This window comes from Phodopus roborovskii, unplaced genomic scaffold (genome assembly GCF_943737965.1).
Source record: "Phodopus roborovskii unplaced genomic scaffold, PHOROB, whole genome shotgun sequence".
Classification (NCBI taxonomy): domain Eukaryota; kingdom Metazoa; phylum Chordata; class Mammalia; order Rodentia; family Cricetidae; genus Phodopus; species Phodopus roborovskii.
In genome coordinates this window covers 6,039,643-6,104,302 of record NW_026126448.1, presented here as the reverse complement: position 1 = coordinate 6,104,302, position 64,660 = coordinate 6,039,643, and the positions used below count along the sequence as shown (strand labels likewise).

At 43.1% G+C, this 64,660-nt stretch overlaps 2 protein-coding genes across 3 annotated transcripts; one reads left to right on the top strand and one right to left on the bottom strand.

Moving 5' to 3' along the window:
* Window positions 1-28,038: 28,038 nt before the first annotated feature.
* On the top strand, window positions 28,039-44,230 carry LOC127225183 (cytochrome P450 4B1). The gene is made up of 12 exons (XM_051188488.1): window positions 28,039-28,261; window positions 32,984-33,125; window positions 33,277-33,321; window positions 34,505-34,632; window positions 37,944-38,068; window positions 38,302-38,453; window positions 38,590-38,696; window positions 39,449-39,639; window positions 41,337-41,470; window positions 42,920-42,984; window positions 43,083-43,165; window positions 43,502-44,230. The coding sequence occupies exons 1-12, from the start codon at window positions 28,082-28,084 to the stop codon at window positions 43,677-43,679; spliced, it is 1,530 nt and encodes a 509-aa protein (XP_051044445.1). The 5' UTR covers window positions 28,039-28,081; the 3' UTR covers window positions 43,680-44,230.
* Window positions 44,231-46,371: 2,141 nt separating this feature from the next.
* On the bottom strand, window positions 46,372-58,326 carry LOC127225173 (cytochrome P450 4A10). Of its 2 annotated transcripts, none has more exons than XM_051188476.1 (13): window positions 58,126-58,326; window positions 56,498-56,642; window positions 55,812-55,856; window positions 55,275-55,402; window positions 53,956-54,080; window positions 53,431-53,585; window positions 52,914-53,020; window positions 52,640-52,830; window positions 52,412-52,545; window positions 50,650-50,714; window positions 50,427-50,503; window positions 47,105-47,278; window positions 46,372-46,754 (listed from the first exon to the last, which is right to left on the bottom strand). In XM_051188476.1, the coding sequence occupies exons 1-12, from the start codon at window positions 58,309-58,311 to the stop codon at window positions 47,110-47,112; spliced, it is 1,527 nt and encodes a 508-aa protein (XP_051044433.1). In that variant the 5' UTR covers window positions 58,312-58,326; the 3' UTR covers window positions 46,372-46,754; window positions 47,105-47,109. The 2 variants fall into 2 exon arrangements, with proteins under 2 accessions (XP_051044433.1, XP_051044432.1); XM_051188475.1 differs by having other exon boundaries at window positions 56,498-56,646; window positions 58,127-58,326.
* Window positions 58,327-64,660: the final 6,334 nt, after the last annotated feature.

Genomic DNA, 64,660 nt, shown 5'->3' with positions numbered 1-64,660 from the left:
ACTGAACTCAGACTTAGAAGTAGAAGCTCTGGGGGAGCACACGTTAGCATTTGTGTTGTTGAACATGTGTAGTCAAACGATTCTGGATCTTGGGGGCTTTGGTGCTGGGCTTCTCACTTTCTTTCTTTAAAGCTTTCTGTAAACATGTTGGCTGACATCATCTTCTTTAGAGAGATTGAAAAGGTTTAGGATTCTGCTAGCTCTTCTAATCTCCAACTGCTGAGACACATCAGTATTTGCCACTCACTATATATCTATATCTATATCTATCTATCTATCTAACTATCCACACACACACACACACACACACACACACACACACACACACACATATATATATGAGAGAAGGATAAAATACACACACACACATATATCTATATATATAAAGAATATATATATTACACACACACACACTCAGCAGTTCAGGAGTTTTGATCATTGGAGAAACCATTACTCAACCTGGGTGTGTCTGGCAGAGCTCCAATGAGTTTCCAAGTCAGTTCTAGAGAGTTGCTTGCCTGCTCCTGCAGGAATGAACTCTGGAGCATCATACACATTTGCAAATCTAGAGCAAACATGTGTGTACTAGTGGAAACCAAAGCCTGAGGAGTTGAGTTTGATGGCCTGGGGTAGTAATTCATGGCACCAGGGCAGGAAGTCATTGTCTAAATGGTATCAAGCAAGCAAACTAACATTTGTGGCAGGGTTCCCTCAAGGCTTTTTGTTCTGAGGTCACTGTACCCTTTGGTTCTCAGAGACAGTCACCTGGGATCTGTTTCAGTGCATGGTCAGGGAAGACCAGCGTCCTCACCCCACCGCTCTCTTTTTCAGGCTTCTTCCTACCAAGAGTTGAGGTCCAAGGCTAGAGCGATGGCGCAGAGCTTTAGAGCACTGATTATGCTTCCAGGAGACCTGGCTTCAGTCCCAGCATCCACATGGTGACTTACAAGCCATCTGGAACTCCAGTTCCAGGGGAATCAGACATCATTTTCTGACCTCCATGGACACCACACATTCACACAGTGCAATCCATATATAAAATAAATAAATCTTAAAAAGGGCTGAATTTAGTTCCACACCTCTTTGGGTATGAGATGCTTTTTTTGGGATTTGCAATAAACATAAGGGAAGCCCAGATACTGCTGCTTGATAGGAAACCATGCTACTATGAAGGGCAGTAGCTATCCATTAGAATCTCTCTCTCTCTCTCTCTCTCTCTCTCTCTCTCTTTCACATACTTGGTTCTTTAGTCTAGCTGCCATATGATGAGGAAGACGAGCTCAAACAGAGAAGCCTGGTATAGGTCCTTCTGCAGCAGAGGTCTCAGGGGGACATGCATACAGTGGTATATAAGTAAGCAAGCCTTCCAGGGGACTCTATTGCCAGCCATTTCTCTACAGCCTGGGACTGGGACTGCTGTCTTCCTCTGCTGCTCAGCAACACACACACACACACAGACATACACACACAGACACAGATACACACACACACACACACACACACACACACACACACACACACAGAGAGAGAGAGAGAGAGAGAGAGAGAGAGAGAGAGAGAGAGGAGTTATTGTTGTCCTTAGTCTGGCAAAACATTTCTAACACTAGGTAAGTTTGTGGCCAGCAGTATGGGGATTTGGTACCATGGAATGGGGTTGTAGCAAAGGCCAGAATAGATGGGAACCTCAACTCATATGAGTGAGGATTCATAGATATGCCATACCATAGGGAATTTCTTATAGGCCTTGTTTACTATCAAATGCTTTGGGTAGCAGCATGTTGGGATTTTATTTCTAACCTGCCTCCCATTTAGTTGTATTTATCCTTCCTTCCTTCCTTCCTTCCTTCCTTGTTTTTTTTTTTTTGAGACAGGGTTTCTGTGTATTGCTTTGGAGCATGTCCTGGAACTCGCTCTTAGACAACGCTGGCCTTGAACTCACAGAGATCCACCTGCTTCTGCCTCCCGAATGCTGGGAGTAAGGGTGTGTGCCACCAGCACCTTCATTTTTTATTTTTAAAACAATCTTATTTTATATGCCAATCCCAGTTCCACCTCCCTCCCTTCCTCCCGCTGCCCCCCTCCCCACCAGTCTTCTTTCCTTTTTGATAGAGGATCTCATGTATCCCACACCGGCTTCCAATTTATTGTATAGGCAAGGATACCCTTGAACTTCCGATCCTCCTACCTCAACAGCTTAGATGTTGAGACTACAGAGGTTATGTGGTTCTGGGGAGGGAACCTAGGGCTTCACGAATGCTATAAGCAAGCACCCTGTCAACTGAGCTACACCCTCAGCCCCCAGACTAGCCGACTTTTAAAGAACAGAAATTTATTTTTCATAGTTCCATTCCAGATGATGAGATCAAGACATCGATTTCAGCTTCTGGTGAGTTCTGGCATGGTGGGAGGGTGAGGGAACTCTCCGAGGTTTCTTTTATAAGGGCACTAATCCTTTCATGAAGGCTCCTGTGTCATGATCCCACCCCCAAAGCCCAAAATCTGAATACTACCACACTGTTGACAAGGCTTTAACCTATGAATTTGGAAAACAGAAGCAGTAAGTTATACTGATTGAAGTCAACTTCTAAAGAGTCTCAATACTTACTATGGGGCTCAAGTGTCTATCAGGGATCATCAGACTAGACTGTACATGGCTCTGTTTCATCCTTAGCTGTCAGTTCATGGATGTGCCTGATGCTTCAATTCTGACTCTCCAATACCCCAGAATCCACATGGGAGCATGGAGCACACAGTGACCTCTCCTGGGTTTCTAAGACCCAGGAGTCTATGAGCACCATGCAGCTCTATGACATTTTCCCATTGGAAAGAAGCACATATGTGTGATAGTCAGCTTATCATTGATGTAACAAAACACCCAGGGACACAACCTGAAGGAGGAGAGGCTTATATTGGTTCACAGTTTCAGAGGATTTAGTCCCTGACCAGTGATCTCTATTGTGCTTTGGACCTTGTGACAATGCAAAAACATGGAGGTAGCAGAGCATGTCAGAGGAAAGTGGCTCATGCAGGAAGCAGAGAGAGAGGAACAGAATAAAGAGACAGGCGACATGACATATACGTTTCAAAGGCATGCCCCCAGTGCTCCCTTCCTAACCTAGGTTCTACCCCCCAAACAGCCCATTTAGCCATGTATCCACCATCCATTGGTTATACCTTTCAAGCCATGACAGCATGTCATCTTTCCCTCCCGAGATCCATGTAGGGGTGAGGCAAAGAATGATTCATTTCAACTTACTGGTTTTCATCTCTTCCTTCTTTTTCCTCTCTTCTGCTGAGCATTAACTTCTGCTCTGGTCTTAACCATGGGAAAAGTGGCTTCACTGTACCTTGTATTTCTCCAAATCTGCTGTTTGGGCTTATGCTCCAAATCTTCAGGCTCAGGTTTTTGAATCCTCAAATCAAGAACTTCACTTTGATTGCAAAGACCTGTAGGACTAGTTTCTGAGAAGGGGCTGGGATGGGGAAGAGGGAAGTAAACACCCCAGTTTACTGTTTGCTTGGTTAGTCTGTGGCCAAGTTAATTCCATCTCCAAGTTCTTCTTCTTCTTCTTCTTTTTTTCCTCTAACTGTAAGAACACTCTCATCTTAAGAACAAGTCCACAAGGCTGTGGAAAAATAGCATTCTCCTTTCTGCTATGTACTTACAAAGCTGTGCAATCAGAACTAAGGTGTACATAAGCCCTTGGGAATGTCAGAAGAGGGATTGGAGAGAGACTGGTTACAAGCGCAGACACAGACTGTAGAAGGCTTCTCCATGGGGCTGCTGTCTTAGTTGGGGACAGTGTTCTAATTTCAGGCTCTCCTGGGTCTTCTCCAGGTGAGAAGGATTTACAGAGCACAGGAAAAGAGAGCACCAAGCCGGCCCTCAGGAATCAGCTTGTGGCAGGCCTGAGAAGCAAAAGGTTTGGCTCTTATCCCAAAGGGAAGAGGTGTGAGCCCATCAGAAAATTCTGGGCTGGGTAATTTACTTGACTCCCTCTCCAGATATTTGCTCATTCCACTGGCCTCCTTTGAAGTGCCTACTATTCTTCCTTATGCGGGGAGGATTTCTGGCTTTGCTAGGCCTAGCACTCAGTCTCCTCTTTCTCTCCCTCTGTATTACTCTGCACTTTCAGTACAACCACCCCAAACTTGCATGCTTCTGAATACTTTCTTCTCTCTTCTACCTCTGAGCCTTTATGCTTGCTGCCCCCATTCTTGGGAGGGACATCTTTCTCTTGCTTGCCCCCTCTGGCTAGCTCACTCTATCTTGCAGGTTTCAAGTCTGTAGCTGTCTCCCCAAACCAAGCCCACAGGCTGACTCACAACACTCTTTCTCTTTGTGTTTCCATGCATGTTTCTCTCTGCTGTCTCTAGTGTCCCCTGGCTGACCTTTGAATTGAAGGCTTAATCCCTAAACCAGATCTGCCAGGGATGGTGGCTACGTTCCTCCTTGGCTTGTTTGCTGTGAACAGGTGAGTGGAGTTGGCAGGCCCCGGGCCCTGAAGTGGATTTCCAACTCAAGGTTCAGAACATGCAGAACATAATAAGATTAGTATGTATATAATTAGACAGTTACAAGTGAAGGTGTGGACTCTGGGAGGGACACAAGCTTCATTCTAGCTTCTAAAGGCCTGGGTTCTGTCTCAGAGTCAGATGGCCTGAGACCTAACCTGGCGTTAATCCTGATTGGCTGTGTGGCCTTGACAAGTTCCTCCTCTTCTTTTGAGCCTTGATTTTCCGATGTGCTCAGAGACTTTTGATCTGCTCAATTCCTGGTTACTCCATGTCATTTGTGATGGCTTCTAGGTTGCCCACTGTTTCCCACTCATCTTTTTCATTAGGACAACTTCCCCACTGCTCAAGGTCTGTCACCTTTTTAGAGAAGTTTCCAGTGTCCCCGCTGGTCCCCTTAGAACATGCTTTATCTCTACAGAGTGCTCACACCCATGCTTCATCTGGACATAGCCAGTGTGCGCTGTAGCTCACTGCCACATGTATGTTTGGATGCTTTCCATCTAACCCCTCACTCCAACCCACATAGTCTAAGTTTTTCCTTCCAGGGTTTTATTAATTATTATTATTTAAAATACACATTTATGTATAAGTATGTGCCTGAGCATATGTATGTGTGCCAGGGTGCAGGAGCCTGCAGAGGTCAGAAAAGGCTTCAGATTCCCTGAAGCTGCAATTATAGGTGGTTGAGAGCTGCCGGGAGTGTGTGGGTGTGGGGTGTGGGGTGTGGGGTGTGGGGTGTGGGGTGTGGGATGGAGGTGGGGGTTGGGGTGGGAGGTGAGGTAGAGGTAGGGGGTGGGGTGGGTCGAGGGGCTGGGAACTAAACCCAGGTCCCCTGAAAGAGCAGCAAGTACTCTTAACCATTGAGCCACCTCTCCAGTCCCAGATTTTATCTATTGTCTTTTACTTTTTAAAAGTTTCACCAGATCTGAGTCAGGTGTTTTGTTCCAGGATGGGGCTGTAGATGAAGCAAGGAGACCCAGATGTTTAAAATGTTCTTGAAGCTTTTGGAAATCTTGCTAAGCCTAAGTATTGCTCATCCACCCAGCAGCCAGAGGACATGGTTAGGACTCACAGGTGACTGCTTAGCTGTCTTGTGGGTCATGCTTGAGCTCAGGGAGCTCAGAGAGCTCAGAGAGCAATGTATTGGGGGTGGATACCCCAAATTCATTTGTTAATATTGGAAAATATTCAAAAGCAGAAAAGAGGAAGCGAATGACAGATGACAATAGCCAAGAGATGAAGCTATCCCATCTCTCACTGAATCTCCTTTCTCCCTTTCTTTAGATCTAGAGTGAGTAATCCATGTCTCCATAAAAGTGGTGGCTGTAAGAGTTGTGGCTTCCTCAAGTTGATGTGCCTTCTTTCCTCAGCTAATGTGACTTAGGACTAAGCTATGTGGGTTTAAACAATCTGAAGATTGGATACACAGGTGTGTGGTTAGAGCTGAGATTGGAAAGGAGTACATAAAGGGGACCCTGTGTTCCCTGGGATGCTCATTAGTTGCTAAAAATGGAAAGGCACCTGGCTTTTTGGGAAATGAACAAAACCATGCACCTGGGCTGGGGAGGAACTTCACAGATGAATGTTTTGTTACAAAATGATGAATGAAAATTAGATTTTAAGAGAAAGAAGCCACAGTAGTGAATCACCGTGTACTCTTTATTTCTAGAAACTGACTACTGAATCCCCTGAGGCACTGGGTCTGAGCAACCGGCTTTGAATGCAAGTGATCTCTAGTAGTATTATTAGTCATCTTCTTTACAACACATTGTCAGATAAATCATCAGTCACATAACATCCCTCCATCTGGGGAAGATGAGCACATTGATAATACTGTGCTCTTAATTGCAACAAGATTAAATCTAAGCAGAGAAGGAAACATATACAGAAAGCTGGAAGACAAGGAATGGAAACTTCTCAGGAAGAGGTGGAGATGTCTCTTTAAAGGGTCATCAGCCTGTGCATGATGAAAGTCATGGGAATGGAGAGGACCCCATGGACTGCAAGTATCATAAGAAGAGAGGCAGGGGAGAAGGGTTTCCTCGTCACCATCTTGACCCCAATTGCTCATACAATCCCTCCTCCCTCTCTTGTACTGGACTCCTGGAACTCAGCCCAGTGCTTGGCTGAGGATCTCTACATCAGCTTCCATCAGTTACTGGATAAAGGTTCTATAATGACAATTAGGATACTCACCAATCTGATTACAGAAGAAGACCAGTTCAGGCACCTTCTCTACTATTGTTAGGAGTCTTAGATGGGGTCATTTTTGTGGGGATTCCTGGGAGTTTCACTGGCACCAGGTTTCTCCTTAAACCCATAATGGCCCCCTCTATCAAGATATCTCTTTCATTTCTCTCCCTCTCCATTCTTCCCCCAACTCAACCATCTCAATCCCCCATGTTCACACCCCCAACTCCTCCCCTTTACCCCTCTTCCCCCATGTACTCAGGAGATCTTATCTATTTCCCTTTTCTAGGGCCATCCATGCATCCCTCTTAGGGTTTTTCTTTTACCTAGCTTTTCCGGGGCTGTGGATTTTTATCTTGGTTATCCTTTGCTTTACATCTAATATCAACTTATGAATGAGTATATGTGGTGTTTGTCTTTCTGGGTCTAGGTTACCTCATCCAGGATGATTTGTTTTTAGTTCCATTTATTTGCCTGCAAATTTCATGATGCCATTTTTTTTTTAACCACTAAGTAATAGCCCATTGTGTAAATGTACCACTTTTTTTTTAAAATCCATTATTGGTTTGAGGGGCATCTAGGTTGTTTCCAGATTCTGGCTATTATGAGTAATGGTGCTATGGAACATTGTTGAGCAAGTGTCCTTGTGGTATGATTGAGCATCCTTTGGGTATATGCCTAAGAGTGATATAGCTGGATCTTGAGGTAGGTTGATTCCAAATTTTCTGAGAAACTGCCATACTGATTTCCAAAGTAGCTGTACAAGTTTGTACTCCCACCAGCTTTGGAGGAGTGTTCTCCTGACTCCACATCTTCTCCAACATAAGCTGCCATCAGTGATTTTTATCTTAACCATTCTGACAGGTATAAGATGGTATCTCAGAGTCATTTTGATTTGCATTTCCCTGATGATTAAGGACATTGAGCAATTACTTAAATGCCTTTCAGCCATTTGAGAATCTTCTGGTGAGAAATCTCTGTTTAGATTTTTACCCAATTTTTAATTGGATTATTTGGTATTTTGGTGTTTATTTCTTGAGTTCCTTATAAAATTTGGAGATCAGCCCTCTGTTAGATGTGGGGCTGGAGAAGATTTCTTCCCATTCTGTAGGTTGTTGCTTTGTCTTATTTACCATGTCCTTTGCCCTACAGAAGCCTTTTAGTTTCAGGAGGTCCCATTTATTAATGGTTGATCTCAGTGTCTGTGCTACTGGTGTTCTATTCAGGAAGTGGTCTCCTGTGCCAATGTGTTCAAGGCTGCTTCCTACTTTCTCTTGTATCAGGTCAGTGTAATGGTTTTATGTTGAGATCTTTGATCCACTTTTACTTGAGATCTACTTGCATTCTCCTACATGTTGACATCTAGTTATGCCAGCAACATTTGTTGAAGATGTTTTCTCTTTTCCAATTTTGGTTTCTTTGTTAAAAATCAAATGTTCATAGGTATATGGATTAATGTCAGGGTCTTTAATTAAATTCCATTGATCCATGCATCTGTTTTTATGCCAATACCAACCTGTTTTTATTGCTATAGCTCTATAGAAGAGCTTGAGGTCAGGAACAGTGATGCCTCCAGAAGTTCCTTTATTGTACAGGATTGTTTAAACTATCCTGGGTTATTTGTTTTTCCATATAAAGTTGAGTTCTGTTCTTTCAAGGTCTGTGAAGAATTGTGGGGATTTTAAAGGTGATTTCATCGAATCTGTAGATTGCTTTTGGTAAGGCTGCATTTTTACTATGTTAATCATACCTATCCAAGAGCATGGGTCATATTTTCATTTTCTGATATCTTCTTCAATTTCTTTCTTCAAAGTCTTAAAGTTCTTGTTATATGGGTCTTTCACTTGTTTGGTTAGAGTTACCCCAAGATATTTTGAATTATTTGTGGCAATTGTAAGGGATGTTGTTCCTCTGACTTCTTTCTTGGCCCGTTTATCATTTGTACATAGGAGGGTTACTGATTTTTTTGAGTTAGTCTTATATCCTGCCATTTCAATGAAAGTGTTTATCAGTTGTAGGAATTCTTGGGATGTAGAATTTTTGGGATCACTTATGTATACTATCATATCATCTGCAAATAGCAAAAATTTGACATCTTCATTTCAAATTTATATACCCTTGATTTCTTTTTGTTGTCTTATTACTCTAGCTAGAGTTTCGAATACTATATTGAATAGATATGGAGAGAGTGGATGGCCTTGCCTTGTCCCTAATTTTAGTGGAATCACTTTGAGTTTCTCTCCATTTAATTTGATGTTGGTTGTTGGCTTGTTGTATATTGCCTTTATTATGTTTAGGTATGTTCCTTGTATCCCCTGTCTCTTCAAGACCTTTATTATGAAGGGGGATTGGATGTTGTTGAAGGCTTTTCAGCATCTGAAGAGATGACCATGTGGTTTTTTTTCTTCCAGTTTGTTTATATAGTAGGTTACATTGACAGATTTTCACATGTTGAACCAACACTGCATCTCTAGAATGCATCTCTAGAATCTCTTGGTCATGGTGGATGATTTCTTTCACGTGTTCTTGGATTCAGTTTGCTGGTATCAATGTTCATGAAGGAGATCAGTCTGTAATTTTCTTTCTTTGTTTGGTTTTGGTATCATGGTAACTGTACCCTTATAAAAAGAGTTTGACAATGTTCCTTCTGCTTTTATTGTGTGGAACAATTTGAGGAGTATTGGAATTAGCACTTCTTTGAAAGTCTGGTAGAGTTCTGAGCTGAAACCATCTGGACATGAGCCTTTTTTGGTTGGGAGGCTTTTAATGACTGCTTCTATTTGTTTAGGGGTTATAGGTCTATTTAAATTGCTTCTCTGGTCTTGATTCAATTTTGGTATGTGGTACCAATCCAGAAAATTGTCCATTTCTTTTAGATTTTCTAAGTTTGTGGAATATAGGTTTTTGAAGTGTGATCTGATGATTCTCTGAATTTCCTCAGTATCTGTTATTGTCTCTCTTTTTTTATTTCTGATTTTTATAAATTTGGATATTCATTCTCTCTCTGACTTTTGGTTAGTTTGGATAAGGGTTTGTCTATCTTGTTGATTTTCTGGAAGAATGAACTCTGTTTCATTGATTCTTTGTATTGTTCTCTGTTTCTATTTTATTGATTTCAGTCTCCAATTTGATTATTTTCTGTCATCTATTCCTCCTGGGTGACTTTGCTTCTTTTTGTTCTAGACATTTTTGGTGTGTTGTTAAGTTGGTAGTGTGATATTTTTCCAAATTCTTTATGTAGGCTTTTAGTGCTATGAACTTTCCTCTTAGCACTGCTTTTTATAGTGTCCCATAAGTTCCTGCCTTGACAGCCCGTAGTGTGTGATCTGAGAGTATTAAGCTGAAATATACTGTTTCCTCCTCAAGTTGCTCATGGTCATTGTTGTAATTTAAGAAAAGTAGAATGCAAGAGAAAGATGCCATGTGACAGTATTCAAACAAGGATTTTTTTTAATTAGGGAAAGGGATCATGAAAAGGGGAAAGGGAAGGGAGGGGGGAGATCAGCCTCCTGAGATAGGAGCAGCAGATAGAGGAGAGAGGAAAGAGGAAAGAGGGGGAAAGATAGAGGAAAGAGGGAGAGAGGGGGGGTGGAGAGGGAGAAAGATGGGAAGAGGGCAGAACTCTTTTAAAGAACACAGCAAATATGCACAGGTGGTGCTCTTAGTGGCTGCCGCTGAGGGCGTATCCTGTCAGAAACCCAAGGACAGGCCATACAGATGCCTGAATACTAACAGTCATGGTGTTTATCACATTTCTCAGGGACTTGTCACATTTCTCCCTGTATTAACCTCTCTGCACCTCAGTGTCTGCAAAGATGGGGATTAGGTTTCCTTCTTTATGGAACAAACAGGTTTTGTGAGAATCTTTAGGGCTTAAGCTGAGGAAATATTCCTGAAGTTTGCAATTCTGTACAGATGTATTGCAATCTTGACATAGTAAGACGAATCAATTTTCCTGGCTTTTATCTCTAAGATGAAAATTCATTAGAAATGGGCCACCACTTTTGCTAACACATTTCCTAGGTATTTTTCCTCTTGATTTTATACACTACTGCATGTAGAAGAATCCACATTGATCCATACTTATCACCTGGCATAAAGATGTCAATCTAAATCCAGATATACTTAACTAGATATAAGAGAAAGTGGGGATATACTTGAACTCATTGGCACAGGAGAAGAATTTCTGAACAGAGCACTATTAGCACAGGCATTAGGATGACCAATTCATAAACGGGACCTCGTGAAACTGAGAAGCATCTTAACAGAAAAGTACAGCATCATTCAGACAAAGCAGCAGCCCAGAGAATGGGAAAATATTTTTGTCTACACACCTGACAGAGTGCTAATATCTAATACATATAAGGAACTCAACAAACAAGTTGTGAAGGAAAAAATAATTCAATTAAAATGGGGTACATATATAAACAGAGAATTCTCAAAACACAAATTCAAATGGCGAGAAACACTTTAAGAAATGTTCAACATTCCTATCTATTAGGAGAATTCAAATCAAAACTACTTTGAGATTTCATCTTACACACATCAGAGTGGTTAAGATCAACAAAACAAATGGTGGCTCATGCTGGCAAGGAGGTGGAGTAAGTTAAACATTCATCCATTGCTAGTGGGAGTGCAAACTTGTACAACCACTATGGAAATTAGAATGGCGGTTCCTCAGAAGGATCAAAATCAATCTATAGCAAGATCCAGCTGTACCCCTCTTGACTAATATGGCACTTTTAATCCAAGCTCCAGGTTGTCCTGAGTAGTGGTGGTGGTGTTCCCAAAGAGGAGACAGCTAGAAAGAGCAAGAGGGAGGAGCAATAGAGCTCCTGAACAGGTTCATGGATTCTTAGATCACCTACCACATGAATATATAGTTTCTAAGATACCAAGAACAGTAACTGGTAGGAATGAAGAGAGTCTATATGGGAGTAAGCTAATGGACACAAGCTAGAGATGCTGTTGTTGCTGTCACTGAGTCAGGTTGCAGGCTCAGAGCTGAGTCAAGCTGTAGAAGTGAGGTGTGATGGAAGCTGTAGATGTGAAGGGTAGATGAACAAACAAGTGGATGGATCCTTTTACGTTTGGAAGGGTAACTTTCAAAAATGTCTTTCGTAAGTGTGACTAACTTGATTCTTACTACTTAACCTGATCTTGTAGGAACATGCAACCTGAAAAATTAAGTTATATACTGTAGAAAATTGGCGAAATATGGGCAATGATTGACTAGGAAACTAACGGCAACTCTGCTTCCTTTTATATTTCTGTTTTTTGCTTTTGTCTCAAAATCTCTGCATTTTTCCTAGTTTCTTGTGTAAATTGTTGATTTTCTTGTCCAAACTTTCATTTGACCTTTTTATTCATATGTTTATTTGGATACACATTGATGTTATTAAGTATTTTTACATAACCTTTTAGTTCTCTATCTAGCATTCCAAAAATCTTAGTGTCTTTATATGTAGCTATTGGAGGCACTGTGTCTTCTTGTTTTTTTTAAATATTTCTTACAGATTTTGTTTTTGAAATATAGTTTTACAATATAGACAAGGCTGGCTCCAAACTCATGATTTGCCTACCTTAGCCTCCTTAATGCTGGGATTACAGAGCATGTGCTACCAGTTCAGGCTTTTTCTTACTTCTATGTTGCAATTTTCACACTTGTTGGGATGTATATCCCTTCTATTTTATAGAGGTTCTTTCTAATGATCAGCCTTCCCTTCAGAGCTCAAGTCCCAATACCTTTTAAAAAGTAGAAAACTATAGTAACAGCAACAGCACCAAAATAAATTAGCAATTAAAATGAATGAAAGACAACCACCACAATATTAATAATAATGAAAAAAGTGGTGATATAAGTCATGGAATTAAAAATTAACAAAGTTAAAAGTAGTAGTAAAAAGTGAAGTAAATGAGGTAGATAACAATAAAAAAGGAAATATGGTTAAATAAAAGAAAAGAGAAAAAGAAAATAATACAATCAGGGCATACAGCAAGAGATAAAAAATCTTTGAATATGAAATAAAGAATACATAAATAAAATTAGATGAAGAAAAGAATGGGAATGAAAATTTAGTTTAAAATTAGTCATAAAACAACAATAAAAATCAAATAAAGATAAACAAGTTAAAAAACCCTTAAAGCTCTCTGCTTCATGCTTCTGCTAAATGATGTGATCTATCATCTTCCTGTTTCTGCCACCATACATGATACTTGCTGTCAGTTCTACCTGCCATGGTCAATTCTTATTCCTCTGGAACTGTAGGCCCAAATATATTCTTTATTCTCTAAGTTGCTTTGGCCATGGTGTCTTATCACAGGAATAGAAACAAAACAAAACAAAACCAATGCAGAAGTTAGTAGCAGAAAGTAGGTTATTACTGAAAAGAAACTATGTCATTTTTTTTTTGATGAACTTGGACATCTTTGGAACTTTGGACTAGGAAATTAGATGAATAGTATAGCTATATACAGAGTTCAAGAGGCTGTTCCAGTAGGAGCATGGAAAGCAGTCCACCGAGAGCAGTGTGGACTACAGAGGCCCAGCACAACAGGTTTCAGAGGGGAGCAATATTAGCAACTGGGCTATAGGTCATTCCTATGATATTCTCAGCCAAGAATCTGGCTACCTTCTGCCCTTGTCCTGAGAACTTGCCTAAGAGAAGTTATCAAGCAATAGACTAATATCTTTGGTTGAGGAAATTTTAAGACAACATGATGTTGAGTCTACTGTACGGTTATTATTGATGATGTTTATGTAGGTCTACAATGAAAAAATTGCAAGTGGGGCAGAATGATTTATAAAATGTACAGTTTGGAGAAAAAAGCACTAGAAATCTTAATGTTATAGTTAAGGCATATTCGGAATAGGAAACTATGTTGTTAATGATATTAACACTACTAATGTGCTCTTCACCAGAATGAAGAAGGGTGCCTTCAGGGTAAGATATAACCTATATAAGTTTCCAACTTGTGAAAGAGAACCTAAGACATTTTCTATTTCTAAACAGCGACCACATACAAAAGTTGCTGTCAATATGACTCAGTGGGGTTAAGGTCTATTTCAATATGCCAGCCAAACTTGACAGCATTGTCCAGGTGGTGCTGGCTTTAGAGGCATGAAGGATGAAGAATGAAGGGGCTGTGGATTTTTATTCCACAGTTTCAGAGAGCTTCTGAGGCCAAGTAATGTGTGGCAGGGTAGTTCCTGTATAAAGAACCTGGAACTGCAAGAGTCTGTGAGAGGTTACTGCACCAAGCTTGAAAGTGAAATCTAGGCTGTAGTGGAGACTTAAAAATTTGGAGATGCCTGAGCCCTGAGACATCTGCCAAGGGAGTGGGACCATCTGGGGAGAAAGAGAGAGAGACAGACACAGAGAGAGACAGAGAGAGAGATAGAAGAAGAATATAATTTGCATTTTTTTTAAATTTTACAGGAGTCTACCATTAAGAGAATACCTGAGTCCTAGAAGGGACTCTAGATTTTAGATTTTTTTATTTTTTATTTTTTTTTTGTATTTGTTAAGCTGAGGTCACCTGACCTCAGAAAGAAAAAAAACATATATATTCTCCTATGCTAATATACGGTTCCTAGACACACACACACACACACACACACACACACACACACACACACAAACACAAACACAAAAGACCCAGGATACCCAAAACAACCCTATACAATAAAGGAACTTTTGGAGGCATCACCATCCTTGATTTCAAGCTCTATTATAGAGCTATAGTCCTGAAAACAGCTTGGTATTGGCACAAAAATCGAAAACCCTTATATTACCATACACCTACAAACACCTGATCTTTGACAAAGAAGCTAAAATTATACAATGGAAAAAAAAAAAGAAAGCATCTTCAGCAAATGGTACTGGCATGACTGGATGCTGGCATATAGAGGATCACAGACAGATCCATATCTATTGTCATGCACAAAATGTAAATCCAAATAAATCAAAGACCTCAACATAAATCCAGTCACACTGAACCTCTTAGAATAGAAAGTGGGAGGTACCCTTGAATGAATTGGTATAGGAGACAGCTTCCTGAACATAACACCAGTAGCACAGACACTGAGATCGACAATTAATAAATGGGACCTCCTGAAACTGAGAAGCATCTGTGAGGCAAAGGACACAGTCAACAAGACAAAATGGCAGCCCACAGAATGGGAAAAGATCGTCACCAACCCCACATCTGACAGAGGGATGATCTTCAAAATATACTCAAAGTTCAAAAGAACTCAAAGTCACCAAAACACCAAATGATCCAATTAAAGAGTGGGGTACAGAAGTAAATAGAAAATTATCAATAGAGGAATCTAAAATGACTGAAAGACACTTAAGAAAGTGCCATCAGGGAAATGCAAATCAAAACAACTCTGAGATACTATCTTACTTCTGCAAGAATGGCTAAAATTAAAAAAAAAATCAATGTCAGTTTATGCTAGAGAAGATGTGGAACACTTCTCCATTGCTGGTGGAAGTACAAACCTATATAGCCACTTTGGAAATCAATATGGCAGTTCTTCAGGAAAATGGGAATCAGTCTACCTCAAGACTCAGCAATTCCACTCTTAGGCATATTCCCAAAGGATGCACACTCATACAACAAGGACATCTGTTCAACTATGTTCATAACAGTCTTATTTGTAATAGTCAGAACCTGGAAGCAACATAGATGCCCCTCAACTGAAGAATGGAAGAAGAAAATGTGGTATTTTTACACAATTGAGTACTACTCAGTGGAAAAAAAAATCTAATTGGAATTTTGAAATTGGCAGGCAAATGGATGGAACTAGAAGAAACCATCCTGAGTGATTTAACGTAGTCACAAAAGGACAAACTTGGTATGTACTCACTCATATATATGAATATCAGACATAGAGCAAAGGATTACCAGCCTACAATCCACACCACCAGAGAAGCTAGGAAGCAAGGAGGACTCTAAGAGAGACCTACCTGGTCCCTCAGAAAAGGGTAAAGGGACAAGATATCCTGAGCCAATTGGGAGTATGGGGGGAAGGGAGAGGGAAATAAGAGAAAGAGAAGGAGAGAAGAGGAGGGGAGAGGAGGACATGAGGAAGCAGGAAGATTGAGTAGGGGGAAAATACAGGAGAGCAAAAAAAGTGGTACCATAATAGAGGGAGCCATTATAGGTCTAAAGGGAAATCTGGCACTAGGGAAGTGTTCAGAGATCTACAAGATGACCCCAACTAAGAATATAAGCAATAGTGGAGAGGCTACCTTAAATGCCCCTCCCCTATAATGAGATTGATGACTACCTTATATGCCATCCTAGAGCCTTCATCCAGTAGTTGATGGAAGCAGAAGCAGACACCCACAGCTAAACACTGAGCCGAACTCCTGGAATCCAGTTGCAGAGAGGGAGGAGTGATGAGCAAAGGGATCAAGACTAGGCTTCAGAAACCCACAGAAACAGCTGTCCTTGAACAAGGGGAGCTCATGGACCCCAGACTGATAGCTGGGAAAACAGCGTAGGACTGACCCAGACCTCCTGAATGTGGGTGTCAGTTAGGAAGACTGGGTAGTCTCTGGGGCCTCTGGTAGTGGATCAGTATTTATCCCTAGTGTGTACAAATGGATTTTGGGAGCCCATTCCACATAAATGGATACTCTCCAAATGATGTGACAGACTTTGAAGATCCCCATGGAAGGCCTCACCCTCCCTGGGGAGCAGAAAGGGGATGAGATAAGGGGTTGTTTGGGGGGCAGGGGAGGAGGGGAGGGTGAGGGAACTGGGATTGACTGTAAAACATGATTGTTTCTAATTTAAATATAAAATATATAAAATAAAAAATAGTGTTAAAATGCTAAAGACTAGGGGGCTTTTGGAGTTCATCTAAATTCACTTTGCATTATGACATGGCCATGAGCCTATGTGATGGTCTGAATGAGAAACATTCAGGATCTCTGGGGGGTTGTCTATGGCTCTGAACACAGTGGATTCAGGGTGAGTGCAAAGTCAATAAGCACAGCCAGACAACTAAAGAATGGAGAAAGGTTCATTCCCTGCAGCAGGTAATGGGGTCATCCACCAAACCATGTATTCCTTGACAAAAAAGATACAGGACTTTTTACCCTGAGAACCAATACATGTTTACACAGGAAAGTACTTGGGGTGGGCACATTCCCAAGCAACTCATTTTACCCAGCATTCTCAGTTTAAGATCACAGCTCTGGAAGGAAGGATGCTAGACACAGTGCTGGATGTATGCAGCTCAAGGCCCTGGGGCGAATGTTCGAAAGGCTAAGACAGGGAAGAGGGACATGTTTGAACATGCTTAGTCTGCATCATAAAGACCGCAGACAGAAGAGTTTTGGGGAAGCCCATAGCTTGTTTTGAAAAATTGACTGTCAGGAAAACTTCTGGTCTTGTTCAGCTTCTTTTACTCACTGGGGTTTTAGATGAAATCAAAGGAATTAAAGAAAATGTGTGTTAACGTAAGAGTCTGTCTCTAGGGATGCCTGCCTCACTTAACTGCTAGTCCATTTCCCCAGGACTGTTGCCCTGTTTGTGTTCACCTTGAGGTTGAAGCTTCAGGTTGCTGACCCTCAGGAAGTTGCAGTGGGTCAGACTGTCTCCTATTCTCCTCACTGGGCTGTTCCTTGTGTTTTGTCATCTCTTTCTTGACTCCTGATGTCTTTCTCTTCCTTTCCTTGGACTATGAACTCTCCTTATTTATCCTGACTTCTCACTCAGGGAGTTGCATGCAGGAAACTTCTAATCAGCCATCTCATCCAGGAGGATGGGTAGACTTTCTGAAATGATGAAAATACTGACATTGAGAGTTTTAGTGAAACTATAAATGATGATGATGTTATGTCCTGTCATTTCACGTTTTAAAATTGTATTCATTGGCAATTTCATATGTGTATTTGGTGCATCTTGGTTGTATATACTTCATTCTGTTTCCCCTTCCCCAGACCTCACCATATTCCCTTTCACTTTCATCTTCTCACTGAGTACAATTAGTGATACCCCATGCACATGGGTGTGGGGCCATTGCACGGAACATGGACTACCTATCAATAGCAGCATCCTGAAGAAAATTGACTTCCTCCAGCAGCCACAGCCTGTCTATAGCTCCTCACCTAAGGGTGGGACCTCATAAGCTCCCATCTCACCTATTTTGGAATGCTGGCTGCTTGCTCATGCAATAGTATTCTGATAGTTACCAAAGCTGCTGTGAGTTCGAGAGTATAATGGCTGGAATATGTCCAGAAAGCAGAATTTTGTCTTGTCACAGGCCTGAAAGCTTCTTGCTTTGGTGCTCTGCCTTCTGAAGAGAGAGAGAGGAAAAAAAGGTCTCTACTTTCTCCCTCTCCAAGGAACTCTTCCTTGGAGGACAAGGCTAGGATATGGAGCATTTGTGTATATGTGCAACACCTTTCCTTTTTGGACTGTTTTCTGTGTCTGTGGCTGATGGCCATGTGGTGAGGGGCAAATAGTGCTGACTTTAACTCCCTTTCTGAGCACTGCTTTCTCCTTGTCTCCTTCACCACTACTGTTTTGTCAGAAAGACGTATATCTGTGTGTCTGAACTTTGTGTATTATGGAAAAGCTCATAGTTAAAGCCATATAATTCCAATACATGTAAAACGGACAAAAAATACCTGCTGTTTTACTCAGTGTATCTTGACTGTTTACATCTATCCACAGTGGCTGTTGAAATCTTTTGACGCTTCGTCCGTTTTAAATCTGTACCACTTGGCCAAAACAAACAAACAAACAAACAAACAAACAAACAAAAAGAAACCTCAACCATCCTGCCATTTATGCAGCCCTGCTCTTTTAAACTGAGATTTATATCACTTTTCCTTGACAGAGTAAATGTTTTGTTATTGTATAGATGAGATGAGATTGCATATCAGAAAATGAGTCAGTTTGTGGTGACTTGCACTATTCCTTGTATAAGTCTAAACTTGTGATTGTGTCAGTGTTGTAGACATGTAAGTGGCAACCTGTTCTGCCCATCACATATGCAAATCAGAAGTTGAATCTTTAAGTGGTATTTTATCCAGAGAGCCAGGATCTGAGAAGATAATGGGTCAGTGTCCTAGAGATTCGCAATCCTCCCCCCCCCATCTCATCTTTAGCCAGCAGATTTTATAGGAAGGGGAAACAGAAGCAGTCAATCAATCATTCCAGAGTTTGGTCACCTCTGTGGTCATGTGGCAGGGGAAGGTTCATAAACACCATGACTAGTCATTTGGATGCCTTCTAGATTAAAGGTTAAGGCAGAGCAAACAAACCATTAGCAGTATATACACAATATAAAGTACAAAATTGTTCTTATGTAATCTTCTGTGCCCTTATCATTGTGTCCTTATTAGGCTGTTGTCTTGTTGAACCAAAGATTCAAAAGTAGAAGCTGAAGACTAGAGAGTTGGCTTAGTGATTAAGGGTGTTTGCTGCTCTTCCAGGGACTTGGTTTCAGTTCCTTTTTTAGAGCTGTGTTATTTGGTTTTCCCTAGGTTCTTGGGCTATCCATTCTCAGGATCTTGGTCACCCCAAGCAGTTTGGGGGAAGGCCCATGCCATGGAGTGGGCCTTAAGTCAAATCATTTATTGGTTGGTTACTCTAACAAGCTTTGTGCCACCGTAGCCCTAGAATGTCTTGCAGGTAGTATATCACTGTAGATAAAGAGTTTGTGGATGGCTTGGTATTCATGTTTCTCCTCTGATAGAGTTCAGAATACCTTTCTGTATCAATGATGCTGGAATGTAGGGGTGAAAGGTCTATGTGGGCACCAGCTCTACATCTCCATGTTTGACTAGTTGTATAGGTGCTGTCTTCAGTAATGGGGTGTTTCAGCTACCTTTCTTTTACAGCCTAAGCTCACCTGTTTGGGTGGGACACACACACACACACACACACACACACACACACACACACACACACACACACCCCTACTGTTTGAAATAGTAGGTTTTCATATAAGAATCATTTTTTGTTTATTTTATATTTTTTATTTTTTGTGGTTTGAATGTTTGACTGCATGTATGTGTGTACCTGGTTCCTGTGGAGGTCAGAGAAGGTGTCAGATCCCTGAAAATGAAGTTATAGATGGTTGTGAGCCAACATGTGGGTGCTGAGAACTAAACCTGGGTCCTCTGGAAGAGTAACAAGTACTCTTAACTGCTGTCATTTTTTCAGACCTGAGCCTATAGGTTTTTTTTCAGTTTTATAATGTATTATTTTTGTAGCAAATCAATCTCATTGTTACACCAGAAAGAACTGTCTGATGAAGCAATAAACTGCTTTTACTGGAAGTATTTTTGGTTCCCCAACATAGCATTTTTATTATTTGGGAATTTCATACAATGCACCCTGATCACACTTGCTTCCCATTCCTTCTAGGCCCACCCTCCCACCCTTGTGCCCTCCCAAAACAAACCCCTACACCACTAAGTTCAATTTGTGTTGTCCAAATACTCATTAAAGCATGGTGAAACTTCCAGTGGCCAACTCCTTAAAGATAACTGAGTCCTCTGTACCCTCACCCAAGAAGCCACCAACTGTGAAGAGCTACACTTTATCACTTCAGCATCTTTATCACAGTTTAAAAGGACTCTTCAATAGCTTAGTGTCTGGACTGTTTCTTTCTTTTTTCTTTTTTGGTGAGGGTTGGGGCAGAGAGGTTTGCACAGGAGCCTTGAGTCTACAGCCATTGATACCACTGCAAAAGAGCTTTCTTGCCCACAGCAGCCAGTAGCAGCACAGATCATGGACATCAACATGGTTTTTGGAGGCAGCAGGGATTACTAAAGTCTTTCAAGGAGGCTTAGCCCAGAAAATGAACCATTCTTCATCTCTGGTATCTTGTTGTTCAGAGTTAAGTGTGGTTGGGCATTGTGCCCTTGGCATTGGCTGCCCTTCCAGTACCACAGGCATGGTCTCTGTGTTTGTAGCCCAAAGGCTACATCTCAGCCCATACTCTCCTCCCTCCAGCAGGGCAAACAGCACAAACTGGGAGTAGCAGTAGCAACTCTATGCTGAGAGCTGAGCCTGTAGGCCGAGTGGCTGTAAACATGTTTTTTCTTAAAACTTTTTTTTTTTTAATATTTCCAGAACTCATGTAAAATAATCCAGGTTTGATGATTGTAATTCCATTGCTGGGGAGCAGAGACAGGATAATCCCTGGGCTTGCTGAATAGGGAATCTATCAGAGCATGTGAGCTCCAGGTTCAGGGAGAGACCCTGTCTCAAAAAAAACAAAACAAAACAAAACAAAACAAAAAAACCCAAAACAAACAAAACAAAACAAAACAAAAAACAAAAAACAAAACTAAAACCAAAACCAAAACCAAAACCAAAACCAAAAAAGGGAAGCAATGGAAGAAGACAATGAGCAAATGAACATTAACAACACACAAACATCATACAGAAAACATGAATATACCATCCTACATAGAAGGGCAGGGAGTTCTCATGAAGCAGGGTTTCTGAGTATGTTTTCTGTGTCATGCTATAGTCTTCTGAGGACATGGCAAAGCCATCCTTGTGGTGTGTGTGTGTGGCTGGGAGGGAGGTGGGGAACACTGGAACATTTTGGAAGAAGTCTTGTATTCTTTGGAGCCTCAACTCTGGATCGAGCCTGTAGAATAATTGACTTGGCCCAGCCCAGCTGCCTCACATTCCTGACTGCTCTCCTGCCCTCACCAGCTCCACTATTCCCCTTCTCCCTTCATTCTTTTATGTCCAAGGAACTTATCTAAAGCTGGTGAGACTGTTCCTGTGCAAATACAGCCTGAGTGGAAGGGGAAGACCTTGGTAGAACACAAAGATTAGAAAATTACAGATGCCAGGATGAGACAGAGGTCTCCCCTGTTATTTTACCCACTCACTACACTGATGGTCACATCTCATATAGTACAGTAGCTTTCCAATGTGTGTAGGGGGTTGCCATGATCACAAATTCCTTGTAAGAAGCGGTAAAGGTGGAGTCAGTCTTGTAGGTCTCTAGACATTTCTTTAGGTTCAGTTTTCTCTTCAAACCTATAATGGCTCCCTCTTTTATGTTCTCTCTCTCTCTCTCTCTCTCTCTCTCTCTCTCTCTCTCTCTCTCTCTCCCTCTCCTCCCCTATCAGCCCCCCCCCCCCCCCCCCCCCCCCCCCTTTCCTCATAATCAGATCAACACCTCTTCTCCCCCCCCCCCCCCCCCCCCCCCCCCCCCCCCCGCGCGCGCCCGCCCACCCCCCCCACCCCAACACCCGCCCCCACCCGCCCCCCCCCGCGCAGGGGACAACACCCCCCCCCAAAACACATAGAGACAGCTAACCCAAACAAGGAGCTAAGGGTCCCCAGACTGATAGCCTGGAATCCAGCACGGGACTGACTCAGACCCCCCTGAACATGGGTCTCAGCTAGAAGGACTGAATAGTTTAAGGGACCTCAGTCAGTGGAACCAGGATGTATTCCTGGTGCACAAACAGACCTTGCGGACACATCCCCCATGGAGGGATACTCCCTTAACCTAGAGACAGGAGAGAAGTCCTAGTCCCTACTTCAAATCACTTGACAGATTTAGATGAACGCTCCTGGATGGCATCACCCTACATGTGGAGTGGGGGGAGAAAAGGGGGGTGCATGTGAGGGGGGAGAGAAGGAAAGGGGGAAGGAGGGGGGAGAGGGAACTGGGATCGATATGTAAAATAAAAATTAAAAAAAAAAAAAAGCAGTGCAGAGGGTTAGGTGACCAGGGGCTGGTGAATCAGTACAGAGTACAGGGACTCATAAAGGGTGCCTGGAATTTCAAAGTTCCCTGAGTGTTTCAGTTTCACTTACAGTGGAGAATGCTGCTCCAGCACATCTTTTCCTATGAATATTATTTGTACCCCCTGTTGCCTTCATTAAGAATCTATACTCAGGCCTGGAGTGATGGCTCAGTGGTTAAGAGCATTTTTTTTTTTTTTTTTTGCTTTAGCAGAGAACCCAGGTTTGATTTCCAGTACCCATGTGGTGGTTTACAACCATCTGTAACTTTAGTTCCAGGGGATATGATGTCCTCTTCTGACCTAAGTGGCACTAGGCACACACATGTACGTGCAGGAAAAACATTCACACAAACAAAAATGAATGAAGCTTAAAAAAAAGACTCTACTAATGACTTCCTCAGTTTACTTGACTTCACAGAGAACCCTGACTGTCAAGTGAATGTTTAGAGAGCTGTGGCTAAGAGTGGTGTCCCGTGAGTGGATGTTGGCCCTACTCTCTCCACTTCCACATCACGGTACAACTTTTGAGGTTGTTTCGTGAATATGGTTCTGGTCCCACTGAGTGCCTTTATGTTCCATGCAAAGCAAGGGAAAGGCAGACTTGGTCTCTGGAATGTAGCAGGTTAGAAGGATTTGATGAACAAGACACACACTCAAATGGCTGCCAGGGAGAAGGTACACACATTTAAGAGGAGTGTATATAAAAGTTTGAGTTGGTGTCTTATTTATTTATTATTTATTTAGAAAGGCATTGGTGGGAGGCTTCCTGGAGGGGAAAACTCCTGGGTAAAGACAGCACCCTTTCTCTGGTGTCTTTCCTTCTCCACATCTATAGTCCTACTCTTCCTCTGACAAGTAACAATTCTAGATTTGCAAATGTCCTTTTTGAGGCTCTTAAAAGGAGCCTCCCAGTCTTACCACAATCTTGCATCAAGGTTCTTTGCCAAGTGCCACTGGATAAGGAATTTAAGGCTTGGGTTTGGGCCAATGGCATGTTGGGAAATGTTTAACAGCTGGTCCAGAGGAGAAAGCTTTGGTACGTTTTATGATCTCTGTTGTGTTAATGTTCCTGTGTCTGTGCAATGTTGCTGAGCCTACAGTTGAGAAGAGATGCAAATCTGCTTCCGAGTCCTAGCTTCAGCCTGTCATAGCACACTCCTGGCTTGTGACTTATCTCCAAGCCTGTTTTCACAGCAACTGTTTTCTATGGTGGCCTTGAGAGCTAGTCCAAGGCCAGTGATGGTCACTTCAGAGAAGCATATATGGCTTTCAAGGATCACTATTCACATGGTAAAGCGTAGGTACCTTTTAGGGCACAACTAGGAATTGGCTGTTATTCGGCCTTTTACTCTGGTCATGTGGTCATCTGTCTTTTGCCTTAGAAGTGTGGGTGGTTGCCAGATTTAGCCAGGGAGGGAACTGTAAGTGTTACAGTTCAGAATGGAAAGGTATTCTGGCAGTCAGAAGTTAAGGAATAACTGTAAGTGTTACAGCTCAGAAGGGAAAGGTATCTTGACTTTCAGAAGTCAAAGATTACCTACAGCTCAGAAGGGAAAGTTATCCCAACAGAAGTGTTACATCTCTGTTCTCAGCAAATTGTTATAGTCCTTGCTCTGGGAAAGGTTTCCCTACTGCAAGTATAACATCTGTGCTCCAGCAGGGAAGGATTTCCCCAGCTAGGTGTCTGCTTTGCTCTGTTCAGGAGAAATGTTACAGTTCTGCTCAGCTTGGGTGGAGTGTAACACTTTAGGCCGGCAAGAGTGGAGTGTAACAATTTACTTTAACAAGAGGTAGTTTCCCCAGCCAAAGTGTTACAGCTCTGCTCAGCTCCAGTGAAAATTGTTACATCTCTGCTCCCTCCCCATTTTGGTGAGAGAAACTTGTTACCACACCCCTCACTCAAGAGATTTATTGGGAGGGAAGAATCCAAGGAAGCAGCTGCCTCTGCCAGGGTAGAAGAAGAGCAGCCCCAAAACTGAACAGGTACAGGGCTTATATAGGATTTTTTTAGGGGTGGAGCTTTCCAAGATGGAGGTTTTCTGGTAGGGACTGGAAGGATCTCAATTCTTGAACTTGGAAGCTCTGAGATTGGTTGGTTTTCATGCTCAGGGATTGGTTGGATTTCAATTCCTGAATTGGTTGGGGGCAGGGTGTGTTTCTTTGGCTCTGGTCTCAGTGTCAGAGTTTCCTTTCACTGATCCTTTTTACCTTACAGTGGGGAGTAGGGTCAGTGTGATAGATTCATCTTGAATATTGGGCCTTTTTCTAGCATGAGAAGATAGGCAGAATCTCTGAGGCTACCAGTGGCATCCTCTTTCTAACTTTGTCTCCTAGTTTGCCAACCATAGGTGAACCTCAGGCCCCTTGCAGAATACCAGCTCAGAATGCTTCCTTCTACTGCCCTACCTAGCCTTGCCATCGCCTAAAAGGAGCAGTACATTGATTGCTTTGTCTCCCCTCTAAGTGTTTAGCAGGTTCTACCTCCTAACTTCCAGAATAAACACACACACACACACACACACACACACACACACACACACACAGAGAGAGAAAGAGAGAGAGAGAGAGAGAGAGAGAGAGAGAGAGAGAGAGAGAGAGAGAGGTGATTTGCCTGGAACCACCTTCTGACCACCCTTAATTCTGTGTTCTTCTTATGGGGGCTTTACCTGGATCAGTCTCACAACCCCTTTGTGACTCCCCTCCAGTGCTGCTCAGAAGGCAATAGGTTAAAATCCTATGTGTTTCTTCTTAGGCTAATTTCTGTGTGCCTTAGGCTAATGCTCTAAATGTGCTTTAGTCCCATTTAATAAGACCTTTGCCAATTGCCTGAGTTTTCTCTAGTATATCATGTTATGATTCCCAAGGTTCCAAGCAATAGAAAACCTAACCTAAGTTTAAGCTCATATAAGTAAATAGGTTAAATTTATTTGGAACTATTGGTAAAATTTGATCTAGGAGTTGAAACAATGTAATTGGTGACTATGATTTGAATGAGTTTTCTAGGGGTTTATGTGTTAGAAGCTACCATGGTGTAAAAGTGGGCTCTAGTAAGAGGTTATGGGTAATTAAGAGTGATACCTCCACAAAGAATTGATGTAGTCCTGTGTGATCCCTGGTTAGTTCTTGCAAGATGCTTGTTATAAGAGAATGCCAGGCTTCTGAATCACATTGGGGCTTACTTTCTTCCAATATTATTCCTATCTATTGAATGCATTTGTCATAATGCCATCTGATATTAGGTCCTCCCCAGAGCCAAGATGAAGGCAATGCTATGTCTTTGTACCTCCCAAACTGTTAGTGAAGCAATCTCTCTACAAATTATAGCCTTAATATATATTTTTGTAGTAAAGGAAAAATGGATGGATATGTTTCAGTCAGTGCATTTCTTAACTCTCTTACTTAGGTGTGGAGTACATTCTTGTTCAGCTCTTCCCATATCAATAACACATGAGATTATATTCTTCCATATCAAATCCAATCACACACACACACACACACACACACACACACACACACACACACACACTCCAGACTCCTTGATTTAGGACTAGAAGTCAAGTTTTATTAGCTTTGGTTGGATGACATTGGTTCTGTATTTATCCTGGAAATAATGAATCACTATGGAGAAGGAGAATAAACAAACATCTTTAATTATACTACCAAATGGCCAGGGAGAGGTAAGGTTAGGACCTTGGAGTTGGTTGTTGCTTAGACCATGGCTTTGGCCACAGGATGACCTGCCTTTTACCCTAGAAGGGTAGCTAGCTGCCAAATTATTGCAGGAAGCAGATGGCAGGGCATGACAAATAGATTATAGATTCTGTGTTACATAAACACAGGCCCAATCTCAATATACCCCCAAGATATTAAATTAATGGCACTGGGTAGAAGAGGGGTTCAGGATAATGGGGTCTAACTCAGCCCAAACTACTCAAAGCTTTCTAGGCTCACCCTTTTTACCTTTAGGTGAACTTCATATGGTCATAGCAAGGGCTATGACTTCTTCATCAGCTCGGCACTCCCTTAGGTCTTTCCTAAAACACATCCTTTTTTATACTTCCTGGTGGGCCATGCTGATAAACAAATTCACTACAAAACCTGAAAGTTAGCAAATAGCTCATCATGTTTGCGTTTCTCTGACCTGGGTGAACTGCATTTTCATTGTGATAAAGTGAAACCTGGATATGAATTTTCAGAAGTGGCATAAATCAATAGAGAAGAAACTTTTGGAGTACCTATCATCACCTTATGTCTTGCTTCTCTACCTGTGGGCAGGTCTGCCTATGCTATCACACCAAGGGAGGAGTCTTGGTCTCCTCTGCTAGAAAGGACAAGAAATCCATGTTGACAACTCACCATTTTATGAGTCAGGACCTATTGTTGGAGTTTCAAGTTCACCTGTGCCCTGGTTTTACCATGTCACCTCTGTACCACACTCAGTCTTTGTTTTGCTATTCCTACTGAAAATCTGACTTCCACAGATTGACCCTCCTTTATGCCCTTGCTGTCTCCTGATTTGGTTGACTGATGGGGGATATCAGTAGGAGGTTGAAAAGTGGAAAAATAGGGGTTGGGACACAGTTCCCTGTGCCAGCATTATGTCTAACAAATGCAGTTCCACCCAATTTGTGGGAACACTATTCTTGTTTCTTCATGCAAGAGTGTTGATGGGATTCTTGTTGCTAATTTATGGATGCTATGCCAGATCTTTTCTGATGCTTTAAAATCCCATCTGCCCTCCAGAAATGACCTTTGCATCGACATTGGTGGTGAATTCTGTGTTCTGAGGTTGCCCAGAATGATGCAACTCTACATTAGAGGGAAAACAGCAGACATTTTGTGTCAAGGCAGATGCTCCAGCGAATACTGTTCTTCAATAGATGCCTTGGCTGTGGCATTCAAAGCAGCCACAGGCTTTCTGGGAAACTGGGCATTTCTCTACTCATCACTGGGTCTGAGTGGCTCCATCTAGTCAAGGGGGATTTGATGATTTATCTTCATCATCTTGAAAGCATATTCTATATTCCTGTCCAATTTGTACTGTGGTTTTTGGGGGTAGTTCATCCTCCTCTGGTCCCTCTGGGGCTATGACATAGTCCCTAAAGTCATCTCACAAAAATGGGACTCAACATTATGAAACAGGAAAAAGTAGGAGTCTCATCATGGGTCCAAATGAAGGGGACAGTGGAGGGTGACTAATGAGAAAGCACAGATGATCTTATCTTGGAAACAGATACAAAGAACAAGTACCCATGACCTCTTTGGGTGCATTAAGTGAGATAGTGTGTATGAAGTCTCTTAAACATACAAGGTACTTGTAAATTAAAAGGCAGTTGCAATGATTACACCAAGAACTGCCTTCTGTTCTCTTTTCCAAGTGGGGTGGTCATTGTCTGGTCTCTGTTAAGTAGTGTTTTCGTAGAAGTCAGTCAGGTTCTCTCTGTTGCCTATGAGCTTTGAGGCTCCTATCTCCACCCAATGGCACGAAGCCCAGTTTGGTCTGCTTCTGGCTGTTGGGTGTGGCAAGGGGCTGGGAACTGGCAGGGTGCCTGTATCTAGGCTATAAGGCAAGCCACGGGCAGTTGGAGGTAGTTGGGAGCCTGGTCCCTGCAAGTTTAGCCATGGTGTTCAGCCTCCTCCCCCCGAATCTGTCCCGCTTGGGCCTGTGGGCATCTGTAGTGATCCTGATCGTAATCGCTCTTAAGCTCTTCAGCCTGCTGTTGAGGAGGCAGAAGCTGGCCAGGGCTATGGACAGCTTCCCAGGACCCCCCACACATTGGCTCTTTGGTCATGCCCTTGAGGTATGTGGGGATGGGGATGTGGGAGAATCAGGACAAATCCCCCGGAGGCTGGGAAGGGAGGCCATCAGTTTGGGCAGGGGGTGTTGCCTGGAACCACGACTCCTAGTCAGCGTTTCTACTCCTGCCTTTCAAGCTAGCTTCAGAAGCAAAGCAGCACTTCAGAGTTGGAGCTTAAGAAGGTCCAGATGCTTTCCTATTATTCAGAGTCCCAAAGTGCAAGTCGTGTGGAGTCCTGTTGATGGATCACACAAGGGAGAGACTAAATCCTCAAAGTGCCACTCAACAGCTAGGCAGTCATATTTCGATTACTTAAGTATCCTACTTTGCAGTGTAAAGATTTCCAGTATCAATGAGGAATTAAAGGCAGAGATGAGTGCTGCCTCCTGAGGCCTCCCAGCACGTCTAAGAAGTTGGTACCCGCAGAGCCAGGAGGTGCCTTCTGTGTCTCCTTAGTGTGGCTGAGGAGCTATGGCATTTTCTCAGGCTCAGATGCTGGTTTGTTCTCCTGTGAAGGCAACACAGTAGGGATCTACCCCAGCATCAGTCTCAAGAACTCCTCCAGTCATGGGTACCCAGACCTTCTGGGGGGGGGGTTGGACTCAAGTGGAGAAGCAGATCCCTGCCCCCAGCTTCTGGAGATTCTAATATGTCAGGTTGGAACTAGGAACCTGAGATTAAAAGTCTTCCTGAGTACTTTGAGCTGCTTTCAAGTTTGGGCGTCTAGGCATGGATGCCAGGGATGAAGTCTCAGAAAGGGGATATAATTCTTTCTACTTCCGTATTCCTCCAATTTTTGGAACTGACACTGGAAAAAAACTTGATCTCTAAACTTCTTCTTGCCCCTTACAGATAACCTATTAGGGATAGCTCATGAACTTCTCTGTACCACTGAGCATCCAGGATTTTTTTTTTATAAGGATGGTTTGGGTGAGAGAAAACAGACGGTAGAGCCTTCCCTGCTTCCAGGAGGGTGAAAGCGCTTCCCCGGGGTCCACTTCTGCTCCCCTCTTTTCATCTTTCCTACTAGTCTGAGATTTCTGGAGATTAGAGATCTGGTCTGATTTATTCCTGTGCCCTCAAGGCACAGCACAAAAGTTGACACAGACTAGGCATGGTTGAATGAATGAACATAAAAGGCTAGATTGTAGGGAGAGGAGTCTGCACAGGACAGAGGGGTGGGGAAGGGAGATGAGGGATCAGGATGACTTGAGAGTGTCTCTGCTAACTATGGGCTGAGGTCACACCCTGAAGAAATGTTGAGAGACACTTGGGAAGACGTTCGGCCCCTTTCCTCTGTGCCACCCCCCACTTTGCGCTTACCTATCTTCTTCAGAATTCCGGAGGGCCCCACTCAGTGGACTTCCATAGCATATAGCCCTTATTCTCTTACAGCTCCATGCCAGAGATGGCTACCCTCTTCTTCCCAGGTGCTCCACCCCAACTTGGAAGTACACAAAGAGCCTGGAACATAGCCTAGCTTCAGCTTCTTGATGCCAATACCACTATGTGGAGGGCTTTGGTTTGACACCAGGAAGGGCATGCCAAGATTGTAGTGGTGGCTGATCTTGAGCACTGTACAAATTCCCCAGGGAACTATCACAGGCTCAGCACCATTGCATTCCTCCAGGGCTTGGCATCTCTGCTGTGGGTTGGATTCACACCTAAACCTGAGACATGCAAAGTGCAGGGTGTGGATTTGTTTCCCTAGTGTGAACAAAGATGAGGAAGCTGAGATTCAAAGGGGACAAGGTGTTCAGTTAAGGACATATTACATAATGGTTCATGATTCAAATCAAGGCTGGACCAGGGGCCTCCTGCATTTTAATCCAGACACAGTGAATTAAACAAATGAGAAACTAGCCAAATAACCCAATAAACAAAAAAGCCAAACAACTGAAAATCGATTCTAAGGCAGTGATGAGAGCTATGGGAAGGAAAGGAAGCAGTAGGTGGGTGAAGGCCTAGGGTGTGGAAGTTTCTATCAGGATTACTTTCTCCCTTCTTGGTTTCCAGTTCCAATCTGGAGGCATTGGTAGCATCTACCTCTCTTTGTATTCAGATCTCAGAATGTGTCCCTTTGATTCAGGGAGGGGGGTGTCTCCTTTTCTTGAAGAGCACAGGGAATGCTTTGTATATCATAGATATTCCCTGTGGTCTTAAGTTTGAGGAGCTAAGGGGATCCGACATATCTAATGTGTGTGCAGTGGTTGTGTGTGTGTGTGTGTGTGTGTGTGTGTGATGTATGTTCACTTTGGGTGTAAAGATCAGAGGCTGATGTTGGATGTCTCCTATGGCTTTCCACCTTATTTATTTATTTTTTGAGATTTAAAAAACTTGCTTTAGTTTATTTTATGTAAATGGGTATTTTGTCTGTATGTACATCTGTGTATCACATGTGTTCCTGGTGCTTATAGAGGCCAGAAGAGGGTGTCAGAGCCTTTGAAACTGCAATTATAGATGGTTGTGAGCCACCATGTGGGTACTGGGAACTGAACCCAGGTTGTTTGGAAGAACAGCCAGTATCCTTAACTGAGCCATCTCTACAGCCTCTTTGAAAAGATTTTTAAGAATTAAAATTACATAAGAACATGCTTGTGTGTGTGTGTGTGTGTGTGTGTGTGTGTGTGCACGCACGCGTGTGTGTGTGTGTAGTATGGGAATGTGTGAATGTGTACCTGTGACTGTAGGTGTTGACAGAGTTCAGAAGAGGGTGTCAAATTCCCAGGAGCTAGATTTATAGGAGGTTATTGGCAGTCCCACATGGGTGCTGGGAACAGAATTGAGTCTTTTTTGAGAGCAGTACAGCTCTTAACCTTGGAGCCATATCTATAGTCCCTTCCATCTCACTTTTTGAGACAGGATCTCTTATTAAACCTGGAGCTCTCTCTAGTTTGGAATGACTGGCAGGTCTTTGATCTTTCTATCTCACCCCACGGTTGCAGATGCTAGCCACAGTGTCTGGCTTTTAAGTAAGGGGCTAGTGTTCAAATCCAGGTCTTCACCTGGAAGCAAGTATTTCCCCTACCAAGCCTTCTCCCCAAACAGCTTGATATTGTCCTCAAGCAGTCTCCAAGAGAGCCGTGGCTGCAGCAGGGACCTTGTTCCTTGGAGTCTAGCCAACTGATCTTTAGGTCCATTAGCAAATGGCAGATTTGTTAACAAAAAGGACAGCAGAACAAGCTTAGTCATGATCCCTGGTCTATTGAGTCACGTGTGACAGTCTGTTTAGAGTGAGTGCACTGTTCCTATCTACGAAGAGGTCATGGTTCAATTAAGTTTAATTAATGCCCCTTTCTGATTTGATTCTTGGAGACTAGCTTGCTCTGACTCTTGGAGAGCAAGACCTTGCTAGGCCAACACTGGTGCAAATGAATGGATGAGGCAGGTTGCTAGAGAGCTGGGTGCAGTGATTTATATCCACATCCTGTTTTTCCCCTGCATCCTTCCTTTGGGAGAAAACAAGCTGTCCTAGATCTGATAGGAAGAGTGTCCAGTCGTAGGGCATATGAGGATAAATCTGAGGCATCTGTTATGTAACTCAGAGAAGTTTGCCAGCAGTCACATGACTCCTAGAAGCACAATGTCTCAGGAACCATTTTGAAGGATTGATGTTGTGGAAATGGGGCCAGATGCTGTGAGCTGTCCTCACTCTCACTGAGCTCCTGGAGGCAATCAGGGATCATAGGAGAAGACTGTCTCCAGAAAGGCTATGACAATCTGTGACTGAGGCCAAGGTGTCTGTGGTTGGGATGCTACAGAAGAGCACAGGCATGGGTCCCTGGAGTTGGGAACTATAGGGAACAGAAAGTAAGGAAACCCTAAGTGGGAAAAGTATCCACTTAAGAATGATACAGAGAACCACACAGATTAAGCCAGTTAAGAGTATCAGAGTTCTTTAATTCTGGCCAGTAGCCATGAGTGTGCTAATATGCCTCAGAGCCCTCTTGGTGCTGAAGCTCAGGGGTACAGCATTTTAAAGACAGAAACCACGATGCTATCAGTGCTAGACGAGGGTCAGAGTAACCTTGCAACATCTGTTCGAGCCAAACATAGTTATTTAGACAAAACATGACAATTATTTGTGACTTAAATATTAATTAGTTTTGGTTAATACATCTGAACTATGGTCCAAATCATGGAAATCCTGAATAGTTTTGCCAAAACAGATATGGCTATTGGAAGCATAGAGGCTTGAAAATTCTCTTAAGTGGAGTCAGGACAAGATGCTGCTACCTTAGCCATGTCAAGGGCAGGCAGGAAGGAAGATAGACACAGCAGGAGGGAGAGGTCCAGGGCTTCCCAGCTAGAAAGGAGGAGGGACACCACAAATGTCCTTTACCTATAGGTAAAGATGATTTTTATCACCTTTGCTCCCTGACATCGCACTCTTAAGGCACCCTTTTGGGTTGAATTCAGGATTCTGAAAGATAGCTCTCTAGGGAGATTACACCAGAGACTGCAGATGGCTGGGAGCCAGAACTGCAGACAAGGCATAGACATTGGTTAGAAATGAAGGGATAATCTCCAGAGTCTCTGAAGGGAGTGAATTGCATGTAACAAGCATTCCTAGACTTAGAACAGTAGCTTTGGGACTGGAGAGGGTATTAGAAGTGTGCAGGAGACGGAATATGGGAAGAGGGATGGAGGTTGTAGGGTCTGTCTGGGCAGTATCTGCTGTCCACACTGTTCCTAAGTGCTCCTTGTCTTCTGTTATTGTTTCAGATCCAGAAGTTAGGGAGTCTGGACAAGGTGGTATCCTGGTCCCAACAATTTCCCCATGCCCATCCTCTCTGGCTTGGACAATTTGTTGGTTACCTGAACATCTATGAGCCTGATTATGCCAAAGCTGTGTACAGCCGTGGGGGTGAGATTTCCTGGAGAGAGGGTGGGGTTTCCTGGGAAGGGCCTGTGTCTATAGTCTGGGATGAGAATAACCAAGTCCCTACTTCATTAATCGCTGTGCCTCATCTTGGAATATCCTGTTGCTCCCTGATTAACATCCATTTGTTCTGCAGACCCAAAGGCTCCAGATGTGTATGACTTCCTCCTCCAGTGGCTTGGTAAGTGAGCATCTACCTTTCTGTACCTTCCCTTCCCTCCCTTGAGCTAAGTGACCAGAATTTGCCCTGCCATACTCAGCTAGTTATCCCTCCAGTGGACTGCCTGGCTCCTGAGTGCCCGTCCTAAGCTTAGCATCTCTGTGGGGGAAGCAGGGGAGTCTGTTTCAGGAGTTAAACACTTTCCCTTGCTGGGCATTCATCTCCCCTCCCTTCCAAACAGAAGCACGGCAATGTGTGTTTGAAGAATAACTTCCTAAAGCAGGCAATTCTAGAGTTGATCCTATAGGATATCATAATGATGTGTTTTCTGGAAGAAGGATCTGAGAAAAGGTGTAATAATCATAGGACCATGGAGGCTGCAAGATGTCTGAGTGGCTGAAAGGCAGACTTCAATTAGTAGATTAGACTAGTCAGAGAAGATGGACCAATGTTGGCTGTCAGTATGTGGACTGATGTTGAAAGTGAAGGGAGCCGCTGAGTCAAATACTTCTTTTAATTAATTAATTAGTTAATTAATTAATTGATTTTGAGACAGAGTCTCACTATATTGCCTTAGTTGGCCTAGAGCTCTCTATGTAGACAAGGCTGGCTTTGAACTCAGAGAGATCTACCTGCCTCTGACTTCTGAATGAGTACTGGGATTAGTGGTGTACACCAAATCTGGCATTATTCTTATTTTTATCTTTATCTGTATGTTTGTTTGTGCAGATGTATGCCATTTGTACACAGGTACCTATGTTGGATCCCCTAGAACTGGAATTATATGTATGTAGTTGTGAGCTGTCAGGTGTGTTCTGGGAACTGACCCCAGATCTTTTGTAAGAGCAGTAAGGGCTCTTGATCACTGATTTATCTCTCTAGCCTCTGCTGAGTCTTCTTATCCAAGGCCATATGCTACTCCAAAGTTCATTTATTTATTTACCCTTGGAAGCTTCCTAGGAGCTAAGAAAGGGCTGGTTAGTAGGAAAGTAGCAGTCTAGACTATTGACTTAGTTAAGATCTGCTGCCTTCTCCGTGTTGGGATGTTCTGACAAGTGGGGACCAGAAGTCTATACTGGTTCTTGTAGTGCCTCCCCACACGGTGTTCAGGTTTGGAAGTGGCAGAGGCTGTGATTGATCCCAGCTGTCATGGGTAGAGCAGATTACCTAGACTTCACAGCCCCCATCTTCCTTCCCTTCTCAGGGAAAGGCTTACTGGTTCTCGATGGGCCCAAATGGTTTCAGCACCGCAAGCTGCTCACACCTGGCTTCCACTATGATGTGCTGAAGCCCTATGTGGCCATATTTGCTGAATCCACACGCATCATGCTGGTAAGTATCCTCCCTGTGGCAGGTTCCTGGAATTGTGGGCTGCTGGGCCAGCCTTCTGTACCCATCCCCATTTGCCTTGGGTGAAGAAGGCAAGTGGTGCTCTCCTGTGGAGAGGGTCCCTGAAGCCCTGTGCTCATTATGCCTGCAACTATGTGCCAAAGGTTTTGTAAAGCATGGCCTCATGATTCTCTGTATTTCCTTGGTGTCTATTGTTATGCTCCCTTCATCTCCAATTTTACTAATTTGGATATTCTTTTCTCTGCCTTCAGTTAATTTGGATAAGGCAGCAGTTCTCAAACTGTGGGTCATGACCCCTTTGGGGGTTGAACAATACTTTCACAGCGGTTGCATGTCAGATATCCTGCATATCAGAAGCAAAATTATAGTTATGAAGTAGCAATGAAATAATTTTATGGTTGTGGATCACTACAACATGAGGGTTAGCATTAGGAAGGTTGAGAACCACTGAGATAAGGATTTGTCAACCTTATTGATTCTTTGCTTCATTGATTTCTTGTATTTTTTTGGTTTGTTTCTGCTTTGTTCATTTTAGGCCTGAGTTTGATTATTTCTTGCTTTCTGTACTTTTGGGTGTGATTTCTTCATTTTGCCCTAGAGCTTTCATGTGTGCTGTTAAGTTACTAGTATGGAATTTCTCCATTTTTTTTCTTGTGTAAACATTTAGTGTTATGAACTTGCCTCTTAGAACTGCCTTCATCACATCCTGTAAGTTCTGGCATGTTCTTTCTTAATTTTTGTCTTGACCCATTTTCATTCAGTAGTGTGTGGTTCAGTTTTTATGAGTTTGTAAACTTTCTGTTGTTTCTGTTTCTGTTGTTGATATTCAGCTTTAGTGTGTGGTGATCTGAGAGGATGCTGGGCATTGTTTCAATGGTTTTGTATTTGTTGAGAATTGCTTTGTGTCTGAGTATGTCTATTTTAGAGAATGTTCTGTGAGGTCTATTCTTTTGTGTTTGGGTGAAATGTTCTGTAAATGTTTGTTAGGTCCATTTGGTTTATAACTATAGTTAGTTCCAGCATTTCCCTGTTTTGTTTTTGCCTGGATGACCTGTCTGTTGGTGAGAGTGGGTTGTTGAAGTCTCCTACTATCAGTGTGTGAGGGTCAATATGTGATTTAAACTATATTAGTGTATCTTTTACAAACGTGATTGCCTGTATGTTTGGTGTATATATGCTAAGAATTGAAAGGTCCTGTTAGTGTATTTTTCTTTCCTCTGATGAGTATAGAATGTCCTTCCATATCTCTTCTGATTAGTTTTGCTTTGAAGTCTATTTTGTCAGATATTAAAATGGCTACACCAGTTTGCTTTTTAGGTCCATTTGTCCATTTGCTTGGGATATCTTTTTTCAACCCTTTACCCTGAGGTAATGTCTATCCTTGATGTCGAGGTGTGTTTCTTATATGGAGTAGAAGGATGGGTCTGTTTTTGCATCCATTCTGTTCTTGTGTGTGTGTGTTTTGTTGGAGAATTGGTGTGTGTGTGTGTGTGTGTGTGTGTGTGTGTGTGTGTGTGTGTGCGTGTGTGTGGTGTTTTCCCTCTTTAGGTTTGATGACCTGGGATTATTTACTCCTTGTGTTTTTTTTTTCAGGTGTGATAAACCTCTTTAGATCGAAATATTTCCTTGTATACCTTCTGTGGGGCTAGATTTGTAAATAGACATTGCTTAAATTTGGTTTATCAAGCAATTTCTTGTTTTCTCTAGTGTGATTGAAAGTTTTTCTGGGTATAGTATTCAGAGATGATATCTATGGTCTTTTAGAGTTTGTAAAACATATATCCAGGTTGTTTTGGCTTTTAGAGTCTTTACTGAGAAGTCAGGTGTAAATTTCGTAGGTCTACCTTTATATATTACTTGGCCTTTCACCCTTGCAGATTCTAATATTCTTTCTTTTATATGTTTAGTGTTTTGATTATTATGTGCTGGGGGAAATTTCATTTCTGCTCCAGTCTCTTTGGTGTTCTGTAAGCTTCCTCTGTCTTTCTTCATAGGCGTCTCCTTCTTAAGGTTAGGGAAATTTTCTTCTGTGGTTTTTGTTGAGAATGCTTTCTGTGACTTTTGAGTTGTGATTCTCCTTTTTCTATTCATTCCTGTTATTCTTAAGTTTAGTCTTTTCATAGTGTTCCAGATTTCCTGGATGTTTTGTGCTAGTTTTTTTAGATCTTATATTTTATTTGTCTGAGGTATTTGTTTCTTCTATCTTGTCTCAAATGGCTGAGATTCTCCCTTCTATCTCTTGTATTCTGTTGGTAAGTCTTGCCTCTGAGGTTCCTGTTGGAATTTCTAAATTTTTCATTTCCAGATTTCCCATAGTTTGGGTTTTCTTTATTTATTCTATTTCCATTTTCAGGTCTTGAATTATTTTGTTCATTTTCCCACTTTTTGTTTATGCTTTCATAGATTTCTTTAAGGAATTTATTAATTTCCTCTTTAAGGATCTCTATCATGTTCAAAAAATGCTATTTTATGGTCTTTATCTTGTGCTTCTCAGGGCCTGCTGTGGTAGGGTTACTGGGCTCTAGTGGAGACATATTGTCATGGATGTTTGATTGTGTTTTCACTCTGGCTTCTAGACATCTGGGTTTGGAAAGATTATAATTCTAAGTGCTGATATCTAGTCTTGTCTTTGTTGAGTGGATTTTTGTTCTTTGGTTTCTGGTATCCTCTCTGATTCTTAGAAGGGTATAGTAGCTGTGTGTTGCCTGGTAGGGAATTCTTCTCAGACCCTGATATATGTTGCCATGGATAACATGTGTTTCTAGGTATTGGGAGCTAAGGAACAGAGAAGGCCTGGGATGAGTGAGGGGTCTATACGAGGGAGGAAATTAGGGTGTCCCACCAGGATGTGTTTTAGTCCCCTGGGAATGTGGCCAAGAGTGAGGAGATGTTCCAACAGGGAGTCTGCTACAAATCTGGGCGTGAGACTGGATTTGGAGGAGAGGTGTGAGAGTGAAGACCTAAGGCTCACATACACTCTTCGGCCTACATACTTTCCTGGCAGGTTTGGCTGGCAGGTTCCCAGGGAGTGTCTGCGGGAGCTGGGGACGAGAATAAGGCCTTGAGTTGGGTGAAAGAAGTTTGGAAGAGATTTATGTGATCCAGCAGAGAATGCTGGGGGAAAAGGGGAGTGCACAGCTGGTGGTCTGCTACAGGGCTGGGGGTGACACCAGGGGAATGGATTTAGAGAGGAGGGAATTAGAGATCTGTAGTTAGCCTAACTGCTTCCCTGGCCAGGAAGCCCAGCTCTTTCATATATTACTTACCTGCTGCCCCCCCCCTCTGGATTCCAGGACAAGTGGGAGAAAAAGGCTAGTGAAAATAAGAGCTTTGACATCTTCTGTGATGTAGGCCACATGGCGCTGGATACACTCATGAAGTGCACTTTTGGCAAAGGAAACAGCGGCCTAGACCACAGGTCAGTGACACCTCTACCCAAGGCCCTCAGATAAGAAAATTGGAAGGGTGCTTGATCTCTGGCTGAAGAAGTCCTGCCTTGATATGCCCAGGCCCTACGTGTGGTGGCAGATACATTAGGTGTTAGTTAGGAGGCTTAAGGAGGCAAGAAGAGGAATGGGAAGTAGTTTGGATGGGATTTTTAAAAGAAAGCCTCTCAGGCCTCTTCCCCTCCCTCCACCCTCTTCTGTGTAGAGACAACAGCTACTACCAGGCAGTGAGTGAGCTCACATTGCTGACACAGCAGCGCATTGAATCCTTCCAGTACCATAACGACTTCATTTACTGGCGTACTCCCCATGGCCGCCGCTTCCTTCGGGCCTGCCAGACAGCCCATGACCATACAGGTGGGCCTTTCCTTCAAACCCCTCTCCCCCCTGTCATCTCATGACAGCTAGGAAACTTTGGTTCTTCCTCTGGGATCTTTGCACCCTTCCTGATACAGGGCCAAAGTAGGTAGTGACACCTATGCTCTTGGTCCAGATCAGGTCATCAGGCAGCGGAAGGCGGCCCTGCAGGATGAGAAGGAACAGAAAAAGATCCAGCAGCGGAGGCATCTGGACTTTCTGGACATTCTCCTGGGCGTTCGAGTGAGTGCACGCAGCCCACCCTAACTGACACTTGGTCCCAGGAAGGTCTTTAGACTCTCCGAAGGCAGGCTCCTTGCTCTGCAAATATAATCTACTGCCCATGATTTTTGCCCATAGTACAAATCAACAAAGGTAAAAATATGTAGCATGTGTGTGGTTGGGCTGTGACATTAGGGAGCTGGCAGCCTGGGTCACATGGTAGCCGCTTGAAGACTTCCAAGATCCCTAAAATTCTTGGCAGTGCAGAACCTTAGAGTTTAGAATTCATTTTCTTTCTTTCCTTTACCTCTGACCCCCACTCTGTCCCTCCTTTCTTCCATCCATTCTTCTCCCCTTCCTTCCTCTATTCCACAAAGCTCAGTGCCTATCCTGAATCAATTCCCATGTTGCAATGCAGAGATAAGAAAGATCTGGCATGGCCAGACATCTGCATGTAGTATAGTGGCCTGGTTGGGGGAGGGAGCAGGTGGATGGTGATAAAGATGCTTTTCCTTGCCAGCTAGAAGTGGTGCCATTATTTGGGGTTGATAAAGTAAGTTACAAGTTGTGGGTCCAGAGGGCTCAGGGAGAGGGACTCATGAATGGGAAGCATATAGGCTGGGTTAGAGGGAATAGAGGAATTTGGAGGAAGATTCCAAGCCTACCAACAAGCGTTCGTATACTTCCTCAGAATGCATCTGACAGCTACCCTTGGGCATTCTTCTTAGCGTTAACTCAAAGACACTGAGCTGTCCCACTGTGCCTTCTCTCAGGATGAAAGTGGGATCAAGCTGTCAGATGCAGACCTCAGGGCCGAAGTGGATACATTCATGTTTGAAGGCCACGATACCACCACTAGTGGTATCTCTTGGTTTCTCTACTGCATGGCCCTTTATCCTGAGCACCAGAAACGATGTAGGGAGGAGGTCCGTGAGATCTTAGGAGACCAGGACTCCTTCCAGTGGTAAGTGCACCTGAGAGTGAGCCTGGCTGCTCTTGCTCAGCCCAGGGAGGGGTTGTGACTAACCTGCCATGCCTACCAAGGACAACTCACACCTGTTTTGGAAATGAGATGAAGTTGACAATAGTTGTTCCCTTTCTTTTGGTTGTGTAACTTTCCTGGGGGGTCAACTATAGATGTACCCCTCAGACCAGTCTTCCCAAATGGAGGCTTTTCAGTGTCACATAAGGTTATCAACAGAGGCTGAATTTCCTAACAACAGAACATGAATCCCTCCTGGGCTTCTGGATAGAGAAGAGAGGGCTGAGAAAGAGGGGGAAGTGGGAGATGACATTGAGAGGACAGCTGGGAAAAAGCCAGTCCCTTGTCACTTGCCACCTGCCTTTGGATAGTAGCATATAGATCCCAGGCTCCGCATCTCTCATCATGGTGAAGGACACAGATCCTAAATGCCAACACTTAAAACACTTCTATGTGACCTTCCTTGTTTCTCAGCTAAAGTCTGAAGTCCTGAATGTGACACCACCTGAACCAACTTCTCTTTCAGAGTTGTCTCTGAGAGTCCCACCCAGGTCTCTTCTGTTGCTTCATCCTCTTAGGCCCTTGCAGCCTGACAGTCACCTCATCCCACTGAGTTCCTGATCTGCCTCCATCATGAGCAGGACACACAGAAGGGATAGAGGAAATGGCCTATCATGTCTGGAGTCCCATTCTCCTGAGAGGGACTGATTTGTAATCCCAGTGTCAGAGATTTGAAGGATGGGGTCTCCATCCATAACTAATGTTTACTTGCTGGATGTTGGAAACATTCCAAGGGGTCCAGCTGTGTGCATGGTGCTATCTGGAGTGCATTGCAAGAATGAAGAGCAGAGGGGACAATTTGCTGCTCTTGAGGAGTTTTCAAAAAGTCAGACTCCCTTGATTGAAATCCAGAGAAGGGTGCAGGTTGGAGTAACACCAAGTAGCAAGGATGTTGAGGGCAGAGGGGTGAAGAGGGGAGGGGCTCGGATTGACTTTATAAAGAAGGGTAAAACTCAGGTAAAGAGAGCTGTTCTCTCTAGCTAGATAATCAGTAGATAGTCTGAAGCAGGGAATTAAGTACTTACTTTATTTTCACTTAGTTTTATCCAGAATTTGAAGTAACTTAGAGGATACTTACTTAATAAAACAGTAAAAGAAATGAAAAGTCAGGATTAGGGGGAGAGTGACTTGGAGTTTGTGGATCATAAGAAGGTATTATATAGGTCTGATGATTGAGCCTCACTCACATTTGGGTCTGAGTTCTTGGTGTCCAAAGGGGGGTTTTATGTGAATTTCTCATTATTCATCTATGGACATTGGTTGGTTCATTTAACTAACAAGCATCAGGCCTCCTTTTCCATTCCAGACCCACAAGGGAAGGTAAACAGAAACTAAAGACATGTTCTTTGTGGGACTTTGGCAAGGCCCCAAATGACACAAAAGTGGCCTTGTTTTTGAGGGTTGGGTGTACATACATCTCTTGGATCCTGTGCCTTCTCCCAGATTGCTAGGTTTGTATGGCCACTCAGTGTTATATTATGCTTAGGCACTTGAAACCCTCTTGACTCCTCTGTTGGAAGTATGATGACAGAAAGTAAAAATGATATCATAGCAAAGTTGGGAATGGAGCCCTGAGATCCCACTGTTCCCAGTTCCCAAGTGTTCCATGTTGCTGGCAGGGATGATCTGGCCAAGATGACCTACCTGACGATGTGTATGAAGGAATGCTTCCGCCTCTACCCACCTGTGCCCCAGGTGTTCCGCCAGCTCAGCAAGCCAGTCACCTTTTCAGATGGCCGTTCTCTACCTGCAGGTGGGTTGGGGAAAACACTGAGGGTGGAGTGAAAGTCCTTACCTTGCTCTCTGATATTGCCTGTGCCATTGTACAATCTTTACAACAGGTGGAGGGAGTTCAGGATTTGTGTGCTGAGCCCTGGGCCCAAGCTCCAGCCTCACAGACTCAAATTGTCTGTGCCTGAAACATCTAACTCTTCTTCTGTAAAATATGGCTGAGGGTATAAATATAAATATGGGTATATAAAGTTCATTTCTCTCCTAGGTTTCAGGGTGATTATGTGGATTCCTTTTTCTATGGACTGAAGTAGCAAGGATTATTTTTCTCTCTCTCAAAAGAATCCAGCATGAGTTATTCCTTTGAGACAGTCATTGTGAAATTTGGGTCGTCTTTTTGACCATTAGTGCAGTAGGATCCAGGCATGGCTAATCACTGGGTACAGTTGGTGCTTTGTTCTCGGGAGAAGGCTTCTTGTAACCTGAAAATTTTCTCTTTTTCTTTTGTTTAAAACTGTATCAGATCATTCTACTATGGTGCTTCTTAACAAGCAGATTATGATGATTGCATAAAATAAAACAAACATGAAAATAGAGGGGAGGAAAGAATATATTTTTCATAGTTGTCAGAATTAAAAAGAGACTTCTACAATATCCACAAACAACATAAATTATCTTGGAGTAATGCTAACCAAACAAATGAAAGACCTATATAGCAAGAACTTTGTGTCTTTAAAGAAAGAAACTAAGAAGATACCAGAAAATGAAAAGATCCTCCATGCTCTTGGATAGGCAGGATCAACATAGTAAAAATGTCAATCTTGCCAAAAGCAGATTCAATGCAATCCCCATTAAAATCCTAGCACAATTCTTCACAGACCTTGAAAAAAATACTCAACTTTATATGGAAAAACAAAAGACCCAGGATACCTAAAACAACCCTACAATAAAGGAAGGTCTTCAGGGTTTTTATACACACCTTATCTGATTGCACTCTGGACAACTCTGGGAGATGATGCATTGACTGTGATGCAATGCATATGCCACATGTCCAACTCTGTGTTGTGCCTTCATAAATTATTCAGACCTGAGTCTGACATGTAGTAAGCATCAAATGAAGGGTATCTCTTATTAATAGCATGATAACTTCTTGATGTTAGTTAATTGAAGGTCAAAAGGCTGTAATAAACAGCTTCTGCCTATCCCACTTTGTGGTGGGGTAGGTTCAGTGTTCTTTGTTTTCATTCCACAGATCTCTTGGTTAGGCATTAATCTTAGTACCTGGCTACTGGAGCTGTTGGTTATGGTGATTAAGCTACTTTGAATGTGACCAAGAGTTCAATGTCACTGGCAGTGCATAGGCAGAGGCTCGTGTACCAGATAGGAGGAATCTTGGGGATTGAGGCCTAATGTGGAGGTGGGCATGACTGCCTCAGGACCCCTTGTCATCAGGCCTCTTTTCTGTTTACAGGCAGCCTGATCTCTATGCACATCTATGCCCTCCACAGGAACAGTGCTGTGTGGCCTGACCCAGAGGTACTGCATCTGGGCATGGAGGGCCAACAGGGTGTGGGCTGTGGGGTTACCTCTGCCAGGGTTTGCTGAGTATTTAAAAAAAAAAAACTATCTCTTAGGTCTTTGACCCATTGCGCTTTTCTCCTGAGAATGTGACAGGACGCCACCCCTTTGCCTTCATGCCTTTCTCTGCCGGGCCCAGGTAGGGAGAAGGACAACATTCTCAGGTCCTCAAGTGAATTCCATCATTGGGGAGGCATTGTTATGGAGTACTCTGTGACAATGGGGGTCTTTTGCTATTTTTCCCCTGTTCCTGGGAAATGGGTGGGGTAGGTGTTCCATTCTGTGAGAGACTGCAAGCCAGAACTTGCAATGGTGTAATTCCCCAGGGGACCCTTTACCATGCTCCTGACTTTTGCTTTTAGGCCAAGGTCAACAAATCAATCATATCTTATGCATCCTTAAATAGTTATTGTTTTTGTGGGCCTCTAAGGACACTGGGTAGCCAACAACTTGATGCCTCTTTTGCCTGCTGCAGGAACTGCATTGGGCAGCAGTTTGCCATGAACGAGATGAAGGTGGTCACAGCTCTTTGTTTGCTGCGCTTTGAATTCTCCCTGGATCCCTCAAAGCTGCCCATTAAGATTCCCCAGCTGGTCCTGCGCTCCAAAAACGGCATCCATCTCTACCTGAAGTCACTGGGCTCTGGAAAATAGGTCTTCAGAGATCATGGCATGGGCAGCGCAGGCTGTGGCTTTTCCTGGGACATTGCCTTGTAGATTGAATGTGGAGTTGTCATGGATCCCTGCTTGGGGGGTCATAGATGTGAAAGCATTGACACTGATAGTCTCATGGAAGGCAGTCCCTTGAAATCATGTGTGTCAGGTGACAATATCTGGACTCTGGAGTTCATTCCTTCACTTCACAAATATTTGTTGAACATCTGGCTGACTCAAGAAATTTAATTTATTTCTCATAGCTGCATGTCTTTCTAAAATAAACAAATAAAAACCAGAACCTTGCATTCCAGCCCTTGAAGAAAGGTCAGTGAAGACAGAAAATGTTGCCTTGAGATTTGTGAAGGATGGATGTGAAGGAGGGATGGCTTGGATATAAGGTGGCTCTTCATTGCATTTCTTTAACTTCCTCTGTGTGTATTTGAAATATAATAGACATAAAGAAAACTTCTTTAAGCTAATTCTGTAAAAAATAAAGAATAATTCTTAACACAAACTTGTACTGCTGAAGTAAAAGAATTTGAAAGGTATCTTTCCTGGTGTGATTTCTTTCTTGGGACACATCTCTGTGATGCTGTGATGCTATTGTCATTCTTGACAGTGATGTCTCGTAGTCATACAGCGCTCTGGGCATTCACAGTATTTCTAGGGAAGGTGGTGCAGTAGAGTTAAAGGAAGCTTCCTTGGAGAAAGGAAACTTCTTTCCACAAGACATGAATGTGCAAAGAAGAACTTTTGGGGTGGAGTTCAGGGTGGAGCCCACATGATGACTTAGACATATTTCCCTGGCATCCGTGCAGCAGCTGCTTCGTGGCTATGGGCACCCATATCTCTAAGGCTCAAGGTCTAAGGTGACTAGGAGTTGCAAATCCAGGAAAACCCCACAGGGAAGGAAGGGCACTAGAAATTATGATCAGAGCCAGGAGTTAGAAATTTTATTCCTGGAACTTGGTGAAGTCTCTAGGGCAGCAGTACTCAACAGGGGTAAAGAGGTGAGGTGTTAAAGACCCTTTCACATTGGTCACCTAAGATCATCAGAAAACACAGATATTTATATTGTGTTTCACAACAGTAGCAAAAGTTTAGATATGAAGTAGCAATGAAAATAATTTTATGATTTGGGGTCACCACAACATAAGGAACTAACTATATTAAAGGGTCCTAGCAATAGGAAGGTTGAGAACAACTGCTCTATGGTGTCCTGTGTCATGTAGACTGCTCTCTGAACAAAAGTAGTAAGGTTTCAATAGTTACACTCAGTGCCGATAGTCTAGTTATAACCAAAATGTGCCTCTAGGTGGCACCTGAATCTAAACTATATAATTTTAGATTTTTGGAAACTCGGCTATTGTGAGATGTGGACAGGATGGAGGCAGCTCTTCTCTGATGAGAGAAACTGTGACTGCATTTTAATAGTAAGGGAAGATCCCAAGAGACACTAATGTAGAAGGAACTTAAGTTGAGGTTTCCTGACTCTGACATCTTTTTTTTTTTCTTATTTTACATATAGATCCCAGTTCCCTCTCTCTTCCTCCCTTCTCCCCCCTCCCTCCCTCTCTCTACCTCCCTTCCTCCCTCCCTTCTGACCCAACCCCCCCCCACTCCACAGGGAGGGTGATTCCTTCCAGGAGGAATCAACAAAATCTGTTAAGTCTTTTGGGGTAGGGACTAGGCCCTCCCCTCTGCCTCTAGGTTAAGGGAGTATCCCCTCCATGGGAGATGTGCTTTCAAAGTCATTTCGTGCACCAGGGATACATCCTGGTTCCACTGTCAGAGGTCCCTTAGACTGCCCAGGCCTTCTGAGACCCATGTTCAGGGGGGTCTGAGTCGGTCCAATGCTTGTTTCCCAGCTAGACTCTGACATCTTTTATTCAAAGCTCCTTTATTAATATGAGTTCTTCTTGAGTATATGTATCAGTGGGAATAAAGCCAAAAAGTCTGACTCTGATGTTTGTGTGTGATCTCCTGAGCATCAGGATATTTGCTTGTGTATATGTGTGCACTGAGACCTCCTAGGTGAGGGAGGGTGGGCACTGGAAGTGGTGGTCATCACCGAAGACCACTGCTTCATCTTTAGGAAATTTCAAACACTCCCCAAGGCTCCATTGATCTTGGGCATGCACATACATATGTGTGGGTGGAAGGTGCTATGGGCATGTGTAAAGTGCTTACATGAGTGTCACTTTGTGTGCATCATGGAGGGGGAATGTACATGACAGTGGACTGAGCCACTCTTGCTCATTGCTTCCAGGCTGTAGAATCACTTTCTGGTTACACATTTCATCCCATTTGTAATCCTGTGGTTAGAGTCTTTTTCCTTGGCTGGGCACCCAGAGTTCTGAGCTCTCACTTTCCTGTGTGTCTCAACATAGCCAGCATAAGACTTTCTGTATTGCTTGAACATCTGTGCTTGACAACTTGGGCTCTCCCCTTGGTCAGGCACTGAGTATCCAGTCTTTCCTCTCCTACACTTCCTCAGAACCCACCTTCATTAGCCCATCAAACTGGTAGGTCAGGAGACTAGTAGGAGGTCCTTGTTGCAAACAGCGGCTTCAGGAGAAGCATGTTCCAGGATGCAGTCAGGGCATGCCAGTGAAGTCTGTCCATGGCATCATGGATTCTGATCCATGAGCAATTTCAAGCATTGTAGGAACATGACAAACACTACTGCAACACTTGCAATTTTATTGTTAAGAGCAGGGAAGATGGAGAAATTTGTGTGAAGGACAGTCAGGTAAAGAGAGACTGTGCAGGAGAGATGTAGACAAACAGATCAGGTGACAGTCATGTAAAAAGGCAATGCCAGGCTTCACAATGATGTTCAAGCCCTAAATCTTGGAACCCATGACTGTTTCCTCATAATGAAAAATGGCATAGTAGATTGGATTGAGTAAGAGCTATTGATGTGGGAGAATTATATTGGTTTTTTTTAGTGGTTTATACTGAAAAGGGGAGGATGAGGACTCTCCAGTGAACTCTGCAGATGAAGGTTTGCTACACCAACAACTTGGTTTTCTGCCATTGGATCCCATTTCAAACTTCTGAGATCCAGAGCTGTAAGATAAAAAGCCTATATCATTTTAGACAACCAAGGTTGTAACAGTTGATCATTGGTGTTAGGAAGAAGTCATGTAGGGAAAAATAAGATGACAGAAATGTAAGAGGCAAGGAGAAGAGGCTGGAGGACAGAGGAGATAAGGCATCAGATGTGGGTAGCAGGGCACAGAAAGTCAAATAGGAAATCTCAGGGAAGGAAGGAATGGGGCAGGGACAGTCAGGAGGACACGAAGCATGGGAGCAAACAGGAATGAAGAAAGATGAGCAGATAGAAAGCTACATGATGACAGGAACAGATGGCATGAAGCTAGAATGTCAGGCAGCGTCCTCTACTGTCCTTGCCCTACCTGAATCAGTGGATCTTCTTGAGATGCAGGTGGATCCCATTCTTGGATTTCAACACAAGTCGTAGAATGGGGATGGGGACCCTGGTGGGATCAGGCAGGAGCTCAAAGCGGAGCAGGGTCAAGGCCACTACCACCTTCAGCTCATTCATAGCAAACTGTTTCCCAATGCAGTTTCTGGGTCAGAAAGAGACAATAAGCCTCAATAACTTTTGACCTGAGCAGCGAATGGTCCCCCAAATAGACCAGAACTACATCCAGTGCCTACCTCCACAGGTGTAGCCTACTCTCTGCCATCACAAACCACACCCACTTCTTTCTCAGGCCTTGGTCTCCTGACTTTTAATTTAGCTTTTACATTTATCAAGGTTACTTTGGCCCTAGTTATTTTAGAATTATGAAATCTTTTAGGCAAGTATTGTAATGATTCGTGGTCAAAGTTGTGAATTATTTAAGAAGTTAATCATTGCTTACTTTACTCTAGCCAGGGAGATCTAGGACATGGGTCCAAAGAACGGAGTTAGATAGGAAAGTTCCTACAGGGACAATGTAGAGAATCCTCAATTGCTGTCCCTTCTGTCTCCTACTTTGGGTACCTCTACATCCTTTATCATCATCTGTATTCTTCTAACTATACATCAGAAATATCCCTTGTTCCTCCTCCAGTTTTCTTTCCTGACTTCTCTAGTTTTCCTGACTCTCTCGTCAATGACCCTCTGTACCTCCATCGTGAGGGGCTGTATTCAGATCTACCTGCTGCCATACCCTCTACTGGCTGCTGCCCTCACCAATTTCCTACCCATCTGACTTTCTACTTCAGATCAAGTTGTTGATGTGTTTGAGAATGTCTCCTCCCTCTCAAGCTACATATTCCCAATGCTTAGGCCAATGTGTAGCTGGCTGTCATTTCTTTGCTGACTGCCCCTGTCCTTCAGGAGCACCCAAGGCATTTCAGTGCTATATTCAAGGTCATGCCACAGTCAGGGCATAGGATGATGTCAGGAACATGGAACATTCAGCAAACTACTCAGTGAAAGAATGGAGGGAGAATATATTTTGACCACGGATATGTTTGTCTTTGGGAATACAGTTTTGAGTTGGAGGCTGAGATAGGAGAGCATTATTCATGCCCATATTTTTGTCTAGCATAGCACCTGACACACAGTAGTGCCTTAATAATTTTTTCACACTTAAAATAATGATTTTTTTTACTTGGCTCTAAAATTTAATTCATTTGAATTCAAAGAATGAAAAAATGGAATGGAAACAATACAACTAGAACAAGCTGGGCGACTTCCTGATCTAATACACGTCAATTAGAGAGGCCTCCAATGGGCCTTTCCCAAGGTTCCCATTAAGGACTTAAAAAAGTGAATTCATGCTTGCAAATCATGCCAGCCTGACCTAAAGGTGCTACCTCTGCAGCCCCCAGGAGTTAATTCCTAAGGGTTAGGGCCAAATATAATTTGGCAAACTGATGTTATACATTTTGCTCCTTTTGGGAACCTCAAATATGTCTTTGTTACCATAGATACCTATTCAAGGGCCTGTTGGGCAATAACCCATACAGCTGAAAAGGCCAAACATGCTCAGCATCACCTCCTCCAATGCTTTGCTTCCCTGGACCTGCCAAATCATATTAAGACAGACAATGGCCCCTGCTTTATGAGTCAAAATCCCTTCAAAATTGGGATATTACACACAATACTGGTATCCCATATAACCCACAAGGACGAGTTATAATAGAGAGACATGATCAAATCCTTAAGGACCAGCTATTAAAACAAAAAGAGGAATAGATAGCCCCCATATACAATTATATAGAGCCCTCCTCACATTAAGCATTTTAAATTTTTCAAAAGGAGAACATCACCAAGGTTCCAAAAACATTGCGGCACACTGAATGTTATGCCTTATATATTGGTCAAATGGAAAGCCCCCCAGCCTTACAATGAAGGATACCTGACCCACTTCTAACAACGGGGAGAGGGTTCAGATGCATCTTCCCCATTATCCATATGACAACTGGCCCGTAATCTTAAGTTAATGCCTGGGTCCACCTCCTCATTGGTGCCACATAATCACAAATTAAAAAAAAACTTATGATCAAAGCAAGGTGTGGTGGCCTGTACTTGAATCTCAGAATTGGAACATTGGGATAGAGGGATTATGAGCTCCAGGCAAACCTGAGACTGTCTCAGAAATTGCCAGCAGCAGCAAAGTTCATTCCAACTTTAGCTGAGTTTCCCAGTACTCTCCTGTGATCTAGTGTCAGTGTCCTGATTTGCAGTGAGAGGAGGTGGGAACATTCAATCGTGAAGTTCACCAAAGCCTAGACAGGCTGTGTCTGGAAGAACAACTGGCTTAAAGCCTGGTCTGTGAAAGCTGATTTGCCCCTGAGGAGTTCATAAAGTATAGGCTCAGAAAAAGCCACTTCTGCCCCGTCTTTTAAAGCTAACTGTGAGTAAGGTCCCACAGAAGCTGTTTAGAAGCATTGGAAAGTCTTCATCTGTTTCAGTAGCTATTTCAATAGTGTTTTATATTTCATTCACCAGGAACCTTAGTAATTACTATATGCTACATATAAAACAGAGGGTTTTCTCAAAAACAGTTTCTTCTCATCCTCTTTAATGCTTTTAATCTGAAGTCAGGCTACACAGCCTCTAAGTATAACTTAAAGGAAGGTGTATTTTCTCTTAAGGTCTGACCATCACACATTTGCTAGAGGGATGTAATCATCAGCACTGATTCTTCGTTGTGTTGAGAGAGACTGCACAGGAGGAGTCCATGCAGGTTGACATAAAGCTTTCTTCAAATGACCCACAGGAAGACTTTAAGTATCTTGCTGGACAGTTGTCCATGGCAGACACTCAAGCAAACTTATCATATGCCACAATGATTCTATAATTAGAGAACTACCCAGGAAGTATGAAGGCTTGGATGAGGAGTGGAAAAAGGCAGGCCACTTAAGACTATTAAAACTTGAAAAGCTGAATGCCTGAGGTTAAATTCATATGAAAAAAAAAATCAACTTAAAGTCTTGCCCCTAAAGCAGGGGAAATGTCAGAACACAGGCAAGTGGGTGGCATCCACTGACATAGAAACTTGACTGGCCAATGGGAAGAGCAATGAGTCAATGTCTTCATAATGCCTTCTGAAATGCTACCCTCCCTTTGTGCACAGACACATCCCCTAGAAGTTTCCCTCCATATCCACCAATAGGATATACCTGTAGATGTCAGGCATGTAGGAGGTTAAAAACATGAAGGCATGCTCAAAGGTTCCCCACAGTGTACTCTATCAACACACACACACTATGTCTGACCTTGCTCCACCAGAGAAGGGCAGGAATGAGTGGCTGTGTCGGGGAGAATCTGCTGCAAACCTGGAAGGGTCAAACTCCTGCAGGGAGACAGCACTTCAGTCAGGACAGGGAGGGGTTAAACCCCTGCTCTCAACCAACCAGGGGACAAGATGCCTATAGGTGGGCACAGCAGGGAGTATTGGTCTGGAAGAATCTTCCCCTGCCCTGCTGTGGGGCCTCCTACCTCTGGGTTTGGCCACACCTTCGGGTTGTGGTGGAGTGCATAAATGGAGAGTGTGACTGAGATACCTGTGGGGCAGATAGGAATAGGAGAGAAGATGGGTTATACCCAGGGTGCAAATCCTTGGTTCCTGAGACAGCAGGGGACATGCTTGCACAAAAGGTCTGGATACCACAGGTCATCACTTTCAGTGGATGTGGGTGACTTGGAAATGGACTTGAGGCACAAACAAAGAGTATAAAAAAATGGAGTTAAAGAAAGAGAACAAGAAAGATATGAACCTGAGTTTTGGGGGTGAATCAACTTAGAACTTAAGTTTGATGAAGGATTTCTACTAAAGATGTACAATAATTTAGTCCCCATCATAACACCCCAGTTATTTTAGTCTGTTTTTTCAGGTGAGTTAATGATGTTTCAGACAGGAGTTATATATCATTCCCAAAGTAGTAAGGGGCACAAGTAGAATTTTGACAGAATGAGGTGTGAGACAAAAGATGATATCCTGACTATGCAGGAGTCTAGTGTCTGCTCATCAGTTCATCTCTACTATCAACCTGATGCTTCTCAGAGACTGGATCATATATGATCCGTGTCATGGGATTGATGATCTCCTTCGTTTGCTTTGACCAAGAAAAAAAAAACCCTTTTTCTTACCTCTGTCTGAACCTTTATCTATTGTTTTCCTCCAATTAAATAGATAAAATCATAATATGAAATTCAAGGGTTTGTGAATTTTTAAGGTTTGAGTCACAGTATGTATATGTATGTGTGTGTGTTTTTGTTCTGTACATTTATAAATGTAAAACTATCAGTGAAACTAGCTTGAAAAAAACCCTGTTCAATATTTTGTTTAGAAATCAGGGCTGCTAGTTGGCCACCAGGTCATTGTCTCTACATATGATGACATAAGTAAGTTGTGTCTTCAGCAATACGATCTTACCATCAGGTTATAGAGTAAACAATAGCCTTGGCCAGAGTCTGCAGTCACATTGTATTTACTGATTTGTATATAATAGTAATTCTTTATAAATAAAGTTTCTACAAATTATATCAACTATAGAGGATGCTAGAAAGATGTGACAGTTGGGATGGAGAGACAGATAAATAGGTGAAGTGCTTGCTGTACAAGCATGGGAACCTATGTTTGATTTGCAGAACCCATAAAATAGCTGTGTGTAGTGGCACATATTTGTAATTGCACTGCTAGTGAGTTTGGGGCAGGTACCTACTAGACATCCACCCTAGCCTAAAAGGTGAGTGACAGATCAGTGAGAGACCTCCTGAACTATAAAATGTCAAGGTAGGTAGTACCTGAGGAATGAAACTAACCTTTGACCTTTGGCTTACCCTTACATGTGCAAACATACACCTGTTTTCCCAGACTAACATGAAAAAACACACATGACACCTTGAGAACACATGAAGGATAAATCTGGCTATGAATTACATAGAGATGGCAACTAGAATTGTGTCTAGAATATAAGAATGCATCATGACCAGGACATAGATTCAAAATGAGTGTTACCCAATCAACAAGAGATACTTATAAACATTCATGCAAAGCAGCAGAATTGGAGATCAGTTAACTTTGTAAGAGGTCATTTAAGCTTATATCCACATTAAAAATGTACTTTGTGAAGGAGAATTTACTTACTGAAAAATAAATGGGCACCCACAGAGATTCAGGAATGTTGAGGCACACAGACTTCAGATCCTCCCTTATCTCTGGAATGAGTTTAAGTGAAAGGGCCTGGGAAACTCATACCTTTGGGTAGCGAGCGCCCATCAGGGAAGGTGACAGGTGTGCTGAGCTCTCTGACAATGCCTGGGACAGGTGGGTATAGCCTCAGGGCCTCCTTGATGCACATGGTGGTATAGGGCATTTGGTCCAGGTGATCCCTGAAACAAGGTTCCATCCTGAAGGTCAAGTAGACTGGGGACTGGGGCTCCTCCACACCCAAATCAAGGGTTCTTCTACCTCTTGAACTCTTACCAGGTAATGGAGGACCCATCTCCCAGGAGGCTCTGAACTTCCTCCCTGCATCTCTTCTGGTGTTCAGGGTGAGTGGCCAGAGCATAGAAGATCCAGGAGACTCCACTGGCTGTGGTGTCATGGCCCTCGAACATGAATGTGTCCACCTCAGCACGTATGTCCTTGTCAGACAAGCTATCCCCATTCTCCATCTGAGGGAGGCAACAGGCATCATCAGAGCTGTGTGCTCTTAGGCAGATTCTCTGTGATACATAAGGCTCTGTGACACACTCACCCTGGCAAACAAGAGGATGTCCAGAAAATCCAAACGTCTCTTCTTCTTGACCTTCTCCAGCTCTCCTTCGTTCTGCAGCTGATCCTTTCTCAGCTTGATCACTCCATCTGTTCCAGAACAGCAGTTATCACAGAGACCTGAGAGCTACAGTAACATCATATAGCTCCACAAGACTCCTTGCTTAAAGCTATGTGCTATATATAGCTCAGTAACTAAAGAGTGGTCAGGGTTAGAAGACCAGTACCATCTAATGCAGGTCAGATCTCCTTTCTGGACCATGGGCCAAGGAAGTTCTGCTTGAACTGTTGGATTAGATCTCACTAAACATTACCAATATGATGACACCCACATAACATCTGGCATTCTGACATCCCAACTTAAATATTTGCAGTGTTACAGTATGTACATGTGTGTGACCCAGATACTATAGGGGCACTGAAGGGTCTACATCTGCCTCAGAATTCGTCAACAGCAAGCCCCTTTTAGGTAATCCTGGGAAATGAGGTACAGACAGAACCTGTGTGATCATGGGCGAGTTGACAGGCACGGTTGGCCATGCGGCCATTGGAAGACAGATTGTACATGGTGTCATTCTGATGAAAGATGTTCCTCACACGGGAATAGAATAGGTTGTTCAGGTCTCCAATGGCCTGGATGTAGGTGTTGTAATTTCTGAGGAAGAAGACATACAATAGGTTAACTGTGAAGATATCTGACTAGGAGATAGATGGACACTGGAGCGAGATTTTCTTTATGGTAGAGACAGAGAACATTGAGGCACAACATTAATTTTGTCCTATAGCCCTGGTAATTTTCAAGATTGCAGAAGGTAGCATTAATATCTAGACATCCACCTCAGCTAGGAATCAGTAATCTGTGATTGGAGCAGGGCTGGATTTTGTCAGAGACTGACCTGGGTCTGGGGTCATATTCCAGAATTTTTTTTGTGAATGCAATTATCCAAGTTGCCCTACCACAGTGTCAGATGAGGCTATACCAGTTGGTAAGACCAAAGCCCTGAAGTTCAAGGGTTGTCACTCACCCATCCACCTGGACGCTACCCTTGTGGTTGAAGGCACATTTCATGACAGTGTCTAGGGTCATCAGGGAGATGTGCTGAAAGATCTCTATAGAGGAGTCCTGACTAGTCAGCTTTTCCCATTTGTCCTGCAGAGGGAGGGAAACATTGTCTGAATTTCCATAAGAGACTGTGTTCAATAGACTGGATTCTTTCCATATATTTCCAGTTACCCTGCTGTAAGTCCTCCAATTTAGATAACATGTTCTACAGATTGCAAAAAACAATTTGCAAAAAGATACCTATATTCTTGCAAATTATTTTTAACATTAAATGTAGAAACACATATGATGGGAAACATCATTCTGTAAATATGTTTCTCATATTGGTTAATGAATAAAGCACTGTTGGCCAAAAGGAAAGCAAGATAGGTGGGACTAGGAGACTAAGAGGAGAGAGGAAGTAGTAGGGAGATCCAGGATGGAGGACAGAGAGAGAAGAATGCCAGCCCCCCCTCTCTGGTAAGATGAGACCACGTGGAAATACTTAGATGAATTGAAATGGGTTAATATTTAAAACAGAGCTAGCTGATAAGAAACAAGTAACTGGTCAACAGCTTTATATCTAATACAGTGTCTCTTGTGTAACTGTTTTTGGGGCAAAGAAGGCGATACATCAGTGTTTGCAGGGCTGAGCCCAACCTGAGACAATGGTAGGACTTCCATGTATCAATCATAAGAAGGCCCAAGTAGCCACTATGGGCATTTCTGACAGGGTCACCAGTGAGTTTAATTACCATGTGTTCATTAAAGATTGCTGAGAACAATTGGATCTGTATCCAGAGTCCTGTTGTATGTTTGTGGTATGGCAGGGTTGGCTATGACAATGTGGATATGGTACTCTATTCCCTGCAAACTCACTCAAGTCCATGCAGAAGCTCTGAGACTGAAGGGAAACTCTGATTCAGCATCATCCTGGGAAATCTCTAAGTTGAGGATATGAAGAGGAAATTGGAATCTCTATCTACCATGATGCACTTTGCCTTGGACAATGGTCAAGTATGGTCATATCCTGGTACCTGGACTATTTCTGTTTCATCTCTGTTTGAAGAACCTATGTTCACAGTAGAATACACATGGGGAGCCTGTTGGTGTACACTCTATGAGTAGGCAAAGAGTGATATAGAGGGAGAGAAAGAAGAAAGAGAGGAATATGAGCAGTAAGAGTAGAAGGAAGATGATGAAGATGCTGTGGCTGTAGTAGCAGTTTCAGACCCAGAACCTGATGTAGCAAGGACAGCAGAGCTGAGGAGAACAGAGGAGAAGAAAGTTAGATGAACTCACCAGCATCAGATGGACAGAGTCGGCCATGGTTTTTACATAGGGCTTCAGAATGTCATAGTGGAAGGCTGGGGTTAGCATCCTCCGGTGCTGGAACCATGGCTGTCCATTCAGCAAGAGCAAACCATAGCCTGGGCCAGAGATGTGTGTGTATGTGTGAGATGGACCAGAGAGACAGTTAGATAATCTTAGGGAGTGGTGTGAAGTGGAGCTGAGTATGACAACTCTGAAAAATGGTGCCATTCAGAACATGAATTGCCTACCTGATGGGACTGGCATACATTCTGTGATTATGACAACTCTGAGATAAAAATTCCCAAAGAGTCAAGGGGGGGGGGTAGACCAACTAGGAACATATACAATACTTGGATGTGATTATTTGGGAAAGGGCAGCATCAGAAGTAGAGCTTCTAGTCCTTTAGGGGAGGGGGGGCTAGCTCAAGACAGTGGTGGACTGTCACACTTTGTTCTCTGTGGAAGAGAGTCACAGAACTGACAAAACCAAATTGGGACTAGACCACAATTCAAATTTACACATACCAATCCAAGGAGCCAGCAATCTATAGGCACCATTAGCTTTTGGATCTGAAACAGAAACAAGAAATGGGAGAAATAAGGCAGCTGTGGTTGAAGTCAAGCATTCTAATGGCTGTTTGTTGGCAAAATGTCCTATGTCACTGTCCATTTCCTTATATTTCTTTCTAGCTTTATCCAAACTGTTAGGCTTAGGAAGGCAGGATTCATGTACCAGTAGCTGGACTCTCCCGAGGCTAGATGATGATTTGGTGAAGAACAACAGTCCATGTGTTCAAAGTCAAAGAACAGGACAATTGTGAAAAAGATGTGTGTGTGTGTGTGTGTGTGTGTGTGTGTGTGTGTGTGTGTATTACAGTGGATCATGGCTTAGTTATGCTATGAATCCAGGCAGGAAACAATTAGAGATTTCAAATTTAATCTAATATGTGTCTGACTTGTGTTTTTCAGACCTAGGACACTTACAGGAATGTTTCATCTTAATTTGATTAAAAAACAAAGATAACAAAGTTTGGCTAAGGGGTTTGAAATTTTAATACTGAGTGCTGTAGGCCATGTTCTGGGTTGTTGCTCAGCAGAATGGTAGCTAGAGTGTATAGAGCAATGGCTGAGTGGCACACTCATGGATTTGACAGCTTAGAGCTAATTACAATGAGGAAGGCACAACTCTCTTCACAATGATATGCTCTTACCCGATCGTCCCAGAATCACCTTCATGTAGTCAGGGTCATAGACAGTAAAGTAAGCTTTGCTCCCCCAGAACCAGCGAGGAAAGGCACTTGGGAAGTTCTCTACACACTTCATAATCTGCTCTATCTCCTGGGCACTTTGGAACTGCTGCCAAGGGAAAGATAAAGCAGTGGGACCCTAGTTTAGTTTTCTGCACTGGAGGAAAGAGCAGAAGAAGCAAATCAACATGGTTCTACAGTTTTCAGAAGCATCCCAGACTTTGGGGCAGTTTGATGGACTATCTGTGCTATCACTCAGAGCTTTGCTACACCAGGGCCTGGTCCTGAGCTGGATTTGACAGTGCTGTTGGGTGGATCCTCGGCTGTACACATAAGCATCACATCCCCATGCATCTCCTTCTAAGAGCACAATCCTGTTGAATGCCTCTCCATGTATCCACCCAATTGGTTATGGGCCTTATTTCCTGAGGTGTAAGCAGAAGGAGTAAATACTCTATCTCTCCAATATGCAGGCTGCTACACCATCTTCTTCCTGGGAGATCTCAGAATCTGTGCCTTGATGGGAAATGCCATTATGTATATATGTTTCTCATACTGGTTAATGAATAAAGCACTGTTGGCCAATAGGAAAACAAGATAGGCGGGACTAGGAGACAAGGAGGAAAGAGGAAGGAGTAAGGAGGAGTCAAGATGGAGAGTCTGGAGAGAGCAGGACGGCAGCCAGCTCTCCGGTAAGAGAGACCACGTGGAAATATTAGATTAACAGAAATGGGTTAATAATTAAAGACAGAGCTAGCTGATAAGAAACTAGTACCTGGCCAACAGCATTATATCAAATACAGAGTCTCTGTGTGTTAATTGGGGCTGGTGCGGTGGCAGAACAAGACCAGTGGCCGGAGGAAAAACCTTACTCCTTACAGTGCCTGGCTCTTGAACTGAGCACTGTGGTACAGTGAGGTGATGGTATGCTTGAATCAAAGTAGCTTTCAGTGCAGGTTGTGTGGAAAGAGAATGGAGAGCTAAACGGACCATGAGTAAATTCTAGCATCAGTGATCTCATGTAAGGACACTACACAGCCTTTTCCCTTTATGTGCTCTGACTTAAGGATTTCGGTTGTTATTCACCCATAGTGAAAATTCTCCTGGGGGGATTTTCTGGGGCAGCTATACAGTCATCCCAGCAATGTGAACTTCCTGTGTCTGACAGCTTCTGAGATATGTGCCACTGACACACCAAGAAGCCCATGAGGCAAAGTTTCCATCTCACTCATGTCTGTTTCCCAGACAATTTCTGAGCTTGGGAGAGACTATCCATGAGCTACTATGCAGGGAACCATCTGGAAGCTGTTTGAGACCACCAGAGGCGATTGAAGGTGCTCAGCCTCAAGAGGAGGAGACTAGGTAACCTCAACCATGGCCTTCCAAGTGCAGGTCTATCATCAGTACAGAGCAGAGCAACAGCCAGGCAGGTTGAGCCATCCTAATATTGGAGAGTGTCTCAGTCTGAGCTGTGTGTCTCATGAAGTACTTGGATTTCATGTACAGTGGGCTGTATCCTGTGATTTGATGGTCAGTCTCTGAGATCCCCCCACCCTCCCTGCTCTCTCACAACTCTTCCCCTTCCTTCATACCTTGTGTCCAAAGAACCAGTGAAAGGGTGGGGATGGGAACTGCTGGAAAGCCTTGAGTAGCCATTGCCTGTGCAGGTAGAGCTGGACCACTTTGAGCAGCAGCAGAAGCAAGCCAAGCACAGAGGCCACTTGTAGGAAGCCAGAGATGCTGCCAGCAAATCTGGGGCTCAGAGCAGAGATACTCATGATGCAGGCACTCGTGAATCACAGACTGCTCAGGAATCCTTTCTACCTCCTGCATAAATCCTGTGAGGACTTCCAACCTAGCTGTGGGAGGGGAAAAGGTTAAGGCAGACAGAGCTTGTTCTCAAAGTGCAGTATGTCAGTTGAAGTGAATGATTTACCTCAAGAGGCAGAGAAATGATTTGTCATCTGACAGTGGCTAAGGGTCAGACCTGTACCACTTTACTCTCTTTGTGTTAGTCTAAAATATTTCTATATTTCCTTTTTTCATTTGCCTTTTAATTATAACTTTTCAATATATGTTTATGGGGTATAGTGTGATATTTTAACATAGGCATACTGCACGTATTTTAAACAGAGTAATTAACGTTTCTTTAAATATTCATCCATTTATTTTTTATTTTTCTTTCTTTCTTTTATTTTTTTAAATCAAGCAATGGCTAGGTGTTGGTGGTGCATGCCTTTAATTCCAGCACTCAGGAGGCAGAGGCAGGAGAATCTGTGAGTTTGAGACCAGCTTGGTCTATAGATCTAGGTCCAGGACAGGCTCCAAAACAATACAGAGAAACCCAGTCTCAAAAAACCAAAAAGAAAGAAAGTAGAAAAAAAAAAGAAAAAGAAAAAGAAAAATCAAGCAATGTTGGGTTCTTTCCACAGTCCTTTGGTAGTATGTTTTATAGTTGTTGGGCACATACACAGCTGTGGATGGTCAGGATGATGATTTCTGCCTAGTTGTATAGTTCTGATGAGTAGAAATAATACTAGGGTATTTTACATTGCTCAGACTGACATATTTTCAGGCATGAAGACAGACTCTTACACAGATAATATCTAACTGTAGATTTCAGAACAAATTCAAAGCAGGCTGCTTGCCCCTGGAGACAAATATCTGGTTTCCCCACCAATGATGACTCATGTTGGAGAGGATGTGGAGAAAGGGGAACACTCCTTCACTGCTAGTGGGAGTGCAAACTCATACAGCCATTTTGGAGATCAGTATGGCGGTTCCTCGGGAAAATGGGAATTAGTTTACCACAGGACCCGTCAATCCCCCTCTTAGGCATATACCCAAAGGATTCACATCCATGCAACAAAGACATCTGTTCAACTATGTTCATAGCAGCACTATTTGTAATAGCAAGAACATGGAAGCAACCTAGATGCCCCTCAATTGAAGAATGGATAATGAAGATGTGGCACATCTACACAATGGAATACTACTCTGCAGAAAAAAATAATGGTATCTTGAAATTTGCAGGCAAGTGGATGGCACTTGAAGAAACCATCATGAATTAGGTAACCCAGTCACAAAAAGAGGAACATGGTATGTACTCACTCATATATGGATTTTAGACCTATAGCAAAGGATCACCAGCCTATAATTCACACCACCAGAGGAACTAGGATAAAAGGTGTATTCTAAGAGATTCATATAAAGTCCCTCACAGAAGCGGGAAGGGACAAGTCCCCCAGAGCTCAGGTGAAGTGGGGGGGGGGCAGCAAATGGAGAGAGAAGTAGGATAAAACGAGGGGGAGGAAAGGAAAACATGTGCAACTAGGAAGATTGAGTCCGGATAGGAATAGAAGACAGGAGAGGGAGAGAGAGAGAGACAGACAGACAGACAGAGAGAGAAAGAGAGAGAGAGAGAGAGAGAGCATAAAAGAGGGAGCCAATATTGGTTTGAAGATAAAGTTGAACACAAAGAAAGGTCTAGAGAACTACAAGACTGCCGCCAACTAACAATTTGAGCTTCCGTGGAAAGGCTACCATAAATGACCTTCCCAGATAGTGAGATCAACAACTAAACTTATCCATGGAGTCCTCATCTAATGCCTGTTGGAAACAGGAGCAAACACCCATAACTAAACACTGAGTGGAACCAGAACCCAGATGCAGATGGAGAGGACAAGACCAGGCGGCAGAAACACATAGAGACAGCTTACCTGAACAAGGAGGAGCTAATGGGCCACAGACTGATAGCTGGGAAGCCAGCATGGGACTGACTCAGGCCCCCCCCCCCTGAATATGAGCCTCAGCCAGAAGGACTGAGCCTTCTAAGGGACCTCAGACAGTGGAGCCAGGATGTATCCTTGGTGCACAAAAGGACCTTGCAAACACATCCCCCATGGAGGAATACTGCCTTAACCTAGAGATAGGAGAGAAGCCCTAGTCCCTACTTCACAGGACCTGTCAGATCTACATGACCCCATCTGGATGGCATTCCCATACATATGGAATTGGGGTGGGGGGATGGGAGGGTGGTTAGAGTGCATGTGAGAGGGCAGAGAGGGTAAAAGGGAGGAAGGGAGGGAGAGGGAACTGGGATCGACATGTAAAATAACAAATTAAAAAAAATGTTCTGACTCAAAAATTTAAGTTCAAGGACAAGTTACTGGGGAAAAGGATTTCTATTTTTGTTTCCACAGAAAATGAAAAGCTATGGATTCCTTCCAGACTAATGTGGTTTGATCAAGCCAGACTGCCTGAAACAGAGTACCAAGTGATCCTACATTCAAAACAGCTGGACTACAGCCAGGATTTCTGCATCTTCTTAGAATCCCCCATGACAGTGCTCCTTACCAACAGGAAGTAGTTTGGAAAGAACGACACCCAAATTCCCAAATATTGTCTATAAATATTTGTTTTCATTTAAATGGACTTGGTTATAAATAAATAAATAAATAAAAGAAAAAAGGCTCTTCTCCAAAATAAACAAACAAACAAACACCAATATCTGGTTTCCCCTAGAGATGCATACATTAGGCCATTTTCTTAGCTGTTGTTTTACTGATTGAAGGTCAGAATAGAAGCAACCTTAATAAGCATAACACCTGTAGCAATGGACCTTTCTGCATGGACTACTGAACTTCAAGGTTCAGCCAATTGTTTACTGTCTGGGAACCCTCACCAACTTAGAGCTATGTGCATGGGTCAATGTGACATTACTAGCCCAAGAGGCGCTACTTGACATATCTTGTGTTATGAGAATGGGTCAGGCTCTGAAAATGTAACTTTAATTGTTCAGAGTTTGGCTGTAATAGAAGCAGAGGTGGTGTGGAGAGGGACAGCTGTGTAGAGTAGCTATGTGAGAGCTGCTGCAGAATATGAAGTGTGTGTGCGCGTGCGTGCGTGCAAGCATGCGTGCGTGCGTGTGTGTGTGTGTGTGTGTGTGTGTTGAGTGAGAGATGGAGAATAAGAAGCAAGAGAGAAATGTGAGGGAGTGAGTGGGTGAGAGTGAGTGAGTAAAGTGTGAGTGAATGCTGTAAAAGAATTATGTGTGAGAGTGAATGAGTGTGAGTGTAGGTGTGAGAGTGGGTGTGTATGTAAAGAGAAATACGTAACAGTATGTAATGAGATGTTGTAACTGAATATAAAGCTATGTAACTGAGCAGGAGAGAGATGTATGTATATAAAGAGAGGTTTTAAAAAGAGACTATTTAAGTTGAAGTAAAAGAGAAGGTTACCATCGGGAAAGCATGCACATGTTTGCTTTTACCAAGATTACCAGCAGAAAGCATGTATTTCTTTTCTTTTTTCCCTCAGATAAAAAAGTTTAGCAACCCTCAATTAAGAATTTTTCCTAAGCCTCCACTACTCAGAGTCATCTTTTTATTCTCCTGGAGCAGATCTGGGTGCTGGCATCCATGGTCTTTGCTGTCCTGGCACAGCACTAGAACAGACAGTGATAGACAGTTTCTGAGAGCCTCAGAGGACAAGGCTACAGAAGGATCACAATGATATGCTGTCATGTACTTGGTAATGAAAAAGGGACATGTATCAGTGTCTGGGGGTTGTGTGGGTCAGACTTCTATGGAGGTCATTTTCCCCCCAGACAGGGTAATCTATGTAGTTCAAGGCTAGCTTGAAACTTATGTAGATCCACCTGCCTCTGCCTCCTGAATGCTGGGACTACAGGTTTGCTTCCATCACCATGACAACTTCCTGGAAGTTCTGATCAGACAGAACACAGCATGCCTGATAGCAGGAATAAGGCACTCTTCTCTGTCCCTGCACTGCTCCAGAGAGAGAGAGAGAGCCGGCTGGGGTGACATGGGAATGAAGAAATGGCAAACACATATACAGAGACACAGACACAAAGAAAAAGCTGGGATTGAGTGCACTGGAGTCTCTGATGGAGAAGTTGAAGTTCCCCTTCCTAGCTCAGTGTGCTTATTTACACGGTTGAATAGAGAGGCAGAGATTTTGCACACAGCTGAATAGAGGGAGCAGGTTTAGTTAATCATGGTAGTGAAGGCTTCTACAGGGGAACATTCTTCAGGCTCTCCAGGGGGAGAAAGCTATGGTGGCTACTTTCTGCACACATTATCAATATCTGCACATGGGCCAGCGGAAGAATTTGCTATCCCTCCAAGCCTCTCCAGCTAAGTACAGGTTTGAGGCTAGGGTCCTTGACATGCTCATGTCAACAGCATGCATTACTCAATGCTTTATTTATTCAGAGCTTTTCCCACTCCCCATAACTGTCTGAAGGTCATGCAGGGGCTAAGGTATAATAATAGGCTCCTATAGAAGACCAGTTAATGCTAATTGGCTGCACACTGTTTCTTCGTGGGGACTTTACATACTGAATTGATGAGGGTGGGCTGCCCAGGTTCTCCTACGGCTTCTGGTGTGAGGGAAGGTCACCTGAGCTGTTTCCTATGGGCAGACTTCTTTCTGGAAATTTAGGAAGTTGATTTGTGCTGGTTAGTCACACCATGAGATTCTGGGGGACAGGGTGGAGCTCAAGATGGTGTCATGCAGGAGAAGGTTGAGTTAATGCTGTAGGGTAAGATTACCTGACAATGCTGCAAACTGGGCTCTGGCTTCTCTAAGAGCAAGGATTTTAGATGCTTGTGTGTCGAACAGGAACTGCTGGACACATCCAGCATATGCATTCACTATGGTATGAAGCTTAGGTTTGATCTCATGGAGGAACTGTAACAGTAGCTATTTTGTTTCCCATTCCCCTCTTTACAATGGCATCTCAGGTCTCTGGGCTCTGTGCAATGTCTTTACTACCTTCCAACACCATTCCAGTGGGATAATGCTTGATTTTCATGGGTTTTGGCCCTTGTTATAGAGGGGAACATGTCAGATACATCTAGTCAGCTGTTTTGCTGGTGACTTTCCACTGAACACATACTGTGTGCTAGGCAGGGTGATGGGGGGGGTACACACAGCAATGAAAACAGACACCAACCTTGACTTAAAAGAACTCAATCTAGTTTACCAAGTATTCAATAAGTATGATTGCTGTACCCTTGCCCTAATGTCAGTGATGAAGTACTGATAACAGTGAGGTAAAGTGATATTGTAAAAAGGAAATCAATAGTTGAGAGTTCATGGTAGTGGTCACCTTTCCTATTGGACTAGAAGACTGCCTCCCCAAAAGCTGCTGACATGCTCCCAAATGTTTTCTCATCTGCCTTTCTTAATGACAAGGCATCCATTTCTCAACCCACAGGGCTGAATGTTCTTTCTTTGTCTCCTAAATCATGTGCTTCGTCAAAAACTAGAGCAAAGGGGAATGTAACAATTTACACTCCCAGCTCATTGAACTTTATCCCAGTTTCTTGCCTACGTTTTGCATCTACATTGTGCTATTACTCTTTGACCTTGGACACTTGGGCTGTAACCTTTTTCCTCTTTTGCCCAAGGACTTATTTTGTTTTTAACCCTAAAATTAGGTCATAGGTTGGAGAGTTTTGGAGTTTTAATCTGTCAGTTACAGTTATGTGTCTCTTTTTTTCTCTAAAATTACTTATGAGTTCTTTAAGAATTTTATATACTATATTTTGATCATATTCATCCACTTTCCAAAGTCATCCCAGATCCAATCCCCACTTCCCTACATACTCAACTCTATCCTGTCAAATCTGATTTGCGCTGCCCATGCACCCCTTGGGTGTGTGGGCATTCCATGGAGCATGGTCAACTTCCCAGGGCTTGACCCTTTTCTCCTACATCATTGCCAGAATTTGTTTTCAGTTGTTTTCTTGGTCTTAGTCATTCTCCTTTCATTAAAAAAAGTCTCAAAAATAGCATTTCTCTAATTGGTAGGAATCTTGAACACCCTCAAAAGACATTTCCTATAAATTTTCTTTCTTCTTTTGAGAATTCTCTATTGAGATCCATAGCCTATTTTTAAATTATTTTTGAAATTACAGTATAATTACATCATTTCCCCCTTTCCTTCTCCTTTCCATAAATCCCCTTGCTCTCTTCCAATTTCAACTTGTTTTCTTTAATTGTTGTTGCAGTGTGTGTGTGTGTGTGTGTGTGTGTGTGTGTGTGTGTGTGTGTCCATTATCCTAAATACATAAATAACAGCTGATTGGTCCATACAAT

What these genes read in the sequence shown, in the direction of transcription:
- LOC127225183 (XM_051188488.1), top strand. Translation starts at nt 28,082, where the DNA reads ATGGTGTTCAGCCTCCTCCCCCCGAATCTGTCCCGCTTGGGCCTGTGG. An exon ending in AATCCACACGCATCATGCTG is followed by an intron (nt 34,633 to 37,943) that starts GTAAGTATCCTC and finishes TCTGGATTCCAG; the next exon opens with GACAAGTGGGAGAAAAAGGC. An exon ending in CTGTGTGGCCTGACCCAGAG is followed by an intron (nt 42,985 to 43,082) that starts GTACTGCATCTG and finishes ACTATCTCTTAG; the next exon opens with GTCTTTGACCCATTGCGCTT.
- LOC127225173 (XM_051188475.1), bottom strand. Translation starts at nt 58,311, where the DNA reads ATGAGTATCTCTGCTCTGAGCCCCAGATTTGCTGGCAGCATCTCTGGC. An exon ending in GATGGGTCCTCCATTACCTG is followed by an intron (nt 52,546 to 52,639) that starts GTAAGAGTTCAA and finishes ACCTTGTTTCAG; the next exon opens with GGATCACCTGGACCAAATGC. An exon ending in CCCTTCTCTGGTGGAGCAAG is followed by an intron (nt 47,279 to 50,426) that starts GTCAGACATAGT and finishes TTTCTGACCCAG; the next exon opens with AAACTGCATTGGGAAACAGT.